The sequence below is a fragment of the Benincasa hispida genome, chromosome 11 (genome assembly GCF_027475165.1).
Source record: "Benincasa hispida cultivar pf3 chromosome 11, pf3_genome.v1.1, whole genome shotgun sequence".
In the NCBI taxonomy this organism is placed as follows: domain Eukaryota; kingdom Viridiplantae; phylum Streptophyta; class Magnoliopsida; order Cucurbitales; family Cucurbitaceae; genus Benincasa; species Benincasa hispida.
Window position 1 is genome coordinate 24613259 of NC_143488.1, and position 72089 is coordinate 24685347.

The 72089-nt window shown below is 34.6% G+C and overlaps 3 protein-coding genes, 1 long non-coding RNA gene and 1 other non-coding gene across 5 annotated transcripts; all 5 read right to left on the minus strand.

Moving 5' to 3' along the window:
* Nucleotides 1-8411: 8411 nt before the first annotated feature.
* LOC120091566 (phytohormone-binding protein-like) lies at nt 8412-9987 on the minus strand. The gene is made up of 2 exons (XM_039049658.2): nt 9771-9987; nt 8412-8826 (listed from the first exon to the last, which is right to left on the minus strand). Exons 1-2 carry the CDS (start codon nt 9949-9951, stop codon nt 8534-8536), a joined length of 474 nt encoding a protein of 157 aa, XP_038905586.1. The 5' UTR covers nt 9952-9987; the 3' UTR covers nt 8412-8533.
* A 13401-nt stretch (nt 9988-23388) lies between these two features.
* On the minus strand, nt 23389-24169 carry LOC150032533 (uncharacterized). The gene is made up of 2 exons (XM_090307518.1): nt 23588-24169; nt 23389-23504 (listed from the first exon to the last, which is right to left on the minus strand). Exons 1-2 carry the CDS (start codon nt 24152-24154, stop codon nt 23406-23408), a joined length of 666 nt encoding a protein of 221 aa, XP_090163644.1. The 5' UTR covers nt 24155-24169; the 3' UTR covers nt 23389-23405.
* A 95-nt stretch (nt 24170-24264) lies between these two features.
* Nucleotides 24265-26463, minus strand: LOC120091949 (uncharacterized). The gene is made up of 3 exons (XR_016524878.1): nt 26167-26463; nt 24483-25213; nt 24265-24403 (listed from the first exon to the last, which is right to left on the minus strand). It is a non-coding gene; the product is annotated as an uncharacterized LOC120091949 (long non-coding RNA).
* Nucleotides 26464-65696: 39233 nt separating this feature from the next.
* LOC120091475 (uncharacterized) lies at nt 65697-66539 on the minus strand. Its single transcript, XM_039049518.2, has one exon. It carries the CDS (start codon nt 66439-66441, stop codon nt 66235-66237), a length of 207 nt encoding a protein of 68 aa, XP_038905446.1. The 5' UTR covers nt 66442-66539; the 3' UTR covers nt 65697-66234.
* Nucleotides 66540-71472: 4933 nt separating this feature from the next.
* On the minus strand, nt 71473-71579 carry LOC120092247 (small nucleolar RNA R71). The gene has a single exon (XR_005485957.2). It is a non-coding gene; the product is annotated as a small nucleolar RNA R71 (small nucleolar RNA).
* Between the last annotated feature and the right edge of the window lie 510 nt (nt 71580-72089).

The following is a 72089-nucleotide window of genomic DNA, read 5'->3' on the forward strand; positions in this document are numbered from 1 at the left end:
CTGGAGGGTTGTCTGTCATTGACTTTAGAATTTTTAGTCACATCACAACAATTTTCAATCTAGCAATCAGAACACTTGTTAGATAACTTGTCTTGGACATTAGAGCTAATAGCAGGTAATACACCATTCTTCTCTTCAATAGAGACAAAATCTGAACTATACATAGCATCATCAATAACAATGTTTATATAGTCCATAACATATTGTGTGCGTTTTTTGAATACCTAGTAGATTCCACTATTTGTGGAATAATCCAAAAACATGCCTTCGTCAGATTTAGGATCCCATTTCCTTCTGAAGTCTTTGTCATTTAAGATATAACATCAGTTGTCGAAGATATGAAAATATTTGACATTAAGTTTCCTCCCTCTCCAGATTTCACAATTCGTGTTGTAGGAACTTGGACGCAAGGCAACATAGTTGTGGATATGATAAGCTGTGTACAAGGCTTAAACCCAAAGTGTAGAGGAAAACTTTTGGCATGAAGCATTGCTCGGGCCATCTCTTGGAGAGTTTGACTCTTCTGCTTAACAACCCTATTTTGCTGAGGGGTAATTGGAGTAGAGAACTCATGATAAATACCCGCAGTAGCACAAAAATCATGAAACTGAGAGTTCTCAAACTCACGACCATGATCAGTTCTGAAGCAAACAACATTCAAGTTCTTTTCTATTTGAACTTGAAGATACAAAACTTGAAAGATAGTAAATATTTCTGATTTATCATTAAGAAAACGCATCCAAATGTACCTAAAATAATGATCCACACAAACAAGAACATAGCTTTTTCTACCAAGACTCTCTGTTTGCATAGGCCCCATGAGGTCCAAATGTAATAATTCCATAGTACGATTGGAAACATGAATTTGTATAGGCCTGCTTATGAGCCACATGAATTTGTTTACTAGCTTGACAGTCACCACAAATTTTTTCATTTGAGACTTGCAAAGAAGAAAGACAAAAAATAGCATTCTTTGAAATAGCCTTTTGAATAGACTTGATACTCATATGCCTAAAATGCTTGTGCCATAAACTTGCTTCCTCCTGCCAAGAGAGATGACAGACCTGCGATGTATCATTAGGGGACCGTAAATAACAGTTAAAGCATATACCTACAATGACAAGAGCCTTAGCATCATTTGTGACAATACATCCGTCTTAGGAAAATTTACATTTAGCCTTTAATCATACAACTGACTAATACTGGTAAGATTGATCATAAGCCCTTCACCTAGCATCACATCACTGAGAGAAGGTAAAGCAAAAAATGCAGTTTTCCTTTTCCAAAAATTTTTCTTGTAGCTCCATCCCCAAAAGTAACACGTTTGGAACTCACAAGTTTTAGGTAAAAAATGTAGCTCTTTTCTCCAGTCATGCGTCTAGAGTTGCCATTATTAAAGAACTAGTCTTCTTTAGCTGAAGACCTGAGGGAAGTTAGAATAACATTGCATTTGTGTTGGGCCTCTTTAATCTTACATATAGTTGATCTATAAAGAGAGTTATATCTGCTAGAAAAGGACAAAATGGGCATGTTAGATGAGTTCCATATAGTTAAAAGCAAAAAGGTCTCTTACGTCCTCTTTTTCCACGGTAGTAGCAGGTCCACATTTGTTTAAATTGACGATTGTGCTGATTATGCCCCCTTTTTGTACTGCTTGAGGCTATTTCTTGAAAGCCATAAGATTTAGGAAGTTGCACTTTAACAAACTCAATTTTCTGTTTTCCTTTGAGTCGGGATGATTGGTAGCTTCCGACTACTCTTCTTGATAACCCTAGGCCAACATTGTCACTAGAAGATTTTTCTTTACAAAAGATTTTGTCTAACGTTTCTGATCCTAAATTGAGCATTCTAATAGACTTACACATAGAGATTTTGTCAGCCTTAGGGAGTTTTAGTTCACATTTTAAATCACCAACTATAGATATAAGTCTATGATTTTTAGCGGACAAAGATTCAATCATCTTCTTTTGAACCGTGAGAACTTTTAGGTTGTCCTGCCACTTGTTAAAGAGTGCTTGGTAGGAAGGATAAGCTGAGACAGAGTTATTTTCACTATTGTCACTTCTAGCAAATACATCAAAATCAAGATTCTCGTAAGATGAAGTATCTGAGGAGATGTTACTAACAAGTGCCCTGCCATCAACTTCAGATTCACTATTCCCATCAGAATCAGCATCAGACCAGATTAAGACATAACTTTTATTCTTTCATCTTAGAAAGTTACAACATTCAGCTTGGAATTGACCAAAACCTTCACATTCTCTGGTTTTTTTTTTTCAAATCGTTTGAGCACATGACTAAACTGCTTAGGCAATAAAGAAATAAAGTCAGCAAGAGACTCATCAGACTTACCATTCAATTCATCAAGCTCTTCTTCAACTAAGGACTGCAAGGCCACACTTTTAATTTTTTTTCTCCAATTTTCCTTCAACTGACATTTCAAATGCGAGAAAAGATCCAAATAAATCATCCATTTTCATCTTGGAGATGTCATGAGCTTTCTCAATGGTTGTCACTTTCATGTCAAATTTCTTAGGCAAAGACTTAAGAACTTTCCTAACCAGTTTTTCCTCTGAGATTTTCTCCCCCAAAAATGACTCATTGGCAATATCAAGTAACTGAACATTAAATTCAGCAATCGTTCCATCATCCTACATTTTGAGATTCTCAAACTTCGATGTTAATAGTTGTAATCTTGATAGCTTTACCTTTGAAGTTCCTTCATGAACAATAGACAGAATGTCCCAAGCTTCCTTAGCTGAAGTGCAAGTATTAATCAAATGGAATAGATTGCGGTCCGCACTAGTTAAAAATAGTATTTAAGGCACGAGAATTTCTCGAAAAAGATTCATCTTTAGCTTCAGTCGATTGAATCTCTAGCTTTAGAACTTCTTTGTCTTCAATATTCTTCATAGTTGGAGGAGACCAACCAGTTACAATGATTTTCCAAGTTTTGTTGTCAATAGACTTTAAGAATGCAATCATCTTGGCTTTCCAATAAGATTAATTTGTTCCATCAAGAACAGGAGGATGGGTAGTGGAACCACCTTTCTTCCATGATCGAAGCACCTCAGATAAAGGTGACCCACACTGATACCAATTGAAATTTTTGAAAATGGTTGTAAGCACTCAATAGATGTCTAACACAACATCTTGGTACATTCACAAACAACAACAAAAAATAAAGTAAAGGAAATTAAAACAAACACACCAAGTTTGTTAACCCAGTTCGGCAATAAACCACTTACGTCTAAGGGGCAGTAAGCCAAGGAAAGATAATCCATGAATGTAAGAAAGCCAATTGATTACAATATTGTACTTATTTGTAAGGGAACAAAATTACAGTGACACATGTTCAGCCCGAGTTTGTTGAATATCTAGGCTCCCCCTAGATGAGAGACTCCCTTTCTTGAACTTAGGCTTCCCCTAAGTATATGAACATTAGTGATGAAACACTTGGCCTTCCCCTGAGTGAATGAGACTCCTTCTCACATGATAATATCTTTCTTTCTACTTGTGAACTTTCTTCACAAGAGAACTTAGAATTCCTTAAGTAATGAGAACTCCCTTCTCGATGCAAAGCAACTTAGGCTCCCCTAAGATTTGAGAAATCCTTCTCGATGAACAAAGTCTTAGACTCCCTCTAAGACCAAACAATCTTCATGAATAGTGATGAGAATTAACAAAGAACACACTGCCAAAAATGCAACATAGAGAACTTTGTTTTCATCGGAAAGAGAAAACTCTTATTGAATAAAGATGACATACAATATACTCAAAAAATGAATGTAGAGGCAACCCTAGCAAATGATTTTCTTGAGCATAAATAGCACAACGGAAACAAGGAAAATAATCCCACAAAAAATTTTCAGCCCATCAGAAAGGAAAATATTTCATAAGAAATATTCTAAGAATATGATAAATAAGAAAAGAAATATTCTACAGAATCAGAAACTGAAAAGGTAACTTCTGTGACAAGATCCATCTGGGACAAGAGAAGAGGCAACTCCAAAAAGCTCAAGAAGGTGAAGCCAGGGAATTTAAACAAATATATTTAGCCAATATCATATTTCTAACAGAATGTCAAATCTAAGCTTAAGTTTTTTTCATCTTCTCTCTTCAACATTGTTCGCCCCATGGTTTTGATTCAAAAAGTGGTTAAAATGATGAGGGAGAATGGTGATGAATGACTATGATGAATGGAGATGCATGATGGATTGATTTCTCTCTTGGTAAGAAAATTAGGCGATGCGTTAGTAGTGGATGCATGCACACCTTGTGAATGTGTACAAGTTCTCTCAAGTCAGACCCAAGTAAAAATCTAACTTAGTTTCCTAGTAAGTCTAGGGTCAAATGTAGGGACTCTAGAATGTTCTAGTGCAAACTTTGTTTTGGATCTAATACAAATTTTTCCTAATTATCTGAGAAGTGTTGGTTATTTACACTAATCTACGGCATGCATATAAAAAGAAATAGAAGTGTAGAGGGATAAAGGGGTTTATGGATGAATGGTTTAAAGTGTCAGTGGTATGTGTTGATTTCCTAGCAGAAATAAGAGGTCTAAATGAGCATAATTGAGATGAAATGAAGATGGTGTAGATGCTCTCATTAAGTCAAAAAATTTACAAACACACATAATTTCGAAGGTAAACATATGGAGAAGTGATAAATGGCCAAAGATAAGATTGAATTAAAGATAACAAGTGTTTATACAAACAATCTCAGGTTAATGAAATAAAATGGTGAATGGAAATGAAAAATAAAAAGGAAGAAGTCAAGCTGCAGAGTTCAATCTCTTGTCCCTTTTGGCTTGTTTTTAATGCTTGCTATACCAACTTAATGAAGGAGTTGAGGAAGATATCTTTCTCAAGCTTTTCTCTGACAACTCCTCTTGATCAACGGTGGTAATGATGTCTTCCCTCCTACTTCTTGCTTGCATTAGCAGAGGACTCTAACTACTAGTTTAAGAGAATTTTTAACTGTCTGGGCTAAAAAAGTGTCTAACTCTCTATTCTGCAAGTGGCTTTTCCTTTTATAGGTAAATCTCACCAACTTGGTGATTTGACTGCATTAATTTCCATAACTTGGGACAACTGTCTGCTACTTCTAAAATGCTTAGACACCGCCAGTCAGATACTCATACTTGCAAATGGTGATTTGACACGAACTGCACAAGCCAAATGTATCTTTCATGCATTGAACATTCTCGGACGCATACCCCTTGTGTCAGCCTTAACTACAATATTTAGTAAATTTCTTTGATTCCTGTGTTGAAATGCGTTAGTGAAGCAGCTTTTTACTAAAAATTATACTTTTTTATGCGTTTATCACATGTATAGAATTTCATACATTTTCCGTCATAATGAGTGTGTTTATATCACTAAATATCATAATTATTCCAACTTTGAGAGAACAATAACTTGTATTTCTACAAGTTATCAAACATCATTTTTGAATGGGCTATGTTGCTTGCCCATTCTTCTTCCTCCTCAATTTGCCGTTAATAACATCAATTCTGAATTAAAAGAAAAAATTGTCACAGACGTAATTTTGAGAATCAATATAATGAAATGGTATAATTGGCATGAAAAGTTTCTCCCTATCCCGCCTTTTATATATACTATAGATTTGTGGACATAATTTGAATCCTTATTCATTTTTTAGAGAATTATATTTCTAGCATATTATTCATCAATTTATATTGGTTTCCATTCATCCTATTGGTAAATATTCCTGATGTAGTACTTAATTGCATATTTTGAATGAATGATGATATAGTACTATTGATATACTATTGACGTACTTAAAATGGATATTGAATTAGAATTGATATACAATTGAAACATCAATGTTGTACTTCGATTGGAGATCACTTTGAATGATATATTTCTTATTTTGTATACTAACAGTATCATTGATACACTTTCTTCATCTCTCTAAATTTGGTCTATCAGTTAATTGGCCTACACAATATGAAATATAATGAATATATCAAATTGAATGTGATTGATATACCATCAAAATCATATAAAAAATTTGAAAACAGAACAAATTAACTTATATATTTTATATTTGGTATATCATTTGAGACAATTAACGTAATTAAGATATACCATCAAAACTAGATCAAAATTCCAAAATGTAACACAAGTAACGCCAAGGCATAAATTAGAGTATTGAAATCAAGCTAATCGAATGAAAAAAACAAAAACAAAAAAACAATAATATTCAAAATAATCGAACAAACAACCACTATAACATAATAAAAGTCATGGTATATCAATTGTATAAATGATATACATATTTAACTGATATTCCAAATATAGAGTATATCAGATATACATGCTAATAAAGAATAAGGATAAAATTGGAATATTAAAATACATAAATTACATTAATTTCTATTGCTATATTTACACATTTTGAAAACTATTGCTAGATTTACAAATATCATAATAGTTTTTTGCTTCCATTGCCAATTTCTATATACGCATTTTTGTGGGTGAATTTGGACCTCACAAAATAGGCCAAAAGTCAGGAAAAGATAAAGGAAGATAAATATTAGATAAAGATCTAAGCATATCTAGTCCTAACATATTAGCATTAGGAAAAATCCATCCTTATCATAAGAAGAAAAGGTAAACTTTATTTCATTCTCTCTATAAATACATTATTATAACTTCATATGAGGGATCTGGAACTTGATTTGGGATTGACAAACTCTATGCGATAAAAGTCTCTTATGGTAAAAGACATTGGAGAGTTTAAACCCATAGTAAAAAACCAATCAAAAGACTCCTAGTGGCTAAAACAAACAAGATCAAGAAAGAATACTAGATTGAAAGATAAATAAAGCACCTTTCTAACTTGAAGATTTCAATTAAATTATGGAATCCCAAATAAGTTTGGTTTCAAATTTGAAATTTTCTAATGTTACATTAAAAATTAATAGCAATTCATTAGTAATTAAATATGCCTGACATAGTTATTTTGTTATAATATTTTGTCTTCTTAACGAAATTGTGTGCTTTAGAAAATAGTACTTTCAAGTGAAGGTCAAATTCAAGCTTATATTATATAATATAAAAAGTTGAACCATGAATTCTAACTTGGGAGTGGAGACTAATGTTGTGGGTGAATTTAAACCTTACAAGATAGGCAAACAATCATAAAAAGATAAGTGAAAATAAATACTAGATAAAGTGAATTTATCTAATCATATCTAATCCTAACTTATTAGGATTAGAAAAAATTTATCTCATCCTTATCATAAGAGAAAAAGGTAAACTCTATCTTATTCTCTCTATAAATACATCACTATAACTTCATATGAGGGATCTAGAACTTTATCTGGGATCGAGATCTTAACTTAATGATTAGCGTCCATGATGCTTGTTGGATGCAAAGCTAGAGGTCCTTCTAGGATCCTTGCAAACACTCACAAAGAAAGCTAATTTAGATCAAACTTTGAATCTATGAGGGTCACTCTTAGATCCTAAGACAACTCACTCCAGAATTAGCTTGATTAAGACTAATCCAATGAATTGATTTAAACATCAAATCTAAAGCAAGATTTGAAAAATAAAGACAACACCAAAGGGTTGAATAAGCACAAGTTTTTTTACTATGGATAATCTGAGTTTTAAAGAATATTACAAGCCATTTTATAGGCCAAATGATCGTGGTTAGACCAAGAAACTCAAAAGTCATTCAAATACAATTAATTGCAAATTGTAGAAAATAACACCTAGAAACTTGAAACTTAATTGCATATTAAATTATAAGTCAAAATGCAAAACTAGAAATGTAGAAAGTCTTCAAATTGCCTTAAATATCTCATCTAGAAGGCGAAAAAATAGATATGCACGTTTGACAAGGTTTGACATCACATTTCCCCATACATTGCACACTTGACAACATTTTATTCATAAAATCTGCACTTTTTTTTTACCACCGTATCATCTTCAAACTATAGGACTTTTTCCGTGCCATCTTCATACCATTCTTTTCTTGACTTATTGAACTAATATTATATAAACTTTGGTCTCAAAATTATTTGTTTGTTCTTGTAAATTTGCTAGTTTTTGAAGATGTAGTGTGAATGTCTCTTGAATCTTCTTTGCCTTGCTTCTTATAATTGGTCCTTTAGGTACATGAAATGGTTCAATGGTTGAATTCACATCACTTAAGAACTTCTGACTTCTTCTCGATTATTCAGTTCTTTTACTGACTTAGGCATCAGAGTCCTTTTTCTTTATTTTGCGGATCCTCTCTTTCCTGAATTATAAATTTATTATTGTTGTCACATGGAGGTCAGGTACATTTTATATGGCCAAAATTTGGCATTAATATGCCCAACCAAATATATATACTATATTAAATATATAATAGTGGCACCCTTTACAAATATTGGAACATCTAGAAATTAAATATATAGAATATTTTGCAATAGTACGATATATATTCCAAATTGATCATGTGAGATATTATAATATCAAGATGAGAACACACATAAAAAAAAAAAAAATGGTTTTTAAGTAGATGAATCAAGAAGAAACTTCTCCAAGAGTTGAAGAAAAGAAAGAGCTGGCTTAGTTGCCACTTCCTCCATGTGAACTTCATCTTCATCATCTCTTTCAGTCCCATAAACAACCTTTACATCCACTAGGGTTTCCTTTTCTTTCATGGAAGAAAGCTTGAATGTTGTTTTGAAGGAAGAAAATCCTCTTTTTAAGAGAATTCCTTCCATCACTTCTAGCCCAAATTCATGTTTTGTCTCATCAAGTTCTACAATCCTTTCCTTCTGTATTTTCACAATCTTCACACCTGCAAATCATTTTCTTGGGGTTTTTGTATGATTTATTTGAGAATATTTTATAAATTTAAAGTCCAATTATACACCATTTACTCCTTATTTTATATTCATTGTAAGAGTTGTGTCATGAACTAAATATTTGAGCTATATCTGTTTATAATATATTGGGAAAAAGTAATATTCATTCTAATACTTAACCTTTTTTTGGCTGTGTTAAATTACTCATTCACCTACATGCATGAGTCAATTGTGATATAACATATTTTTAGAGTAGGAGATCTAAGAGGCTCTGTATTAAAATTTCTATAATATCATTTCCTTTTCAATTAATATTGATTTCCACTTTTTGAATCTTTTACAAATTTTTAAGCATACAAGTAATGGAAAAAGTGATAGAGTGTTTATATAATTAATTTTATTACAACTCATCAACTTAAGCTTTTGAATCAATGAGTGATTTAACATTCTAAAATCATTTAGGGGTTCGTGTGATTATAACAATTTAGTTTTAAGTTTTTTATTTTTATAAATTAAGCTTACAATGACTTCTTCAACTTGTTAGTTTCTTTAATTTCGTGTCTTATATCTTAGGAATATTTTCAAATTTAAAGCTATGTTTTGAAAACTAAAAAAAAAAAAAAGTAAATTTTAGCATGAAAATCATGGGAGTTAGAAAACAAGGATATATAATTTTAAAAACAAAAAATCACATAGTTAATTAAATGGAGACTTAACTTTATATTTTGTGTCTTTAAGTTATAACTAACTAGATATGCCTCATACACATGAGTTCACCATATAATTTCACACAAGGATTCAATTCTCAAGATTTTTCTAACCCATCAAATTATTGAAGGGTGATCAAATGATTGCCAATGGAAATTACAAAAGCTAATCTAACCATTCACAAATATTATCTCATAGAAATAATTATATATATGAAAAATGAACTCACCACGGCCAAGATGGAAGAGCAAGACAGAGCCAAGGCCACCATTTCCATGAATGAGCTCAATTTTTTCAACAGTATTAGGCATGAGCTTTGGAATGATAAATCTTAAGTCTTTAACCAAAGCTTTCCAAAGGGTTTCAACTCCAACCCTAACTTTTGCTTGAGCTCTAGCTTCCTTAACCATGCCTTCTCTTTTGTTGGTTTCCCCTTGTAAATTACAAAGACATTAGTTTTTGTTTATAAAGAAGAGATATTACATTTTTGGGACAAGAGATCAGCACGTGTAGATGACAACTCAACACACAAAGCAAATTGGCTTCTATTTAATTTATTGTCGTTTAATCACACATGGTGTTTGTTTTTTTGTTGCTTTTGCACATTGTTCTAGGGTTTGGTTTTTGGAGAGTGATTGAGAGCTGTGGAATCTTGTGAGTACTTGAGTATATGCATGCATCCATGAAATGTATATTATATATCTTATAAAGAATTGAATGGAAGTGTTTACTTCATTCTTATCCGTTTGTTTGAAAGACAATTTTGTTATTGATGTGCTTGAAAATTGAGGCTGAATTATAATCCTTATTAAAAATGTGTTAAGCTATAGAGGAGCGGGTTGTAATGGTTGTTAGGAACTTAGCAACAACCTTTCCCATCACACTTATTTGAGGATGAAAAACCCAAGTAAAATGAAAGGTGATGAATTTATCCTATGTAAATTAAATTCAATTTTACATTTATCATATGTAAATTAAATTAAATTTTACATTTTTTATCATATTTAGTGTGGGAGAATTGAATCTTTGACCTCGAGGCACCATTGTTACATTCTAATTTTTTGTTTAATGTTTACATTCAAATTGGATTGAGACATCAAAATGAATTAAATGTTTTGTTTACAAATGCAACATTTTTAGTTACTTTTGTTTGATGAAGAGTTATACTTGTATTTATCAAGTAATTACTCAATCAATTGAGTTATGTTTGACATATGTTTCAATCTTGTATTTATATTATTATTTGGAGAGTTACTAAATTACTAACCTATTAATAGAAAATTGGTTATATTGTGTTGTATCACATTTTTTTTAAGAGTTATCTTTTTTCTATCTTTTTTTGTTTTGATCTTAAGTTGAGGATAGAAAAAGTATCTAAGAGTTTTGTCAGATTCGGATAGTTCAACGACGTTGTTCTACCTTAATTAGTTATTATATCATATTGAGATGTTTGTTGTAGTTTACTTGCAATCCGTGTAAGGGAGATAATTGTCTTTAAGACGATGATTTGTAAGGGTGTCTCGACTCCCTATTGCCTTCACTACAATAAAGCTTGAATTTCATGGCATTTTAAAATTATCACAACTATAATTTGTGATAGTTATTGTGAGTCGTAGTATTTCTTATAAAGGTGTCAATATCAATGATTCTTTTTGAAAATTTTTATAATTGGACTTTTATTGACAAATAAATAATTGTCAACAATAAATAGTTACTAACAGTTATAAACTGTCTCTGTCAAGTTTACTATGGTATGTTATTCTTGTCATAAATTGATTGAAAATTGACTTATTTCTGTATCATTATGAGTATTGATGATAGTTATAAAATGTCAAGAAAGAATATATAGTGACAGTTTTTTCTTGTCAAGAATATTGAACCATGACACTTTTTAAGAGTATGTGACATTTGTTTTCTTATCAAGAGTATGTGAACCTTGACAATGTTTTATGTCAACAAATATTCAATCATGTCACATTATTATTGTCATTGCAATTTATATTATGACACTTTTGTATTGTCAATAAAATTCATGTATTGATAGTTTGTTATTTCTTTCAACCCTGTTATTACATACACTACAAGAAATAAAGGATGCAATAGCTAACGAAAAAGGCTATAAAAGACTTTTCATAGCCTTTTTCGAAGGTCCTGACAACCCATGTTATTAAAAGTCTGGGACTTTTTATAGCCTTTTTGTAGAGCTATAATGAATACTATAATAGAATATGAAGATAGAGTATGTATACATGGCTATGCAAACATTCAATAGCATTAGTCATTAAAGCTATCTTTAAAATATTATAGCTTGCTCTTAATACTATCTTTATTATATAATAGCCTTTTCTTAATGCTTTATTTGACATATGATAACCTTTTTTTAAGGCTATTATATCATAATATTTAGTTTTAATCTTATGTTATAACAAACAGCATTGAAATTATGTCCATTTACATTACAAACACTTGTTTTAAGTTAAATAAACATATGAAATAATTCACAATGTATGCATTAAATACAATGACTTCCTTTCATTATTGAAATTTAGTAATCAATTTACATGAGAAACAAAAAAAATTATCCAAATAATACAAAAAATACACCAAATATAATTTTCAACCATACAAGGTTCACAAAATACAAAATTCATCAAGTTTTGAAGATTATAGTATCATGGAATTGAGTTTCCATCTTTGATCTTCATCTACCTACATAAAAAGTGAATTAGCATCAGATTGGTTCCCAAAACCACAATTGAATGTTAAGACTATATAAAAAGTACACAATTGTCATTTTGACTCTTAAACAACCTAAAAAAATATGTGGTTCATTAATAATAGACAAAGTTATGTAAACACAATTCAGCACCACTTTTATTACAAAGAAGTCTAGAAATATTTATTACTTTCAACAAATTAAGCAACAAAAAATTGATCAATTCAGCACCACAACAACTCACTAAAGATACAACCAAATTTCCACATATTTGGGTAACAATATCAACCAAAGATAATATATTAAGGCCAATCAGCTGCAGTAAAAAAAAATCCATGTCCTAAGTGACTAATTACAACACCTACTCACACAAATTTAAATAAAAAATCAGAATATGTGAAATTTAAGAACTTACACAAACTTGTCTTAAATAAATATAAACTCCTTTAATTAATAAGTCAAAATCAAATCACGTACCTCACTTTTTTAAGAATCATTTGTATACCACCATCTTGACCTGCAAAAGACTATTCAATTGAAGGGAGAAGAAAGAAAAGAATGTTAAAATCAAGAATCTAAATTTCACGATACAAGATAACAAAGTAATCAATAATAGTTTTTTCGAATAAACGAACTTATTAAAATGAAAGAGGAAAAGTAACACACAATAACATCGAGTGGGGGAACATCGAGTGGGTTTTATTCTACGAAAGATCTGGGCGAGCATCGAGTTCTTCACAGTGAGGGAGTTTTGGACCGGATCGAGGATCGGATCAAGACTTGATCGAGTTTTGGACCAGATCGAGTTCTTTTATCGGATCAAGAGTCGAGATCTAGCATAAAAGTTTTACTTTTAGCATGAGATGGTACCTGCAATTACCTATTCGAATGATACCCATACGAATTAAATTCGAAAGCATGAATGTTCAAGAGTTGATTGAAGTCAAAACATAAAACTGGTCTAAAAGGGTAGGAGGATCTAGTTGAAGGAACTCTTAACGAAGAGCATCCATGAGCGCATTCGGATCTTTCCGATTTCATTATGACCGAAATACAACATACACATTCTAACAAATAGTTATGCAAATTAACACTAATTAACGATATGCTTCGATAAATAAAACACAAGGGAATGAGTTCTCATATCAGTTGAAGACTCTCTTCAAACATTGAACTCAAAGCAGCAGAAGAACCTCTACAAGCTGTATCGCCCAGCAAATCAGTTGGCTGCGACAGCACGATCGTCTACTTAAACGGTAGCAACATGAACAGTCACGAACAAGTAAACAGCGGGGACGACACCACCAATTGGAGCCCTTGGTATTCTCGGAGTGAGAATCCAAAGTGTGGTCTTTGGTGAATTTGGTAGAGGTAGGAGGAAAGACAGATCATGTAGACGATAAGCAAGTGGGAGAGAAAGAGCTATTGTATAGTAGGGATGCTTATCATTTAGATGAAGCTACAGATCGTGTAGGTTTTACTAAGCGATCGTTTAATAAAAGGTAGACGATCGTTTACAAAATGCGACACGCTATGCGATCGTTTAGGAAAGCTAAGGGATCGTCTAGGGAAAGTCGTGCGATCGTTTAGACGATGAGCTACTATCGTGTAGGCTCTCAAGCTAGGCGATCGTTTATGTTTTCGCATCGATTGTGAATTTTCAAATTTTTTTGCCAAATCAAAACAATTTTCATTTTATTCATTGGTTACCATAACCAAATGCAGCTACTCCCACTAACGCACGATTGAGGAGAATAATACGACCAATTATCTAATAATTAATCAATTTAATAATTAATGAATATAATCATATTATATTCTTACCCTATAGTTTGATATCACATATCTACTATAGTAATTTCTCCTCCACTTGATATAAATCATATTTATATCTAATTTCCTCTCAAATAATGTATCTCATACATTTAACCAATTATATCATATATAATTAACCAGTTCAATTATATCATATATAATCGAACTCTTTCTTGTCAATTTGAACATTTCAAACTGACCCAAACATTGATTCTCGACTTTATCCAAGCTACCCAGGGGACCTAATGGATCTGTAGCTCGAAGCTCCAACGGTTCGTGAATAGCTGACTAAACTCTTTAGCCACGAGATCCACCATCCGTTAACTATCAGACATTCCACAAAAGACCAACAACTGAACTTTTCTTACCACAAATATATTTCTGTGTCCATCGGATATAACCAATCATGTGTACGATAACACTTCACAGATACTCGTAAGTACAACTGAGCCAATTTATCGTTTTTCCCCTGTAGTTACATCTCACTCTTTAAGTACCACTCATTCCTCTAATGAACAATACAACATAGTCCAACTATGTGTGAACATCTCTTAAGCCAAGAGAAGGTGTGTGGCGCCACATCGTTCAAGCCCTGGAATCAACCCTTAAAGAAGCTATCTATTTACTTACCTCTGCCTCGGGGAATGAGTGAATTCCATCTTATGTAGCTGAGTTCCCAGCTCCCAAATCAGACGAATCCCCAAAATGGTAAGCTTGAATCGGCGACCTAGCCACTTGTACCCATACAAATCAAAGGACCGCCCTCAATGGCAGGAGTTCCCAACTCACTCAGGATGGAGATCATGTTACCTATGGTCATCCTAGTGAAGTGAAGTCTCTGTTATGAACGGTGTTATATAACGAGATGTTAACACTTCGTGGTCAAGTCTTATACAAACTCTTTATATAGGATGCCTCCACTCGTATGTCCTCTACACGAATGATCAGGATCAGACCATCTGTGACAAGTCACAACACTTGTGACCATTCCATAAAGCGGGCCGCATCCGTAGCGTTACCAAGATAAGGTTTTCCTCCTATATCCATATACTACAGACCATGTTGGTTATCACTCAAGACATGATCCACTTGTATGTCACAACATACATGCTTAAGTTACATACAGACAACCAGAGATTTTGTATTTATTGATTTGTGGTAAAGCAAATAAAATATACAACTAAACAAAATTAAGATGTGAAGTAAATATCATATATTATACAACACAAGCGTTCGTACAAACTGTTTACAAACTACAGGACACGAGACTTTAAGACATCAACCCCAACACCAGTCACTAACCTCGAATCGTTAGCTTCAAGTATCCAATAGTTTTGAGAGAGAGATAGAGATGGAAAGAGTTGGTAGACAAAGTGCCGGAGTGAAATCCATAAAACCTAAGAGTTGAAATTGAAACACAAAAGAGGAAGAAGAAGAAGAGTGCGTGTTCTTACCTACAAAAGAAAATCTTCTTCATGTAACTTGCGAGCCCTAGATTTTTGGAGTTGAGGAAATGAAAATTTGCAGATGCTATTAAGAGAGGAAAAAAACAAGGTTTCATCTATCTTCTAAATTTTTGTGCTTAACAGTTGACAATCGTACCATTACCAAGATCGGTGGGGATGGATTTGAGGCCTGGCCCTAAAAAGGGATTAATATGAAATAAGAGTCCAGATTCAACAAGGTAGCTTTAACGGTCTCGTCGATGATGAAGATTGGGTTCTATGAGAAGAAAGAAAAGTTGAGATTTGGGAGAAATAAAGGTTGAGATTTGAGAGAAGGAAGATCTAGGTTTTTTGTGTAGAGACGAAGAAAGGAAAGGACGAGAAATAGAGAAAAAGAAAGAAAGAATTTTACGCGTCAGGTGGATAATTAAAAAATTTTAAAGCGCGTCCCCCAAATTTAATTTTTAACAATTTCCACATTTTTTTAGGGATTCCATAGCCTATTGTTAAAAAGGCTATGTCCAGAAGGTATCATAAGCTCTATTTGTTGTGATTTCCTTAATCAACTAATCCTATTTAAATACAAAAAATAAGCACAAACATAAAAGGATTTAAAATATATAATGATAAAGTTGTTAATTTTTTAACAAATAGATTGACTAATAATTGGTAAAGGTTTTACAAGAAGTAAGTTAAGTATAGTACACTGCAACCAAAGTTTTGCCACTAATCCTACAAAAAATCTTATAAACATATCAGTTGCTTCGTGGCTTCACTTCGTGGCTTAACTGCTCCAATGAATTCTTGCAAAACCTAGGTAGAAAAGAAAAAATCATTTTAGAGTTTGGCTTTACACATCAATATTGACAAATTTTTTCAACTCATCAATCTTGCTTAAAAAGTGTTCAATGAATCTAATATCAAACTAAATGGAATAGTTCTAAGGGTTATAACTAAAATACAATATGTAAATAAGTTTTGAAAGGAGTTTAAAGTTGTTCAAAGAATAACACAATTTTAAATCATAATGCATACACAGTGAATCCAATCGCAAACTACAATAGAGAGTTTCCGAGAGTTATAAACTAGTTTCAATATTTAAAAAGAGTTTAAAATGAACTAATAAAGTTAAGTTACCAATATGCCAATAGTTACAATATGCAAATAATCCAAAGTTCTAAGGAATCCAAAAGTCTATAGAGATAAAAATGTACATTTAAAAATGAGATGTGTTGGGTGAAGGAATGGAACTGCTCGCGCAAGCGTGTGAATGTCGTGCAATTGATTTTCAATTTTGAAAAACACAAAAATAAAGAAGTTTGCATACAAAAACATACAATAAGATAAACATTATAAACTCTAAGCATGTTGTTCTACTAAGAGGAAGGAAAGAAGTACTTACCCTTATTGAAACCTATTATCAGATTTCCTCCCCAAAGGTCATGATCTCAGCACTGCATGAACACAACAACATTTCCAACGAACAGGACAACACCATGCAACGACCTTGCTATTTTCCAACAAGGAATAAGAAAGTGTGGTCTCCTTCAAGCTTTTGGGAAGGAAAAACTTTATAAAGATGATATGAGAATTTTTCTTTTAGGGAGATATATTCTTGAATCAGTATTTTCATGTCTGTTTTCTCCCCCCTCTTTTTACATTCATACAGAATCAAAGGTGAGGATGGAGTGACGGAGTAACTCCCACATGAAAACCAACGAGTAACTCCCCTGTAATGGAGAGTTATTAATTTTATAAAAAATATAATTAACTAACTCTTAGTTAATTAACTATATATTATGCATTCTAATCATATTAAAATGCAATATCTCTTATAACCTATAGTTTTAATATGAATCTCGTTCACATTAATTTTAACCTATTGTATTATGTGAATCTTATTCTTATAAATAATATTTAAATCTTATTCAAATATTTATCTCTCACATATTATATAGTTTTAATTATAAATCATATTTATAATTAATTATATACTATAATGTATTAATATATATCATACACTACAAGAAATATCACTTTCCATAACATTTCATTATAGCATTTGTCAGTGCCCCCCCCCCCCCAAAAAAAAAAAAAAAGAAAAACGAAGAGGCGCGCACGGTTTAACTTATGGGTAACATTTCTTAAATTCTTTTCCCTCTATTTTACATTTTTAGTCTCCTGCAACAATTCTTCTCTCTGTATCAAATCCCTATTTCCTCCAACCCTTTAGTCTATTCTTCTTTGTAAATTTCAAATCCCTAATCCCCTCTCCCATTTTCCATGCTAATTCTTGTTGCTAACCCTGATCTTGGTTGAATATGGAGGACGAGACTATGACAGGTTTGGCAGAGGATTCAATAACAGGTTGTAGTGGCAAGGCGATCGTGGTAGTGGTCGTTGTTGCGAAGGGAGCCGTGATGATAAGGAAAAGTGGGTTCCAGTCACCAAGCTCGATCGCCTTGTCAAGGAAGGTTAGCTTCAATCACTTAAGAAGATTTACCTCCATTGTCTCCCAATAAAAAGGAACTTGATCGTCGATACTCTTATCGGCCTCACCTCAAGCATGAGGACATGGAGATCATATCCTTGAAACATGGTCGGGAAGAGGACTAGGTTTAAGGTCTTCGTTTAACTGTCACTTTATAATCCCTGCTTCTCGTGGTGTTGGTATTGTCACTAGTAAGCTTTCCAAGAGGTGCTTCAATTCACTGGTTTTATTGAGAGGTTTTTACTTCTTCCAGTAGATCAATTAAGACACTTAAAAACTTTGTGAAGGTATATCATAATATGATGTGTATAAATATATATATTAATTACTTTTGTTGAATATATGATTGAAATATAAGGTGTTCATTATTATAATGCGTAACGATCTAACTTTTTATTATACATTCAAGACGCTACTACATGCATGCATATGTTTGACAATATATTTTTCAAAGGAAAATTTAAATAATAAATAAAAAATACCAAAACTTTTATTTCATTAAATGAAGTTTTAAAATAATAAAATCCTAAAAACAAATCGTTCGGGGTACCCCTGACTCTAATTTAAAACAAAATGAGCAAATAAATAAATTAATAAGTGAAATAACCAGAGTTTGAAATGCTAGACTCCTAAACCAAAACATATCAAATAAATAGAAACATGAGTGCGAAAGTGATATCGTATCCCAATGGCCAGGGTCACGGATCCCTATTGCCTTCGCTGATTTATCTTTACCTTTACCTGAAAAAAAAAAACATGAAGAGGAAATGATGAGTATATATATATAGTAAGAGACCCACTACTGGGCCCACTAGATGAACTATTAGACTTCCTATCGGGACTAGATGCACATTACGCATCGTAGGCATAGGTATAAAGGGCAAATCCGGAGGCACACTTTCATAGGTAGTGCCCCAGAGGGACATAATCATAAACATAAGGGGTGATCCCAAGGGAGCATCGTACATAGGCATAAGGTCTGAGCCTAAAGGCTCATTACATGCAATGTGCATAGCCAGGTAAGAATACTAACAATCACTATAGTTCAACTTAGGCATAAGCATACAGTCATAGTCATAAATCATGCTTAAGAGATTTTAAAACAGTCTCTAAATCCATCCATCAATCAAACATGCATCAAAACATAATATCAAGATTTCCATCGCATAAACATAACCTTCCACAATCCCAACCGACCATCAAGCATGTCATAATATTCCAAGCCAACATAGAAACTAAATCTTAACACATACTTGGGTTTAATGACGAATCGGCAGTAGGTAACTTACCTTAAAGTGCAATTATCCAAATCAACTAACTTGTATATGAAGGGAAACCATCGAAGGTTTTTGTGCAGAAGCGGGGATTGATCTCATTTTTCATTTTCATAGAATTTTAGAATTACAGAATAAAAGACAAAGAGATTATGCATTATATCTAAATTTTACAGCATGTATTTGAGGGAAAAAAAGGAAGAAATATACATTACCGTTGAAGAACACTTCTTCATGTTTCCCTCAATCTGGAACACCACCACAACTGGAACCTTCTGTATTCTCTAGAATTGAGAATCGGCAAGAGTTGTGGGTTCTGACCTAGATTTGGAAGAGGGAGGAGAGATTGAGAGGGAGAAGAAGAACCTTTCTTCTCTGAGTATTTTTAGGAGAGAAACTGAAAGTTTTTTTAGTTCCTCAAATGGTGGAAGAAGACAACTAAACTCCCAACCCTACACTACACATTTTCCTAAGAGGGTTAAGGGGAGGCAGTTGTAACTCCCTCCTTTTAATTAAATTAAATATAAAATTAATTAAATTAAAATAATATATATATATATATATATATACATACTATGGCTGTTTTCAAATATAGAAAAATGAACCAAAATATTTACAAAATATAATAAAATTTTAGAACTAGGAATTATAGGCCTTGATAGACATTGATAGACTTCTATCAGTGTCTATCGGTGACATTGATAGGCAATGATAGAAGTATATTAGTGTCTATCAGCGTCTATCATTCATAATTCTAAAATTTTGTTATATCTTGTAAATATTTTCAATAGTTTTACCATTTGAAATAATTTCTCTATATACTATATGTTATATCACATATAACATAAACTTATAGTTTTATATTGTATCAAATAGAATATAACCTATAGTTTTATCATCTCTCAACAACGCATGATATTTAATATAAATCATATTTATACTAAAATCAATTATATGAATCTCATCCATATAATTAATATTCTAATAATATTCAAATATTTAATTCCTCTTAACTATTTATAGTATTAAATGTAAATTATATTTATATTAAATTTATTTATATGAATCTCATTCATATAATTAGTATTTGAATCATAATCAAATTCCTCTCAAAATATTTTATATTATAATGTATCAAATACATTATATTAATTATATCACATATAAATAATTTAATTAATTATATCATATATAATTAATTCACTCAATTAGTTTAAACACTTAAAATTAATCCAAAATTAATTCTCATTTAAATCCCTATTGAGCTATAGAGGAGACCTTATGAACCTGTAGATTGAAACTTCAATGGTACTTGGATAATTAATTAAACTCTTTAATTATACCCAACATCCATTAACTATCGATCACTCCGCTAAAGACCGATAGCTACATTCTTCGTACTACATATAAATTTCTATGTCCATTAGATATAACCAATCAACAGTGCGATGACCCTTCATAAATTGTTCGTAAGTACAGTGGGCCAAATTATCGTTTTGCCCCTGTGGTTACATTTAACTCCTTAAATACCACTGATTCCTCTAATGAACAATAAGTCATAGTCCGACTTTCGATTGAGAGTATACTCATAAAATAACAATTATTTTATCAATAACAATTTGGTTATACAATGTTTACAAACTACGAGAATACACGAGATTTAGGACACCAAACCCAACAATCCAAACAGTATACACCTTGAATCAACCCTAGCCAAGAACCAAATTTAATTAAAATTTAAGGTCAATTTCCCAATCTAAAATAACCCCCAAATTGCTCCAATCAAAATAACCAAAATTAAATCCAAACACTTTTGAACGCTCACTGAACAAGTGGTTCAATCTGAAACCACTTCAAAGCTTCAACCAAATAATCCAACCAAACAAGAATAAAAAACTTATTTTACAACATCCTTAACATTCGGGAAATTTGTAAGGATGACCCATTTTTTGGGTCCAAAATGTCAAATGACCCATTTTTAAAAAATAATGTCAGTTGAATCGCCATACCAAATTACATAAATTGCCCTCACAAGTACCTCACGAGGTAAGTCTCGCTCTCATCTGATTGAACACTCTCGCTTTTGCTTGAAATTTCCTGATTTGATGTGATTGCTCGTCAGTGTACGAATGATTTGACAATTTTCACGACTGAAGCCTCAAATCAATAATACCTAAACACAATACAATGGTGATTTCTTTAAACTCTAAACTCCATTTCAATGGTGATTACTTCTCTGGTTTTCGACGACGTTTTGTTGAACAGAGATTTTTCGAACGGGGATTTCCAAGATGAGGCTTTTTCAAAACGGAACAGGTTTTTCAGGAAGGTGTTTCATTATTTTGAGTCTGTTTAATTATTTTTGCTGTGTTATTTCTGGAAAGGTAGCATTACGAAATTTTGTATTAGGAGAGAGAGAGCGAGAGATAGAACAAGAGTGAGAGATAGCAAGAGTAAGAGAGAGCGAGATTAAGAGAGAGCGAGATTAAGCGAGAGCGAGATTAAGAGAGAGAGACCGAGATTACGAGAGAGAGCGAGATTAAGAGAGAGCGAGATTACGAGAGAGAGCGAGATTAAGAGAGAGCGAGAGTACACTTCAATTGCTTGTACAACTTAATGACAAATGTTCTCTTACTTTCTAGGATGACAAAAAAGTGTCTACTTATTTGACATAGAGGTGATTGGGATGAGAATGAAATTTCGTATATTAGGGGAGAGTTAATAGGAACCATTGTGTCTGTAGAACTTAAATCTCACATTTACAAGGTTACAAATGTTAGTTCTTCAGAATTTCATCTTATACTGAGAGTTAAATATAAGCTTGAATATGAAGTCCCTCCACAATACATAAGAAATGATGATGATGTTCGCTTCCTTCTTTTCCAAGAAGAGCTTAGTAGACTTCAGTTATCTGTAACGCTGAAATCGAATTAGGACGAAAAAATTAGAATGAGGTTTGGAAATGTAAGTTTATGATCCACGTCACAGTAGTGAAGTAGGGATGGTATTGTGACAGTCAATGGCTTCAACCAATTCCACCAGCTTTGTTATTGATGTGTATGACGGAAGTGAATCGAACATGAATATATGGCCTCTGTTAATGTCCATTGCAAGGACCATTCAGTGCTCAATAATATTCATTTTTGTATACACGAAATCCACATATGCCCATTTGACATCGAATTTAGCTGTGACGTAGTCCTTGTACGTGTCTTCATCATCCCATGCTAGGGTAGCCTTCAATCTCGTCTTATTCTTTATTCGTTTAAATATCCCACCATGAGCATTAAGGTGACTCTACCAAATAAAATGAGAAGTTAAGTAATGAAATATACTATGGTAAAATGACTATGCACAACAAAATATATCAAAATTAACTGTTACACCAATTGGTAAGATTGTGAACTTGTGCATACACATGTCAGGTCGGGTATAAAATTTTTCTTTCATAAAATGAAATAAAATATTTATGGTCTATATAAAAAATTACTATGTCAGTAAAAGTATAAGATATCCAAATGTAATGAAGTCAAGACTAGGATGCTTACATTGCACTCGACCCATGAACTCAGTTCAATCAATTCCTTGAAAAATTGATTGGCAAGTGGTTTAAACGAATTCTCTCGAACCTCATTATCGGTATTCTCATCTGAGATCCAACCCATCATTTCTGTAAAGATATTAAATAGAACATCATGTGCTACATTGTACGCGATAATCGCTCTGCACCTGGGAGAGGATACTTAACCACACTTTTCTTCTTTACTTTAGCTGGAGGTGTATATTTATCAATAACTTTTCTCTTACGAGTTAGTTCTTCGAGATTCCTACATAAACAGATAACAAAAAATTACTCATCAAGAAATATAAAAATATAAACAAAGATTACTGATCAATAAATTACTCACCAGTGTAATTCCTTCTGTGGTCGTAACAATACAAGAAGTGTCAGCCTCTGGGATGTCAGACATGTCAGCCTCTGTATGTGGCATGGTAAGTCAGACATGTCGGCCTCTGTTCGTGGGACATCGGCCTCTATAGGTTTGACGTCAGTGGGTGATGTTGTGGTGGTATCAGGCTCTAAAGGGTGGATGAGAGTAGGTGAAGGTGGTATTTTGAGGCTTTACAGGGAGATGGGAGTATCAGAGGCAGTCGCATCAGTGGTATTAGGATCCTGAGATGGGATGGGTAACCTTGTCGTCTCCTCATTCACCGTGGAACCCTTCAATTAGTAAAGTAAAATGATGAGTTCACGAACATGTAAAACTAAACACGTAAAGACATAAAATGATAGTAAATGCAAACCTTGCACATAGACTGCAACAATGACAGGATGACCGACAATTGTCCTTTCATGTCTGTCATGTTTTCCTCCATATTGGATACACGACTATCTAAACTCGATATACGACCATCCAACCTCGATAGTGAGCTGTCAATGGTTCGCATGTATGAATAAATAGAATCGTTGGGATTGGTTCCCTCCCTGTGGGCAGCACACTCAGGACACTCTTCATCCATAGATGGCTCTCTATGGGAGTCCACAAGATGGACATCAGGTGGGTTCAACTCGTCCTCATCGCGTATGTCCCCCACCACATCATGGAACATATCATCACTAGATGTGTATATCCCTCCTTCCACCCTTCCATATTCAGCATCCTCGTGCTTAGAATGCTCGTGTTCATCCTCTCCCTCCACCCTTCCACATTCATCATTGTTACCTCCACGATGATCATCACCGTCACTTTCAGAACTACCCCCACTACTCGACTTATTACCACTTTCAAGACTATCATCATTGGCACCTAGATCAAATATAGGTCGTCTATCCACTGGGGTATCCCGAAACTCCCTCTCAGCGCCTGTCATGACAATACCCTCTTTAACCTTTATCTGCATTAACAGCTCAGTAAACTGATTAGTATCAATTTAACAATCAAATAAAGATATTATGCATAGAGTAAACATACATTGTTAGACTCGAATATCTCTTTCGAGTACTTTGAAGGACACTGAGTGGGAGCATGACCATCGTAATATACGAGGCAAAGCCACCTTACTCCTTCACTCTACAATGTTCCCAATTATCAATGCAACTAGGATCTCGTACGTCTATACCTAAATAAAATTTAACATATATTAAGAATAATTGTAATGTTAAATCAAACAACACGATTATTATGTTAAGTAAATTTACCTGGACGCTTGTGGAAATCCACGCAAAGAGTACTTCACGACGTAATTTTTATTTCCTTTCACATTCGTCTTGTATAGACTACTCTTATCATTCAATGCAATCTTTAAGAGATCGAGTGTCCTCTCTCAAAAAATGGTGTCCTAGTCTAGACTATTTAGTACTCTATGTTTTGAACGTCATTAAAACAATTAAGGTCCACTACATTTTTCTGTTTGTTATTTCCCATCATTGCAACCTCAGTATAGTAGACTAATGTGATCTTTACAGCATCCTCGTCATTTCAAACTCCAACTCCTTGTATTTTTCTTTTAGTAGATGGACATGTAAGGTGTCCTTCGTCACTCGATTACCAAAATACTTGATTACAAGTTCATATGAGGACTGCTCATTCTGATCAACTCGCGTAGGGGATCAACACAAACCAATCATCAACAAAAAAATCATCCTTCGAAAAAATTGACGACATTTCCATAAATAGAGAATGAGATTGAGTCAGATCTCGTGCTCTTCACTTCTCTCAACAACCTATGATGGATAATTGGGTCATTAAACACCATGTCAACGTCTACAAATCGCCCAAAAACTATACTCTTGAACATCTCTAATTACCTTGGGGTAAGTTTCTTCTTCATAATCTTGTTCACATTAGCAATGTAGGCCAAGCACATTACTTGATCGGGAAATCGGTCGACTACGAGTATTCTGAAACGTGTTGACATCTTAAATCGCTCCTGCATGAAATAGAGATTGAATCAGTAAACTCCTTCAGAAAAAAAAACTTGTAAAAAACATTATGTTTAAGTCTCGCTGGTATCGTTCTCATTGGCTTCGCTCTCATTGGCTTCGCTCTTCCTGGTTTCGCTCTTGCTGGTGTCGCTCTCTAGTGTTGCTCTCTCTAGTGTCGCTCACATTCTCTCTTTTTACTCGTCTTCAACCACAGAAGACATCGAAAACATATTTATAAACCCTAGAACGACCCACCCTTTCTGGTGTCATTCTCTCTAGTATCGCTCTCGACAATTTCACTCTCACTTATCTTGCTCACAAACTCTTTTTACTCGTTTTCCACCACAGAAGACAAAAAAAACCACGCGTTCACAATATTTCAATATTTCTAAACCTAGAACGACCCACAAAACCCCATTACCGATCAGTTTAAGACATTTTCAAGCACAGATTGAAAGATTTATAAATCAATTCGATTTTTCGGCGGCAGTGGAATCGTTTGCAAGCCCAAATGATGGATTCTAAAATTTTTTTAGTTTATGAGTGATACAAAGCCATTATGCTTGGAAAATTTGAAGGAAGAGCTTTTAGTTTTGGTTGGTTTTCACTAAAATGGTAAGAAGATGAAGAAGTAAGGGCGTAATTTGGTATGACGATGGTGTCAGCAATATTATTTTTTAAAAATTGATAATTTGATATTTTGGACCAAAAAATAATCATCCTTACAAATTTCCCTTAACATTTCAAGTGGCCATAAAACCTCAAATACTTACCAAAAGAAAACGTCGAACACCCAAAACACAGTCACACAGCGCTCCAACACTCCTTAATCTCCAATCTAGCACTTAAATATCATTGGTAAATTAACCTAACCTGAAATCAAATGGGTATTCAATATATTTCAAGAAACTAAAAAATCCAACAAGATCTTTCCCAAAATCAATCTCATAGAACTCACCCAAATGGAGCCCCGACGAAATTCACAGAGCGACGACGATCGACAGAGACGTGCGACATTGCAGCGACTGGGCTCCAATCGGCATCAATGAAGACCGCGACGACGAGATCTGGAAAGAAACTGATGTGGTAAAAGCGAAGGCGGCAGTGCGACCTTCCAACGACGACAGTGGAATTTACGGCGGAGACGTGAGCCACTGGTGATGGTGACGATCGGAGCTGGTGGCTGACGGTGTGACTCAGAGAGACGGCAGAAGGAGAGGATGCGTGGGGGGCTGGCGGCTGAATGTGCATGAAGATGAGAGTCTCTATTCTTTTCTCTTTTTTTTTTTTTTTTTACTAAAATATATATATTTAAAAGGTAAAATAAACCCTAGTTGACTGGTCAAAGGCCAATTTATATATATATATACATATTCTTTTTTCCCTTTTCAAATCTTAATCTTCCACCATTTAAATTCTAAAACCCATATCTTTTATCACAAATCCCTAATTATCTTTTCAAAATAATTTAATTTGGCCCCAAAATCTTAATGAATTAAAGGAAAATAATCCGAAATTACTTAGAATAATTCCAATATCTCAAATCGTTTAACAATTAACTCCAACAATTCCATAACAAATTAATCTAATTAATTATTTTTTCGAATTTGGCTTCAAAACTCAAAATTAAAGAGAATATTACATCCAGTAATCTAGGACAATTATTTTAAATTCATCTAAAATTTTGAGATGTTACATAATGTGTTGTGTTCATTTGTTTCTTTCTAAAATTCTTTTTTTTTTTTTTGGATAAGTCGTTCCTACCTAATATTCAAATTTTTATTAGACAAACCTTGTGAAATTTTTAATGATAGTTTATGTGTTGATTATAGATTTGTTACTAATTTTGGTTGTTCTTTTTTTGATTCATTCTCTTTCTTTGTGGATTTGTTTGATGAAAACTACGTGGAATTAACTATTGTGTTCTTTTTTATAAGCTTGTTGAATAGAATAATGGTGTTTAAATAAGAGTATTGGATAGGCTTTAGTAAAATATGAGGTTTGTGTGCGGTTTGTACACTACTACAGAAATTGGATTATTTGACGTTTTTCCAATGTCAAGTAGTGGGTATACTTGACGCTAATAAAAGCGTCGTGTATTCGACTATCAAGTATAATGTCATAAGTTGATACTGTAAAAACGTCAAGGGAAATAATTCTTGACACAATTTGTGTGTCAAGAAATATAATACACTTGATACTGATGACATGTCAAGTGTATTAATTCTTGACACTTATTATTGTGATTACTCGTGACATTTTTTATTTGTCAAATATATTTTTATCTTGACACGAAATAATGGTCAAGTAATCTAATTCTTGACACATTTCCAATGTCATCTATGTTTTTTTTCCAAATTAAACATTCGAATTTAATTTCCATTTCTCATTTCCTGCCTTACATTTGTTCCAATAAGACAATTTCATCAATTAAAATAAACAGTTGCACATATTTCAGGTCTATATATCAACCCAATATATCCAACGTAACAATTCAGAATACTAAAATAAATAATTCTATTCTTCCATTACTCATGTCTATATGAATGATTCCAAAATTTACAAGACCAATCGTACAACAGTATATACTCTATCAACCCACCCCAATATATGATAATTCCAAAATTGTAAGACCAATCTATATGTGCTATGTATTCTAAAAATCACAAGACTAAAATTCTATCCTCCACCACACATTTCTTTGAAGTATATAACCTATAATGGCTGAATCAATGGCTCTAAGTATATCCTAATGTCATCCCCTGGTTGTTTTGGACCTGAAATGAATATTAATAACATCATAAACTTTCTTTTCATACACAACCATGGAGGAAGATTATAAATGACCATCACAACTGGCCAACAACTATACTTAGAGCTAATATTACTATGTGGATTTAATCCATCTACTGACAATGCTAAACAAAGATTCCTAGGTTCAGAACTAAAGTCCGGCCACATGATGTCAACTAACTTCCAAGCTGGGGAGTCTGCAGGGTGACGTAATTTATCATCCATTTCTCTCTCATTAGCATGCCAAGTCAGGTTTTTAGCTCATTCAACACTTCTAAACATCCGTGAAAAACGTGGTATAGGAGGAAAATATCACATTATTTTGGCAGGGATTTTCTTCTTCTTATTTGTGTCTTTACCATATTTCCACCTTGACTCATCGCATTCAGGACACATAATTGCATTGGCATATTCCTTTCGATACAAGCAACAATCATTAGGCCATGCATGAATCTTTTCATATTCCATTCCTAGTGCACCTAATGTTTTCTTTGCTTCATACATTGATGTAGAGAGGTCATTAGTAGAAGGTAAGATATCCTTTAATGCTTTTAGTAGTTATGAGAAACTAATGTCACTCCATCCATGTCTAACTGTTAAGTTATACAACTTCGCTAATGTAGACAACTTGGTGAACTTTTTGCATCCTTCATACAATGACTTCTATCATTAAGCAACTTTTCGAATCCATTGGGATCTTTTGAATATTACTCATGAGCAATTTCAACCATTTCTTTTATATTTCCAACATCATTCTCTTCATACCTACGCTCAAGGGATTTTTCATGCAAGGATGAACTAGGAAGTTTCTCACCATGCCAAAACCAAATCTTATAACTTTCATCAATCCCATTCAAATATAAATAATCTCTAATATCATAGCTATTATGTCTTTGACAATTTCCATGTTTCAAAAAAAGACAACGTATAGTAGTATTATTTGTATTGAAAAATCCAAATTTGATGAAGTTTTCCACACCCAACTCAAACTCTTTAGATAATCTACTTTTTGTCATCTATGATTTATCCATACTTATAATAAGCTAATCTTGGAAGTACAAAAAAAATATTACAATAATTCAAATTAGATAACTCATACAACATATAAAATTTGTATGGAATTGATATTTATAGATAACTTAAGAATCTTTATTCGCAGAAGGTAATTGAAGACATTGTTTTTTTTAACCTCACAAATTATATACAATAAAACAACGATTTAATATAAAATCCCCTTTTGTTAACTAAACACTTGAAAATTTATTAATCAAAAATAAAAATCCATAAAACCAAGCAGATCAGCAAAATTAACATCTAAAACATAAACAACCCACCAAAATTTGGTCCAAATAATCAAACATTATATTCTAACAGAATCATAAAAATCCATAAAACCAAGCAGATCAGCAAAATATTAGCAATAATAATAATAATAAACCAATCTAATCTAATCACAACGCTCCCATCAAACTCAAAAGTCCAAACTGCGTCCTCAAACTAACAAAAAAAAAAACAAAAAAACAAAAAAACCATTTCAATTAAAAAAACATACACATAACAAAAATGAAAACTAAAGTTTTAAACTCAGTTTTTTAATTTAAAAAATATAAAAAAATACTTACTCACGGCAGCGAACGATCCCAACAAAGACAATACAACAGCGATAGTGGAAGATCTCAGCGGCAGCGGGCGATGAAGAACCCTAAATGGCAACAGCGGACGACCCACCAGATGACAAGAACCCCAGCGGCACCATGAACGGACGACACCACAGATGGACGACACCATGGACTGTCGACCATGGATGGTCAGCACCACAGACGGATGGCACCTGATTCACACGGCCAAGCTTGGACGACGGACAACCTTTCACACAACCAGGGTTTGGGGTAGGAGAGAAATGGGGTGGCTTGAGAAAATGAAAGGAAAAATTTAGTGCTTTTCATTAAAGTAAGAAAAAAATATATTATTAGGCAATTTTTTTTTTATATATTTTACTTGACACGAAAAAAATGTCAAGTAAGAACTTCTTATACTTACACGTGAAATGTGTCAAGTAAGACCTTATATTACTTGATACGAAAATCGTGTCAAGTAAAGGTTCGGGTGAAAATATCTGAAATATTCCGTCAATCTCCGTTTTTTTAACCCTTTTACTTGACATTTTCTTGTCCAAGATCACACTACTTGACGTTTTTTTTTCCAAGGAAATGTCAAGTAATTAAAAACTACAAGTGTCAAGTAATGTAGATTTCATAATAGTGGTAAATTCTAAACAGTTATTGAGTAATTAGATTAATGTAGGGAGTTCATGTGCAACTTTTGATGTTTCTAGAATAGAGAAGCTCAAATATTTGTTATGCTTACATGGTATGGAATAAATTGCTTGTGAAAATGTATGCAAATAAATGGCGTGTGAAAAGCCATCTAGTTTCTTTTCAAAATTGGATTTTGGTCACTGGAATAGATTTATGTGCATGGCCATTTGCCACATCATGTTTTATTTGATTTGTTCACTCGTTACAAATGTTTCCATATAGGCAAGCAACCTTTAATTCTCTATTGAAAACCTATAGTATCCTCACACCCAAGTTCTCAAGGAAGACTATGCTGAAAGGTTAGTACCTAAGTTCTTGGATTTTATATGGTTTTGGAAAGAGAAGGGTTATTTTGTCAGGAGAACAAAATAGGATATGCTCTTCAGTTGTGTTCATTTACATTAGAATTGGTGTGTTATTTCTTAATATGGGTACTTGATTGTGCTTTTGTTTCTAAATTCAATCCATAAAGGTTGATTTTGAATGCTAAAATAAGTAACTAAATAAATAAGCACCATGGTCACATTGAGTGGTTCAACCCTATGTTATTCTCTCTTTTAGGAATACTATCATCTATATATCATAGTTACCATAATTTCAATTTTGGAATTTATAAAACTTAGGGCTTGTTTTCAAACTCATTATAATGAACCATTCATGTTTTGCACCAACTTTAAAGTTTATACCTACCACCAAAAATATTTTGTGATAATCTCTATTCATAGAACTTTTCTTAGTTTTTTTTCTCAGTTTGTTTGTTATATTGGTTGTGTCCAGAAATTGTAGCAATGTAACTCCATTAACAGTGAAGTAAGAGGTTCCATTTTTTGTGCTATGGTGCTTGTCAGGAAGGCGAAGGCTGGGAAATCAACCAACTCAAATCTAATTAACTTGAGAACTTGGCTTAAATCTATTTCAAGGTATTTCGTCGACTTCTTTGTGGAAATAACTTTGCTTTTATGTATGCTTTTATTTCCGAAAATGTGTAGTCTCATTCTTTTTCCACTTTTCATGTCATTGATGTTTATCTTTCTCTAAAATTCAGAGAATTGCAAAAAGAAAAAGGGAGTTTCTTTGGAAGAAATAAAAAGGAGAATTAGTTCCATAATGCAAAATTGATTAGTCACGATATGGAGTTGATTAGTCCCATATACATATTTTGTAAAACTTACTATCATTTTATTATATCTAGATTGATGAAGATGTCCAACTATTGAAAAGCACACTAACCAAACAATTTGGTCTAAATCTTAGAATAAGACCTTAGCATAGAACAGTTTAGATTGCAAGATTTAAGAAAGCTCGTAGTTCCATTTCATAAACTTATTAAGAAAGACATATCGAAACTATACCCTTCTTCCACCAACTATCATTAGGGAAAAAACGAAAAAGAGAAAAAAGAAAGAAGCATGGAGTATAGGATACTCAGAAAAATGTATTAGTTCTAATCTTGACTTATTCTCTATTTTCAATTATTGTGATGTATTGGTTTAATTGTTTAAAATGTGAGTAACTTGTAATTTCTAGATAAGAGGGGAGGGAATCTTTCTAAAAATTATAAAAATCATCTCACATTATCATCTTTCTGAAAATGCTATAAAAGACCTATTATAGCGTTTTTTTTTTTCGAAGCTATCGTAGGTTTCTTTTCCTATAGTGATACTTTGTATTAAGGAGAATTTTCAAAAATAGAAAAATAAGAAAAAATAATTACACAAATATTAAAATTTAATTATAGTTGATAGAAATTGATAGAAGTCTATCATTGATATAGACGGATAGAAGTCTATCAATGTCTATCAGTGATAAAAACTGATAGAAATATTGATAGAAGTTTATCATTGATCGAGGTTGATAGAAGTCTATCAGTTTCTATTAGTGTTTTTCTTTTTTTTTTTGTTATTTTTGTAAATAATTTGACATTTTTTCTATCTGTGAAAATTTCTATTATATTGATCACATTAGTATAAAAATTACCTTTAATTCTCTAAAATAATTTGAACAATTCAAATTATTTCAAAAATAATTTTCCTTATTTTATCCTTAGTGAGCTAGCAATTATGAACTTATAAATTAGAAATTCCAATGATACGAGATTAATTAATTCAATTTTTTAATTAAATTATTCAAGATTCATTAACTACTGACCACTCCACTAAAGACTAACAACTGCACTTTTTACAATATAGATATATTTCTATGTCTATGAATATAACCAATCAATAGTAAGTTGACTTTCACAAATTGCTCATAACTACAGTTTAGTCAAATTACTATTTTACCCCTGTAGTTATATCTAACTCTTTAAGTACCACTGATCCTTCCAATGAAAACTAGTTATAGTCTTATAAACTAGACCCCTCTCTGGTCAATGAAAGGGTGAGGCGCCTCATTATTCAAGACCCAGAGTCACCCCTTAAGGGAGCAATTCATCTACTTACTCTCAAAACAAGAAAAGTGAGTTCCATCTTGTGAAGTTGTGTTCCCAGCTTCCTACTCGGAAAAATCCCTAAAATGGTAGGCTTATAGAGTCAGAAAAATGGATCGCCCTTATAGATAGGAGTTCACAACTCATTTAAACTTAAGTCAAGTCACCTATGGTCATCCTAGTGAAATATTAATCTCTTCAAGTAACGGCGTTTGAAAGAAAGACTAATCATTTTGGGTTCGGTCTTATACAAACTCTTTGTATAGGATACCTCCACTCATATGTTTCCACATGAATGATCAGGATCTGATCATTTTTAGCACTTTACAACTATTATGATAATGATAAAGTCGATCGCATCTGTAGTGTCACCAGTATAAGATACTCATCCTTATCTATATACTACAGACCATTTAGGTTATTACTTACACATGATCTTCTTGTATATCATCCATATATAGGTTTAAGTTACATTAAATAACCTTGGATCTTAGTTTATTAAATTGGGTTAATGCAAACTAAATGTTGAATAAAATAACGTCTTATTTTATCAAATAAATATTTCGTGTACACAAAATTTGCAAACTACGAAACACACGAGATTTAGGGTATCAACTCCAACATTGGGAACAATATGTGTCAAATGAAATTAACTTACCTATGTATACTTTGGTGAAATTAAAGACAACATTTAATTCAATGGGAAAAAATGATGACAAATGTTTTACGATACAAAAAAAAAAAAAGAAAAAAGAAAAAAAACTAACACATCTTATGAAACTTTAATTCACCACAAGAACACTCATACAAATGTATTAGAAGCAGCGAAGAACACTCTTAATCATTGTCTCTAAAAGAATGCTTTATGTAAACGTGTCTTGACTACCTATTGCCCTTTTTCACAAGATCTTAAGTGTCGGTATGTTTACCTGTAATTATCTTTGTCAAATTAAGATGTACTCAATTTTTTAGTATTATTCAATTCATACATACATTACAAACATTAACATGATGAAAATAATGGCTCTTACAAGATTTTAGGAATGGTGAAACAATTGAAATTATGAAAGTTAAAGGAAACTTTTAAAGTACTAATGCTCTTGATTGCACCTTAAATGTGTTATCTAGCTTGGCTAAATTTGGATTCATTCATAGACTTAATTATGTGTTTATTTGATGATTTTGTAGGTTTTGAATATCCAAGAGGTAGGATCGAGCATTAGAAAAAAAACCAAGCTTAAATGGAGCAATAGCAACCCTAAAAAAGAAACTATATCAAAAAGAGGCAAAATTGACCATGGATGCCGCTCCACTTTAGTGCCTAGCGCTAAATGCAATAGCTAATATTTTAGGAAGCACCACAATGCCTGACAAATATGGAAAACCTCTGTGCAGCAAAAAAGGCCATTGAACTACGATGCTACCCTGTAGGAGCACTGCACATATGGAAAATTAGTAATGAAGGAAATCAGACATGAGAATTTCCATGAGCAGCAAAAGGATCATTCCAAATTCCATTCGAAATTGAACGTAAACAATTACAGTCACAAAACAGAAACTCACAGGTCATGCAACAACTAGAAATTATAGCATGCTTATAAGATAATCAAGGGATAGAGTATGCATACCTTTGAAGAAACATTCTTCAAACTCCCTTGATTCGTCTCTAGGTATCCAAGTCCAAGAGCAGCAACATTCAAACACAACGACCGGCGCACAACACAATCAACAACACGAACACAACGAACGACCAACGATCACGAACCAAACGAATGGCCTCCAGAACCTCGAATCATTCGAGTTGAGTGAGGACACCACCATAATGGTTATCTTAGTATTCTCGGTGTGAGAATCTAGGAGTTGTGGGCTCTGTATGATCTCGGTTAGAGGAAGAGACAGAAGGAACAAAAATCATGTAGACGATTGAGCAAGTGGGAGATGACACAGTCAACCGTATAGACGATGTGCTCAATCGTGTAGAAGATGGCAGCCTATCATATAGATAATACCAGCTGATGAACTATCGTATAGTTAAACTCCACAATCGTTGAGTCTCTCTACTAGCTATCGCTTAGTGAAACATTTTCACTTAATAGCCTTGTCAGTGAGTTATTTTCGAAAGTGGTAACTCTCCAAAATTAGGAAAATATTTTTTTCTTTTATCTCACGGTTACCATAAAACCACCAATAACTTCCCACTAAATTGGTTATTAGAGAAAAAGAGATAATTATAAAATAATTAATATTATTATAAATAAATATGATAACCAACTTACCATTCTATATTTATAACCTATAGTTTTAATATTTCATCTCACGAAACATACAAAGCATAGTTATTTTTCTATTTTGTGGTACTTAATGTAAATCATATTTACATTAATCCTCAACTTGATGTATCTCATACATCACACTAATTATATCATATATAATTGAATTTCCTCTTGTCAATTTAAACATTTCAAATCAACCTCAAGAATTGATTCTCAACTTGAATCCATTGAGCTATCAAGGGGACCTTAGGACCTGTAGCTTGAAGCTTCAAAAAGTACGTGAATAACTGACTAAACTCTTTAGTATCGAGACCCACCATCCGTTAACTGCGGGGCACTCCACTAAAGACCAACAGCTGCACTCTCCTCACTACAGATATGTTTTGTGTCCATATCAACCAATCAACAGTGCGATAACCCTTCACATATCATTCGTAAGTACAACTGGGTCAATTTACTGTTTTTCCCCTGTAGTTCATCTAACTTCTTAAGTATCACTGATCCCTCTAATGAACATAAGTCATAGTCCTACTATGACTGAATCCTCTCTTTCAAAGAGAAGTTATAGCAACTATGTTCAAGACCCAGAATCAACCCTTAAGGGAGCAACCTATCTACTTACCCCTGCTTTGGGGAAGGAGTGAATTTCATCTTGTGTAACTGAGTTCCCAGCTCCCTAATCAAACAAATCCTTAAAAAGATAGGCTTGTTAAGTTGGCAGTCTGGCCACTCTCACCCACCCTAATCAAAGGACCACCCTCAAAGGCAGAAGTTCCCAAAACATTCAGAATTAAGGCTATGTCACCAATGATTGTTTAGGTGAGATGTAAGTCTCAAGTATCAACGACGTTATATAAAGAAACGAATCAACTCATGGTCTGGTCTTATACAAACTCTTTGTATAGGACACCTGCCTCCACATGAATGGTCTGGATCAATCATCTGTAGTAGTTCACAACAATTGTAAACCTCTACAAAGCTACCGTATCCGTAGTGTCACAAGGATCAAGTATCCCTACTTAATCCTTATACTACAGTCTTTTTTAGGTTATCAGTTAAGGCATGATCCACTTGTATATCTCATATACATGCTTAAGTTTACATACAATAACCATGGAGCTTTTTTTATTGGATATGAGTAAATGAAAAATAAAATAACTCTTATATTATTCATCACAATGTGTACATTGTTTACAAACTACAAGACTCCGAGAGAATTAGGACACCAATCCCAACAAGTAATTAATGAAAGATTATGGTGCCGCAGTGCCATCGATAGTCTATTAAAAGGGTATCTTGCATTGGGTTACTGAAAATATGATGAATTGGCTTGAGTAACTTAGGCATGAAAAGAAATCGATTGGTTAATCATCATGGTTAGCCCTAAAATCTAATGCGTGTGTTTATTTATCTTTGAATGTGTTTCATTTTTAATTAATTGACACATAGTTTAATTAGGATGAAAATCTTATTTAAGAGCTTAGGATGCATATTGTCGGTGTTTTCGCTTAAGTAGACCATGTGATCAAGATTGATTGAGCAACATTCTAGGCCCATAAATATGAATTGGGAGATTCCACTTCTATTAACTAAACACATCTTATCATTTTACAATTTCAAATTCACACACAACCCCCTCAATTTCAAATTCACAAACAACCCACTTATACTACTCAGCAGTATAGATAGTATATAACCGATAAAATATAAATATTATTTGAATGATAGAAGGCCTCACCAACCTTCTGTCCATCAATAAGACACCAAAATCATCATAGGGAGAATTCGATCTTTGAAGGAAAGCCACAAAATTATCTATACTCTCTTCAAGAACAAAAATTCCTCAAAAGAGTAGGCTTTTTTAGGTCAATGATATCCATGAGAATCTATTGTAAAGCGGGATTCACCTTGAGAAAGAATTGAATCCATCCTAGATAACACTTTAAGTTCTTTGGTTTCATTTAAAGCCTTTGGATTACTGTTTTCCATGTTTTATCATTTTACTTCTTTGTTATTTTCTTATTCAAATTCTATCTTTATCCTGCTATATTGTACTCATGGCATTTTATTAATGAAGTTTGTTGATTCTTTTATACTTATGAGCTAAATTTCTAAAAGGGTTAGTCATTTGGATACCCTAAAACTTTATGGCTTGAGTTTATGTTAATTCTTCACGTTGCTTTAATCTTTACATTTCCTTAGTGAAGTTTATTGTTACTTTGTTAGTTTAAACAAATCGCTTAATTTAATGCACTAGTGGAGTCTTAATACTGAGAAGGTTAAGATAAAAAATAACTTCTCAAAGGAATATTGAATTAAAAGCTTAGATATAGGAGTGTCATGTAACCTTAGAAATAAAGATACTGAAGGAAATCGTGACCGTTCCAAATTCCATTCGAAATTGAACAATAAAAATTACAGTCACTAAATAGAAACTTACAGGTCATGCACAATACGAAATTACAGCATGCTTAACATTGAGATCAAGGGAAAGATTATACATATCTTTGAAGACTCATGCTTCAAACTCTCTCGATCACAAATGCTCGTTCAGTCTCCAAGATAGCAACACACGAACATTCAAACACAATGACCGCAACACAGCACGATCCATCAGCAAACACGAACTCAACAATCTCAAAGATCACAAACCCAATGAACGACCACCAAAACCTCGAACTCAGTCGATTTGAGTGAGGACACCACCACAATGGCTACCTTGGTATTCTCGGTGTCAGAATCCAGAAGTGTGGTCTCTGTGTGGACTTGGTTAGAGGAAGAGACCGGAGAAATAATAATCAGGTTGACCATTGAGCAAGTAGGAGATGACAAGAGTTTATCGTATAGAAGAATGATCAATCGTGTAGAAGAAGTCAAGCTATCGTATAGAAATGCCCTGCGATCGTTTAAGTACGACCAGTTGAGTGAACTATCGTATAGTGTCACTCCACGATCGTTTAGTCTCTCTTTCAGCTATCGCTTAGTGAATCCAATTCCCTTGATAGCAAACCGTAAGTTCTTTTTCGAGAATAGCAACTCTACTCAATTTAGGAAAATATTTTTCTTTTGTATCATACGGTTACCATAAAACCACCAATAATCTCCCACTCAAATGGTTATTAGAGAAAAAGATATAATTATCCAATAATTAATATTATTATAAATATATATGTTAACCAACATACCATATTATATTTATAACCTATAGTTTTAATATTTCATCTCATTAAAGATGTAAACCATAGTTCTTTTTCTATTTTATGGTACTTAATGTAAATCTCATTTACATTAATCCTCCACTTGATGTATCTCATACATCACACCGATCATATCATATTTAATCGAATTTCCTCTTGTCAATTTGAACATTTCAAATCACCAACAAGAACTGATTCTCAACTTGAATTCATTGAGCTACCAAGGAGACCTAATGAACCTGAAGGTAGAAGCTCCAACGGTACGTGAATAATTTACTAAACTCTTTAGTCACAAGATCCACCATCCATTACCTACCGAGCACTCCACTAAAAACCGACACCTGCACTCTTTTTATTACAGATATATTTTATGTCCATATCAACCAATCAACTGTGTGATAACCATTCATAGATCGCTCATAAGTACAGCTGGACAATAAACGTTATGACCCTATAGTTACATCTAACCCTTTAAGTACGACTTATTCCTCTAATGAACATAAGTCATAATCCTACTATGAACGAGTCCTCTTTTCCAAAGAGAAGCTGTGGTCATTATGTTCAAGACCCAGAATCAGCCCTTAAGGGAGCAATCTATCTACTTATCCCTACTTCAGGGAAGGATGAGTTTCATCTTGTTTAACTGAGTTTTCTGTTCCTAGATCAGATAAATCCTCAAAAAGTTAGGCATGTTCAGTTGAAAATCTGGCTACTCTCACCCATACTAATCAAAGGACCACCCTCAAAGGCAAGAGTTCCCAAAACACTCAAGATTAAGGCCATGTCACCTATGGTCGTTTAGGTGAGATGTAAGTCTCGAGTATCAACGGCGTTATATAAGGAGACTATTCATCTTATGGTCCGGCCTTATACAAACCCTTTGTATAGGACACCCCCGCTCGCATGTCTCCATATGAATGGTTAGGATCAGACAAATCCCCAAAAAGGTAGGTATATTGAGTTGGCAATCTGGCCACTCTCACCCATACTAATCAAAGAACCATCCTCAAAGGCAGGAGTTCCAAAACATTTAGGATTAAGGCCATGTCACTTATGGTCGGTTAGGTGAGATGTAATTCTCGAGTATCAATGCCGTTATATAAGATGACTATTCATCTTGTGGTTCAGTCTTATGCAAACTCCTTGCTTGATGCATCGCCACACTACAACCCCTCCATTTAGAGTGAATACTGACCCAGATGTCAATTTACGAGAATTTCTATCAGTCTGAAAGTCAGAGTCTGTGTATCCTGTAAGGATCAGATCCTTATCTCCATACACAAGCATGTAGTCCCTCGTTCTCCGAAGATACGTGAGGATCGTTTTGACTGTCATCTAGTGATCTAATCCTGGATTGGATTGATAACGACTGACAATCCCTACTGCATATCAAATGTCGGGTCTAGTACACAACATTGCATACATTAAGTTTCCAACAACTGAAGCATAGGGAATCCGTCTCATCTCCTCAACCTCTTGAGATGTCTTAAGACATTGATCCTTAGACAATACGATTCCATGCCTTAAGGGTAATAAACCTCTCTTAGAATCCTGCATCTTGTACCTGATCAACAATTGATCGATGTACGATGCCTGAGACAAGGCTAACCTCTTATTCTTATGATCTCGAATAATCTGGATCTTTAGAACATACTGCACCTCACCTAAATCTTTCATTTGGAACTGGGCAGCTAGCCATTTTTTAATGCCAGTTAGAAACCCTATATCATTCCCAATGAGTAGGATATCATCCACATACAGTACCAGAAAAGCTACTGAGTTGTTGATGATTTTCTTGTAAACACAAGGCTCATCAAAGTTCTGATCAAAGCCAAATGATTTAACCGCACTTTCAAATCTAATGTTCCACGATTGAGACGTTTGTTTTAGCCCATAAATGGACCTATTAAGCTTGCAAACTCTTTGCTCTTGATCTGGAACTACGAACCCTTTTGGTTGAGCCATATAGATGGTCTCCTCAAGATTACTATTAAGAAAGGCAGTCTTGACGTCCATTTGCCATATCTCATAATTATAAAATGTGGATATGGACAGAAGTATCCTGATAGACTTTAGCATGACAACAGGTGAGAAAGTTTTCTTATAGTCCACTCCTTCAACTTGGGTATAACCCTTTGCCACGAGTCTAGCTTTAAAGGTTTGCACCTTTCCATCTACTCCTCGCTTTTGCTTGTAGATCCACTTACACCCTATAGGTTTTACCCCATCAGGCTGATCCACAAGCTCCTAGACTTTATTGAAGTACATAGACTCCATTTCCTTGTTCATGGCCTTAATCCACTCATTCTTGTCAACATTATCCATTTCTTGCTTAAAAGAAAATGGATCCTCAACCCCATCATTAGAAATGACGTTATGGGCTTCAGTCAAACCCATGTAGCGTTCCGGTGGGTTCATAACCTTCCCACTACATCGAGGCAGTCTCAACTCTTGAGCTGGTTTACTAGATGAACCGACTTCAACAACTCTTGTTGATCTATCAGTCTGTTCAATAACTCTTGTTGAACCCTCAATAGTCTCATTCTCACTAGAAATCTCACGTAAAACAAGCTTACTTCGTGGCTTATCATCCTGATGTGGTATTCTTCCAAGAAGATAGCTTTTGTAGAAACAAATACTTTGTTCTCACTCGGATCATAGAAGCATCCACCCCTCGTTTCCTTGGGGTAACCTACAAAGAGGCAAACATTCGAACGCGGTTCCAAATTCTTTGAGTTAGTCACAAGCACATGGGCTGGAAACCCCCAAATTCTAAAGTCACGTAAACTACCTTTACGGCCTCTCCAAAACTCAAAAGGTTTTCATAATACTTTTCGAGGGAACGTTGTTCAGAATATAACATGCAGTCTCCACTACAAAACCCCAAAACGAGTCTGGAAGATGAGCATAACTCATCTTAGATCGAACCATGTCCAACAAGGTTCTGTTTCTTCTTTCTGATACACCATTTTGTTGAGGTGTACCTGAGGCTGAGAGTTTGGACACAATCCCATGTTCTATCATATAGTTCTGGAGGTCCATATACTCTTCACCATAATCAGATCATAGTGTTTTTATCTTCTTACTTAACAAGTTTTCAACTTCAGCCTTATACTCCTTAAACTTGTCAAGGGCTTCAAACTTACATTGCATTAGGTAGAGATACTTGTACCTTGAATAATCATCTATGAAATAGTGGATGAAATATTCATACCTACCTCGAGTCCTAACACTCATCGGACCACAGAGGTCAGAATGTACAAGCTCTAAAGCTTTCTTGGCTGTGTAACCTTTTCCAGTAGAAGGTCGTTTGGTCATCTTGCCTTCGAGGCATGATTCACACACCGGCAAAGAGTTTTTTTCTAAACTTTTTAGAAGTCCACATTTCGCCAACTTCTCAATCCTATTGAGGTTGGATTGACCTAACCTTAGATGCCAAAGATGAGCATTTTCCTTAAAAGAAACCTTTGGTCTTTTAGCTGTTGTTGTTGTACTGAACATTTCAGTATTTAGCAAGGATTTTATGACTAACGGCCTTAGTACATACAAGTTCTTCTCCATTGAACCAAGATCAATCTCTATACCATTCTTGAAAATAAAGACTTTACTCTCAGAAAAGGAGAAGGTATAACCTTGTTCAATGAGACAAGAAACTGAGATTAAGTTCCTCTTGATATGAGGAACTACAAAAACATTATCCAGTAACAGATAATGTTTCTTATCCAAAAATAACTTTAGTTTCCCTATAGCAACAGCGGAAACAACCTCACCGGTACAAACTCGAAGAGTCAACTCTCTCTATGGCAAGGTTTTCCAGGAACTAAATCATTGGTAAGAGGAACCGAAATGATTAGTAGCACGTGAATCAAGGATCCAGACAGAATCATCATTCTCTACCAAACACGTCTCCAAGACCAATAAATCATATTTACTGTCTGTAGACTTCCTCCTCTTTTGAAGAGTAACGGGATCAGTATCAGAACCTAAATAAGCTCCAAGTTCCATTTCAGAGAATATTTCTCTTCTATGAACTTTAACAGAGTCAGCAACACTTACTTTCTCTTCCTGGAGTTTAACTTGGGAACTGACACTACTGGTATTGTCATCCATCTCTCTGTACGTGAAAAGTAAGAACTGACATTCAAAAAATTCTTGCAACGAGTCCATGATCTCTGGTACAATGACCATGTTCTTAACCCTTTTGGCCAAAACATCAGGTATGCCAACCAAATGTGAAGTCGGGCCAATGAATTAGTCTTCATCCACACCACATATGCATTATGAACACTTTACAGTGCATCAAGGGTCGGGACTTGAGGACACTCCTCAACCATGACTGGAGGTTGTTTACCATGAAATACGTTTTACAAGACTCTTTCCACTGTATAAAATCAGTCAAACTAGAGGCATTTAATGGAAAATCAAACATGGTGCTGAAAACAAAAACACATTGACCTACGTTAGGTTTTAAGCAAATACTCGTTGAAACAAACATACAACATCCAATACGTTTAGCAAAACTAACATGAACACCATGTAACATCTAGTTTTGCAATGACGCTTCACAGGTTTAGGACAAAAGCTGCCAAATGGTTGTGCTCCTATAACGAATAGCCATCATTAGTATGGTCAAGAAATCATTAACTTACTTAAAAATTTTCCGTAAGTGTGACTCACCATTTTAAATCCGAAGGAAAAAAATCCGATTAGGGCAAAAACTAAAGTGACTCTATCTATTTATGGAGTTCACCTTGATATTGACCAACTGCACAAAACCCATCTGAAGGGGGACGCTCCCAGGGCGCCACGAGCGAGTGCGAGAATGATCTCACAGTCTGAACCAATGAAAGAGACCGTAGGACGTGTTGACACATACCCTTCACCCACTTACTATAAACACTCTCTCCGTCCACCTTCATATTGACTCATGCAAATATCATTCGAAGGGGGATGCTCCCAAGGCAACCCGAGGCCAAGCATGAATCTCACAGCATGAACATTCAGGGGGAAATATGAATGGAATCATTGACATATCATATATATCTCTTCCTCTCATTGAGTATTTTATAACCTAAGGTTTAGTTTAATTAGAAAAAACATGACTAAGAATTTTAACTAAGTGACTTTTTAGGTTTTTCGAAGAGTAACTTTTATCTTGGATAGTTGAACAACTTTAGATCTGTTGGGTTTTATGTCCAAAAACTCGTGGTATGTAAACAATGGAGCTTATTCTGAAAATTCAATAAAGGTGTTATTGAATAGATCTATTGCTTGAATAGAAATCCAATAAACCTAAAAGTCCCTTGACTATTGGATGAGTACTTGAACTTTATGTGGAGACATAAAGGTGGATCAGGTTCGAGTAAATAGTCAAAATGATCTATAGTACATGGATAAGGTTGGGTACCTTATTCTGGTAACACTATTGGATACGGCCTGCTCTGTAGTTGTTACAAGGAGTTGTAAAGTGCTACAAACGAAGTGATCCTAATTCGTTCATGTTAGACATGAGAAGTGGGGGTGTCCTTGTGCAAAAGAGTTTGTACAAGATCAGACCACGAAATGAGTCACTCTTACTTTATAATGTTGTTTACTGTTTAAGACTGACTATTTCAAAGCGATGACCTAGGTAACTTGACCTTAATCCTGAGCTAACTATGAACTCCTGTTTATCTGGGATTGCCCTTAGATTTGCATAGGTGAGGGTTGGCTCAACAGCGCCAACTCAATATGACTGCCATTTCAAGGGTAAGACCGGATAGATAGCTGGGGACATAGGGTGCAAGAGGGAATTCACTCCTACCCGCTTTAGGGATAGTAGAGAGGTTGTTCCCTTAAGTGCTGATTCTAGGGCTTGAACAAGGGATCCCCCTCTCATTTGGCATGAGAGGGACTCGGTTTTGTGATTGGATCACAAAACGATTGTTCATTAGGGGATCAGTGGGGATTTAAGAAGCAAGAGGTAATTTTGGGGGTAAAACAGAGATTTGACCCAACCATTATTACGAACAACTTGTTAAGTTTAATTATGGTTATATCAAGTGGACATAATATATCTACAGTGAAGGGAGTTCAACTATGAGCTTTAATGGAATGACCCATTAGTTAATGAATGGGGGTTAGATCGGTCTAATGAGTTTAGCTGATTAATCTCGGATCGTTAGAACCCATGATCAATAGGTCCATGAAGTCCCCGTACTAGCTCGAAAATAGATTAGCTCTAGAGTAGCGTGATAAGTTAATTTGAAACGTTCAAATTAGAATCAAATGGAATTGGAGAAAATATATTTAAATATATGAAGATGAATTTATGTAAAAATTAATTTAATATTAGATATTAAATTAATTAGAATTATTTAAATTGTTTAAATAATTATTTATTAATTTTATTAGAAAATTTAATTTATGAAATTAATTTGTAAAATTAATAAATTTTAGAATTATTCGGTTCTGTTTAGTTAGCTTTCTCCATATTCCCTTTGATTCAAGTTTATTTTGAGTCCTACAACTCAATCTTGAGCACCAAGAGGATAGTAGGGAAGATCTTGTGATAGTCTACACAAGGATTCAGATGATTTTATAGCTGGAAATGGAGATTTCGTTGGTTCGGCCAAGGTATGTTCATGAAACCCATTATACTCTGTTTTTAGCATGTTTCTTTTCAACCAAAATTAATGAATTAGAATACTTATGGATTCTGATTTCTTCTGCTGCGTGATGGTGTTGATCCAACAATTGGTATCAAAGCATCTTATAAGCATTCATTTCGGATTAATTCTGGTTTGGTGGGTGTTTTGTATTAAGATATAAAACTGTTGTAATGATATGGTTTTCTGAGTTTTGGTCGTTAATTTCTCTTTGATTTTCCGTTTAAATTTGTAATTGGCTCTTGCTTGATGAGCTTTAACGTCTTCCCAAGAGTCATTTATTTGGAATCATTAGAGTTAAAATTAAGCTGTAATTCGAAGAAATAAGCAAAGGGGCCGAGTTGTAGATTCCAGATGATCAGCCTTTGTTCATATCATTGTTAAGCTTCAGTAACTAAACGATCGTTTAGCTTCATACGTTTGACGATATGAAGGAAAAGCTAAACGATCGTGTAGCTTTGAGCGTTATTCGTTTAGGTGTTGTGCGCTAGACGATCGTTTACCGGGGGAGCTAAACGATGCGTTGTTTTGCTATACGATGACACTACACGATTGTGTAGCTTCGAGTGGGAGCTAAGCGATGAGGCAAAGAGCTATGTGATGGTGTTGAGCGATCGCTTACATGATCGTTTACCTTTGATCGGGAGCTAAGCAATGCGGCGAAGAGCTATGCGATGGCACTGAGCGATCGCTTAGACGATCGTTTACCTTTGATCCGGAGATAAGCGATGCGACGAAGAGCTATGCGATGGCACTAAGCGATCACTTACACGATCGTTTACCTAGCGATGGCAGAGCGATCGTTTACACGATAGTTTACCTTTGATCGGGAGCTAAATGATGCGGCGAAGAGCTATGCGATAGCACTGAGCGATCGCTTACACGATCGTTTACCTATGAGCGGTAGCTGAGCGATGCGTCGATTGCTATGCGATAGCAATAGGCGATCGCTTACGTCGGGTGCGCGCTAAACGATCAAGACGATGCTAAACGATGGAGCTATGCGATAGTGTTTGACACTAAGCGATCGTGTAGCATCCTCCGACGCTAGACGATGACACTATACGATAGAAGGCGAACACTATACGATTGTGTAGCTTGATTAAACGATAGGCGTTGGTTGCTAAACGATCAAGCAAATACTAAACGATCAAGCCAAACGCATGACGATGGTCGTCAATGCTAAATGATCTGACTTAGCGAGATTTTGGGCGAGGAAAAGATCAGCCGGTTGACCGGTTCTCTTGAGGTTTGGTCTGGTTTAGCTTCAAATTGTTTGTGGTTGGTTCGGTTCAGATTCTGCTAGTCCGATTTAGATAGTCTGGGTCCGGTTCAAGCGGTTCGAGCGGTGTTTAAGCTTTTTTTTTTTTTTTTTTGTAATAGTTGGGCTTTTTCTTGCTTGTTTTTGTCAAAATTAAAACCATATTAGTACGTGTTTAATTTTTTATGCATTGGATGTATGTTATAATTAAATCAATCTTGAATGTCATATAGTATGCCATTTAGATTTAAAATCCCACCATAGGAAACATGCAACATGCATTGAAAGTATGTTATAATTTGTTATAATATATAGTATGCATGTTAGGGTTTCTTGTATTTACTATAAGTGTTATATTAGATATTGAATGCATGTATGTTGTAGATGTTTAGCATGTCTAAAGTTTTATAAGCTGTTATAAAATTGGGTTAGACATTTAAAATTCATAACAAAGAACAGCTGCATGCTCACGTAGGTTAACCACTTGTTTTAATTAGTTAAAATAGGTCGTTAAACTTGTAAAACTAGGGTTACAAACTCAACCGGTATATAATCTTGTCGAAGGTTCGGGGTATTTAAGTTGACAGTCTACGGAACAACTCCTACTTGGGAATTATGGCCGAATAATTGAGCGTTGGTAACCAGTTTTATGAGTATCCGTGAGCGATGTGAGGTAATAAAAGCGTTTATCACCTAGACATCATAGGTTTAAGTCCATTTATAAGAGTTATACATGGATAAACCACATAGACTTAGGGTTAATTTTTAATTAGCCGGAAAAGAACCTAAGTATGTAGTTACCCAAACATTACAACTCTTCTGTGGTAGTGAATAACTTCTATATGATAGAGTTATTAGAAAATTTCAGCGGGATATTAATAAAATAACTGGTATGTTATTCTTAGCTCTTGCATCTCTAAGAGTTCACAGTCTGGATTTAAGTGGTACTTCGTATCACCCTGAAAGTGACCTCCCTTCGGAAAGTATTTTTTAACTTAAATTTAGATTCGGGTGAATAAGGGGAAGTTGTCCGATCAGAGATCAAGTGTACAATTTCAACTGCCATGTTTCCATATAGTTCATACCATGAGATTCATGACGCTTCGTGTCACCCTGGAAGTGACCTCCCTTCGGAAAGTGTTTTGTATGAGTCAATACCAAGGTGAACGGAGGAAGTAGTTCATAGTAAGTGGGTGAAGGAAATGTGTCAACATATCTTGTGGTCTCCTGCATTAGTTTGAACTGTGAGATTCCTATGTTGCACCTGCTGGTTAGCTTTAAACGACCCTTTGCTAGTCGTTTAACGACGGCTATCCCCTCGGAGGGTTGTAACATATGATTCAGAACAACTCAAGCTCCAGAAATGGATAGGATTTCTTTGGTCATTAGTGGCCTCTGACGTCCGAAAATGGTGGGTCTACACTTACTGAATTATTAATTATTAATAATGTTTGACCAAAAGCGATACCTAAATCACTATCAGAATATGAGTTATTCTAGAGGTAGTATTTAGTTAAGAATATCTTGATGTAGTATCGTTGCAAAAGAATAATCTTGGGTAAATTATTAAAATTGCTAAAATTTGATTAGATTTTTAAATTTCAGAATGACAAGTTCATTAATACAAGTGTTAGCGTCAGATAAATTTATTGGGGATAATTATGTGAATTGGAAATCAAATTTGAACACGATATTTGTGATAGACAATTTGCAATTTGTCTTAACTAGGGACTATCCTCCCATTCCTAGCTCTAAAAACAAACCAAAATGTTCGAGATGTATATGACAGATGAGTCAAGGCTAATTATATAGCCCATGCTTATACCATCGCCAGCTTATCTAATGTGTTAAGACAAGAAGCATGAGGATATGAGTACTGTTAAAGAGATTATGGAATCTCTGCGAGGGATGCCATTAAGTACATTTACAAAAGTCGCATCAAAGTGAGGACCAATGTTTGTGAACATGTCCTGGACATGATGGTCCACTTTCATATGGCAGAAGTAAATGGTGCTTTCATGAACGAGAGAAGTCAAGTTGGTTTTATTCTAGAATCGCTTCCGAAGAGTTTTCTGCAATTCTGAATGCATTTATGAATAAAATTTGACTACTATACTGAGTGAGCTGTAGGCTTACCAGACAATGTTGAGAACAAAGGGTCTGGTGCCAGAAGTAAATGTTACTACTGTCAAAAAGTGAGGAATATTCTCCAAGCCTGAAGTTACTTCCTCTTCAAAGGGAAATGTATCCATTGAAACGATGAAAGGCACTGGAGGAGACACTGCCCTCAATATCTTGTCGAGAAGAGAGCAGAGAAAAGGTAATCAGGCTAACTTGACCCTGAGACCATTTGCTCAGCTCAACCAGTGGGAGAGGTTGCTACTTGTTTTTAATTGTTAAAACTTGTATAGAACAAATTGTACATATTTTTGGGATAAATGAAATGTTCATTTTCAAAAATTATGTTTGTTCTAGCAACCTCTGTTGAAAATCAAATTGCTAAATGTCATTTGTAGATATTCAGATATCTAAATGGCTAGATATAAGTATAGAAAGTTTAAAGATTTCTAGATCTGACTATTAACAAAGAGTTGTTGAGACAGGTCAGATGCATCTTGCTCAAAGAGTTGAGAGTACCTCAATGTAGTGGGAGAACAGTGTGCTTCCTGGCCATTATTGAGATTAAGATACAATCCCCTTGTAGTGTTTTCTAAAGTCTATTGTATACTAAAATGTTTACAATAATTCTCTCGGCTAAAGTGTTTGAGAATTACCTAGTAGGACTAGGAATACCAAATAACCTAGGGCAGGTGGGAGAAATATCAGGTATAGAGATACCAAATGGTAAAAGATGGGTATAAGATGCCCTAGTTTATTGTATTTCTCTATAAAACACAGAAACTCAGTCTTGTATATCAGATGTATAAGTTACCACTGGAGTTTTAGTCTAAGTGGGAGTTTGTTGGGTTTTATGTCCTAAAACTCGTGGTATGTAAACAATGGAGCTTATTCTGAAAATTCAATAAAGATATTATTGAATAGATCTATTTCTTGAATAAAAATCCAATAAACCTAAAAGTCCCTTGACTATTGGATGAGTACTTGAACTTTATGTGGAGACATAAAGGTGGACCAGGTTCGAGTAAATAGTCAAAATGATCTATAGTACATGGATAAGGTTGGGTACCTTATTCTGATAACACTATTGGATACAGCCTACTCTGTAGTTGTTACAAGGAGTTGTAAAGTGCTACAAACGAAGTGATCCTAATTCGTTCATGTTGAACATGAAGAGTGGGGGTGTCCTTGTGCAAAAGAGTTTGTACAAGATCGGACCACGAAATGAGTCATTCTTATTTTATAACGTTGTTTACTATTTAAGACTGACTATTTCAAAGCGATGACCTAGGTAACTTGACCTTAATCCTTAGCTAACTATGAACTACTTTGTTAACGAATGGGGGTTGGATCGGTCTAATGAGTTTAGCCGATTAATCTCGGATCATTGAAGTCCATTATCGGTAGGTCAATGAGGTCCTCCTACTAGCTCGGAAATGGATTAACTCTAGAGTAGTGTGATAAGTTAATTCAAAACGTTCAAATTAGAATCAAACAAAATTGGAGAAAATATATTTAAATATGATTTAAATATATGAAGATGAATTTGTATAAAAATTAATTTAATATTAGATATTAAATTAATTAGAATTATTTAAATGGTTTAAATAATTATTTATTAATTTTATTAGAAAATTAATTTATGAAATTAATTTATGAAATTAATTTTTAAAATTAATAATTTTTATTTTAGAAATAAAATATGATTTTAAAATCAAAATACTTTTTGGAAATTGAAAAATTACACAAAACTTGAAAATGGGTTTTTCATCTTCAACTAGCTTACAAGAAACCCACCTTCTCCTTTGGTTTACTCCAAGCATGAGTTGCATCCCATGCAGCACATATCTTTGCATGATAGTCTGCTATATATTGAAGAGATTGGAGTGAAGAAAGGTGTGATGAACCGACTGAGTTTTTGCTGAAAAAATTCAGATGAAGAAGGTGTTTTTTAATGGGTTCTATTCAGTGAGCTTTCTCCATATTCCCTTTGATTCCAACTTATTTTGAGTCTTATAACTCAATCTATAGTACCAAAAAGATAGTATGGAAGATCTTGTGGTGGTTTACATAAGGATTCAGAGGATTTTGTAGTTGGAAATGGAGATTTTGTTGGTTCGGCCAAGGTATGTTCATGAAACTCATTACTCTGTTTTAGCATGTTTCTTTTCAACCAAAATTAATGATTTAGAATGCTTATGGATCCTGATTTCTTCCGTTGCGAGCTGGTGTAGATCCAACTGATCAACATCCATTAAACGCTTTAACGGAGTCTTTGACCAATTGTCGCATGCTTGCAAAAAATCTATCTTAATCACCTTTCCAAGTAGGTTTCCAGGTAGGGGTATTCCGTTTCCGTCAGCTTAAGTACCCCAACCAAGACAGAACCCGCCTTAGACAAAAGACCCCTTATAGATAGATTTAATACAATTTAAATTTTTTATGCCAATCAATTTAATCCTATTTAACCGATTTAAAAAGATTAAACTTAGGTTGCTAATCCCAATAGAACCTTTGAACTTAGGTCTATCTCGATCCAATTTTAAAACTCTTTTAAAACATGAGTTCGCCTAAGTTCGCATACAACTCTTTCTTATCGATTTTAGTTCTAATTTCCATTATAATGCTTATAGTAAAAACAACCAAAACCTTTCACAACAGAAAGCAAACACATACAAGGCATTCATAACAATTACAAACAGCCTATATATCGTGCTCCATGCATTGTTCTTTCATCGCTACTTTTATATAAATCTTATACAAATAAGCAACGAACCAAGCAAACATGCTTCCATTCACCTCTATACTATAATGCTTATAATATAAAGATGATGCATGAATATGCTTACTGCATGCATAAATATAAGTCTTATATTTCATGATGCATGTGCATGCTCTCTTATAATTTCATCATGCCATATTATAACACTTATAATACATGATGCATGAATAATTGCACAACCTAAGGTGGGTTTCAAATCTATATATCATACACTATGCCATATAAACCACATACATCTCATGTATATTAAACAAAAGTTGATGAACCGGGATAATTAACCTCAAATCCTCAAAACTAAAAGCTAACTATTACAAAAGCAAAGAGTCACCGGTTCAAACAGGCGAATCGGGTCTTGAACCCTTCCGCTCGAAGTCCACGTCTCCACTGATCGTGTACCAAACTCCAAATAATCCTCTACACGAAAGAGTAAACGCTTTACTCAATCATTTACCAACGCTTCCAAATCTAAATGATCGTGTACCTTTTACTATGCAATGAAGCACGAGGTACGTGATCATGCAGCTCAACCAACGCATAACGCAAACCTTAAACAATCTTCTAAACAACAACGATGCGGTGAAGCACAATCGTCTAAACGATCACTGAACGAGTGCCAAAGTATCGTATACCGCATGATCGTGTAATCAATGACTATGTGATGAGGCATGGTAACTACACGATCGTTTAGTGTGCGCACCTTTTATTAAACGATGAGTATCAAATGCTCCCACTCGACCGTTTACCTCCAGCGTCTACACGATCGAACAACCAATGCTACGCGATATAGCAAATGCTTTACCCCATCGTTTAGCATTACCTAAATGATCGTTTCGTAAATACTACACGATCGCATAGAAAAATCTACACGATCGTTTAGCCAAATCCCAACGATCGTTTACTTGAGGCTACACCATATGAAAAACTCTTGGTCTTCTTCCTTGCTGAGAACCGCATCTCCATACTTCAAAACTTCATTAGGAACAACTCGACGAACTCAAACACTTTGAATTACAGACTCGATTGCTTGTTAATTATGCCCAAAAACATAGGGGACCTTATAAATTAATACTTTGTAATCGAAAAAAAAGCTTTAAAAAGAAGCAATTAACCCATAAACATTCATCAACATCATCCACAAACACATTTAACACTTAAATGCAAATGCAGAAAACCCACCACGACTGTAAAAGAAGTTCAGAACAGAAATGAAATTTGGAATATTAGAACAACCTAGCTATGATACCAATTGAAGAAAATCAGACATAAGGATTTCCATGAGCAGCAGAATGATCGTTCCAAATTTCATTCGAAATTAAACAATAATAATTACAGTCACAAAACGAAAACTTACAGGTCATGCACAATATGAAATTACAGTATGCTTAACAATGAGATAAAGGGAAAGATTATACATACCTTTGAAGACTCATGCTTCAAACTCCCTTGCTCACGAATGCTTGTTCAATCTCCAAGACAGCAACACACGAACGTTCGAACACAACGACCGCAACACAACACGATCAATCAGCAAACACGAACTCAACGATCACTAAGATCGCAACCCAAGAATGACCTCCAAAACCTCAAACTTAGTCGAGTTGAGTGAGATCACCACTACAATGTCTACCTTGGTATTCTCGGTGTGAGAATCTAGAAGTGGGCTCTGTGTGGACTTGGTTAGAGGAAGAGACCGAAGGAATAACAATCGTGTAGACGATTGAGCAAGTGGGAGATGACAAGAGTCTATTGTATAGACGAATGCTCAATCTTGTAGAAGAAGGCAAGTTATCTATTGCAAATGCCCTACGATCATTTAGCTACGACTAACTGAGTGAACTATCTATAGTGTCACCCCACGATCGTTTAGTCTCTCTTTCAATTATCATTTAGTGAATCCAATTCACTTGACAATAAACCGTGAGTTTCTTTCCTAGAATAGCAACTCTACTCAATTTAGAAAAGTATTTTTTCTTTTTATCTCAAAGTTACCATAAAACCACCAATAACCTCCTACTCAATTGGTTATTAAAGAAAAAGATATAATTATCAAATAATTAATATTATTATAAATATATATGATAACCAACTTACCATGTTATATTTATAACTTATAGTTTTAAGATTTCATCCCATGAAACATATAAACCATAGTTCTTTTTTTATTTTATGGTACTTAATATAAATCTCATTTATATTAATCCTCCACTTGGTGTATCTCATACATCACACCGATCATATCATATTTCACTAAAGACTGACAGCTACACTTTCCTTACTACAAATATATTTTGTGTTCATATCAACCAATCAATAATGCAATAACCATTCACAGATCGCTCGTAAGTACAGCTAGGAAAATAACCATTATGCCCTATAGTTACATCTAACTTCTTAAGTACCACTGATCCCTTTAATGAATATAAGTCATAGTCCTACTATGACTGAGTCCTCTCTTCCAAAGAGAAGCTGTGGCCACTATGTTTAAGACCCAGAATCAGCCCTTAAGGAAGCAATCTATCTACTTATCCCTGATTCGAGGAAAGAGTGAATTCCATCTTGTATAACTGAGTTCCCAGCTCCCAGATCAGACAAATCCCCAAAATGGTACGCATGTTGATTTGGTAATGTGGCCACTCTCACCGATACTAATCAAAGGAGTGCCCTCAAATGCAGGAGTTCTCAAAACAGTTAGGATTAAGATCATGTCACTTATGGTCGTTTAGGTGAGATGTATGTCTCGAGTAACAATGGCGTTATATAAAGAGACTATTCATCTCGTGGTCCGGTCTTATATAAACTCTTTGTATAAGACACCCCCGCTCACATGTCCCCACATGAATGGTCAGGATCTACCATCCGTAGTAGTTCACAATACTTGCAAACCTCTACAAAGCGGGCCGTATCCGTAGTGTCACCAGGATCAGGTATCCCTCCTTAATCCTTATACTACAAACCTACTTAGGTTATCACTTAAGGCATGATCCACTTCTATATCTCATATACATGCTTAAGTTTACATACAATAACCATGGAGCTTTGTTTATTGGATATGAGAAAATGTCAAATATAATAACTCTTATTTTATTCATAACAATGTGTACAGTTTAGAAACTACGAGATTCAGGAAGAATTAGGACACGAATCCCAATAGATACAACATAAGATTTAGAAATTACATCAAATGATCTAAGATTCAGGTAGCCATAGAGATATAGGTTTAAGAGAAGTTCTCTACCTATGTTAGGTAATTGTCGACATGATGCGGTTACATAACTCAAGGCATAAAGTCTATTGGTTGAAACTTGACTGTAAATCCCTAATTCCATTATATATTTATATATATATATATATATATATTAATACTCTGCAGATTACTCAAAATAACTCATTTTATTGGTTACCATTGATGATATGATATTTGGAACACTCTTAAGTTTGTCATTTTTTTATAGTATAATCTTGCATTAGAGTATTCTTATTTACATTTTTATCATACATACACATTTGATCGATCAACTACCCATAGACATCATTTGACCATCCCACTCTCTATAGCAACTAAAGTAGCCTCGCTCAAATTTAAGACCCAATCTTGAGTCTTTGAGGAGATATCTTGATCATTACACTAATCTGTGATAATTAGGGCATCAGATTAAGAGAAAGAAATTTGTACAGCTTATTCCACTTGTTTGGATTTATTGTTTTTCGAACTTTGCTTTTCATAACAACCTTTCTTCAAATGTCATTCCTTTTTGCAATAAGCACATTTATTTTACTCTTCCTTTTATTTTTTGAATTGTGCTCGTTCTCCTTTGGCTTAGACTTTCCTTTTCTTACATTATCAATTGACTAAAACACTTAAGCTTTTGAGTCAATTGATGATTTAAAATGGAGTCACAGGTTACTTTAAGATGTCTTGGGTTCAAGTTCTAATGTTATTTCCTCTTCATTTAGTATTGATTTCCATTTATTGGGCCTTCTTCATATTTCAAATCCACAAGTGAGGGATGTGTGATATAAAATTAAATTTACTTTCACCCACTAGCTTAAGCTTTTGGGGTCAATTGGTGATTTAAGACCTATAACAAAAACTCCCTATATATTCTGATTGTCTTGTCTAAATTGTAGTTTCCACTTTAGTTTTGATTGCTAAAATTATAGCTTATGCAATGATTGATTCTCTATCAAACTTTATAATAGTCTTGACTTCTTTATAGGCCTCAAGTAGTTTAGGAGTAATGCCTCATTTTCATCACTTACTTTTTCCCAAAGATTTTTTTAGTTTTGAATTTATCCTTTTAAAATCATCCAAATCTCTATTAGAGTCAAGTGAGTGCATTTTAAAAGTAAAGAACCTCTCTTTAAAATACATCTTACATTTTAAAAGTAAAGAACCTCTCTTTAAGATGCATCTTATTAAGTAAATCGTTAAAAACATACAACTCGTTAACCTTGTTCTAAACTTATAAGATTGTTTCTTCTTCTCGAACATGTTTTAAAAACTATCATTGAGGTCTAAGACCAATGTATCATAGCCTGCAGATTCCATATTTTCTTTTTCTTTGTCATAGTGACAGGCAACTTTGAAGGATCTTGAGTGTCTTAATGGGTTTCTGTTGGCCCAAGATTGTAGATCTTGACTTTCCACAATCCAAAATCTAAATTTCCATCAAATTTGTCCATCTCGTTAACTTACCACAACCATTCTTGAAATTCAACAACTTGAATCTTGATTATTATATAAGTTGACGATACCAATCTTATAAATGTACCACTTGTCAAGCACTAATAAGCACTTGTCTAATGCACAAAATACAAAGATAAGTCTCACTACTATGAAGAGAATTGGAAGGAAATTAGTATATTTTAGGTTAATATTTTAGTTGTTAATTTAGATTAATTAATATTTAATTAGTCTTTTAGAGTTAATCAGTTAATTCTCTTTTTTTTTTTTTTTTGTAAGACTATAAATAATCACTTTAGAATTTTGTAACAGAAAGCTTTGGATTATCCTTTGAAATAGAACTTGTGTGCTTTATACAGTGCTCTCTCATCTCTAAAGGATGAACTTCCCTTATTTGACCATGGATTTGGCTTCATACCTCAACCTGCTACATCACTCTCTCTCACATTTAAATTCTCATCATCTTGCAAATAAAGAAACTAAGGCTATTTATATTAGGGATGTACAAACAGAGTCACTAGAGAGAATGTTGACTTCAACCACTTAACGCGAAGTTATTTTAATCACTCACCACCCAACCCAAAACAAAAGTGATCTATTTATTCAAATCACGAGAGTGTTGTAACGCTAGCAACGTTGTCCTTAGCGTGCCACAGTAACATCGAGCAACGCTTCACTGGTTCTTATCCTCGAGATTGTCACAATACTTGTTGTCTTCAAGTGTCGTGGAGAGTTATATTGGTGGATTGCAATGCTTTGAGTAGGGAAATTTTGGTTTTTCCACCTCTTTCGATCCTAATTGCTCGAATAAACTTGTAATTGCTTTGATTTGACCTGGATTTGGCCTAAACGCTATGAAATACTCATAATGCTTGCTTCTTTGAAAATAAATCATTCAATACAAAACTACAAGTATAGTTTCTAACTTTTAGGGTTTGTTTAATAGATTTGTGAAGTTTGAAAATCTTTTATATAGGTTTATTCTTTTAATTTTGTGTTGAATATGTCCATAAATTTTAAAGGTGTTTAAAAGATCATTTGAACTTTCAACAACGTATTCAATATTTTTTTGGAACTCTTCAACATATTAGACATGTTTTTTAATTATTTTTCTAATAAAGTCATAATCTTTCCATCTCACTCGTAATCAGTTAATTTTTTTTAAAAAAATGTTTAATAATTTGAGACTTATTCGATATAAAATTGAAATTTCATACCATTATAACCGTTGTAAAGTTATTGGACCAATTCAATGCGAATTCAAGTTAATGGACCTGTAAGAAGTTTTGTTCTTTTTTTTTTCATGGTAGTATATTTACTCTACTTTTTGTTATGCAATTATTATTTACTATAATTGCATAGTTCTGTACAAAAACAATGTAACATCTACACGTTAGCATAAGGGGAAAATGGTCAATTGACCGTCCTATTAATAATTCTTGTGATATATTCATATTTCTTAATTAAGTCTTTACAGGTTCCTTAATAAGGTGGGGAAAAAAAGACTGTTCTTCACAAATGCAACGGTATGAGTTTCTTTTATGCCACCATTATCAATTCGTAATGAAAGTTGATGTAATCCTAATGAGATTCCATTGATAGATCAGTGTAATGGATTACAATAAAAAATGTAATTGGATTGTTTTTAATCACATTTACTTAGAATTATAAAGTCACATTTACTATTTCTGTTTTCATTACTGCTACAGTTATTGTTTAGAGTTAAATGGTAAACTGTAACAGTAAATGTGATAGATTCATATTTCTCATACAGTCACAGTAACACTAACGGTAACGATAATGTAATTTTAGAACATACATAGATTGATCACCTTCTACTTGTCAATTATTTTGCATTTTTTTATTACAAATTGGGTAGTGAGCCCCACCTAAAGTACAAAATACAAGAAAAACAACAAAAGATGTAATTCACTTAGACCCACTTTTCAAATTACCATTCATTTATTACTTTTTCCTTGGTGTAAACAAGGCCTTGGTTACTTCAACACATGCTAGTAGAGATCAAACCATTAATTTTTAAAATGGTGATTGATGTGTTAAATTTTAACTTTTCTTAATTCACAACTTTAAAAGATTGGAGGGAGAAGTATGAAGATAAACGAAGAACTTCTTCATTTAATTGTTGTAGATATCCAAATGGTTTTGATAAGCCCTTGATTACCAAAGTTTACCAAAGAAGAAAGAAAAAGAAGGAAAATGAGTAAATATCAAAATAAATAATGTATAGGAAATATTGTTAGTTAGAGAGGGGGATCAAAACAGAAAAGAGAGAGAAAAAGGGAAGGACCACGAGGAGAGGAGGTTATTTTTAAGAAGGAGTGAGACCATGGAGAGGCATTGAGGATTTTGTAATCAAATCTCGTATTTTGAGACTGATGGGAGAGAAGGGAAGCTTTCTAATTCTTCCCTACTATTAATAAAATAAGAAGGAGGGTCCATTCTTATCAGCTGGTATCAGACCACTCACCTGGGCATGGTGGGAAGATGGAAGCTCGATTAATTACAATGGAAGAAAAACAACTGGAGATGGAGGAAATGATGGCAGTACAAGCTAAAGAAGTGAAAGATTGGATGGGTAGCATGTCGGCTCAAATGGCTTTAGTGCTGTCGAAAATTGAAACAATGGGCAATCCGGAGAAGCAATCGCCTTCATCGAAGAGAACTCCAACAGACAAAGGAAAGAAAGTAACAGAGGGTTCTTCATCCAAAACAGAAAATCAAGAGGGAATACGCGCACCCGTGAATAAGGAGATCCCGTTGTTTGATATGCGGCTGAGGAAATTGGAGGTACCTATCTTCAAAGGGGAAGAGAACGAGAATCCGGACGGATGGTTATACTAGGTAGAGAGGTATTTTGTTGTAAATCGGCTATCGGAGAAAGACAAGTTGGATGCGGCGGTCCTATGTTTGAAGGGGGAAGCACTCGACCGGTATCAAATAGGAGGACGATTGGTCGCCAGTGAGTAGTTGGTCGTAATTCAGAGATTTGTTTTTAATAAGATTCCAGCCGGTGAGTGAAGCGGATCGTTATGCCCGAGTGATGCAGCTACAGCAGGAGACGTCGGTGAGAGACTACTGGAGGAAGTTTGAAAGATACTCGGCTGGGCTGAAAGAGTTGGGTGATAAGGCTTTGGAGAGGTTTGTGAGCTTAAAGTAGAGATCCAAAGTGAGATGAGGAAGCTGAAGCCCGAAGCATTGAAGGCCAAAATGCAAATGGCCCAATTGATCAAGGAAGACTAAATGTTGTAAAGGCGTCTAGGCAAGAGGGCCGAGTCGGAGGGGATCCACAATCCGAACGCAAAGATGGGGGGAAACGCGGGTGGATCAAGCAACCACGGTCGAGTAACCCGATTAATTTAACCATTACCATCAACCCGAACCGGGGGAGTTCGACCAGGTCGTCTACCACCATTGTTGCGCAAGGAGAAACAGGGACGAAGGGGATCGCCGGTGGCTCATTTTGGAGGCTTTCCGATGCAGAGATGAAGGAGAAATGGGATAAGGGACTGTGTTTTAGATGCGACGAGAAATTCAGTTTTGGCCACTGTTGTAAGAAAAAAGAGCTATAGTTCATGTTTGTTTAAGAGAGGGAAGACCTAGCAGAGGAAGGGGAAGAACCGGATATAGTTGAATACAAACCAGACCGAACACCACCGGAGGATACAAAGGAGATCGCAAATCTGTCTCTAAACTCATTAGCCAGAATAAGTTCACCAAAAACGATCAAGGTGAGGGAATCATTAGGGAAAAAGAGGTGGTCATATTGATTGACGGGGGAGCAACTCACAACTTCATTACCTTCGAATTAGTCACAGAACTACAGCTACCCATATCACCCTCTGAAGGTTACAATGTACTGTTGGGATCGGATGGAGCAGTTCAAGCCGCGGAAGTGTGTAAAGGTGTATATATTACCATCTCTGATCTATCCATTATTCAACATTTCCTTCCTCTATCATTGGGTAGTGCATATGTTATCCTGGGAGTAGTGTGGCTGGAAACTCTTGGGCAAATAATCTTTGATTACAGATTATCAACAATGGAGTTCAAGGTAGAAGAATGAACAGTCCAATTGCAAGGAGACCGAGGCTTGGTGAAATCACAAATATCATTGAAATATATGGCCAAGGCAATTAGGGGAGGAGATCATGGAGTTTTGATTGAATTGAATGGTCTAGACCTTAACCGAGGCAGGGCAGAGGAAGAAGAAGACAGTGAGGCTGAAACAATGAAGAATAACACTGAGATACCATCGAAAATCCAACAAGTACTAAAGAAATTAGAAGTGGTTTTTCAAACTCCAGCTAAGCTACCTCCTCAACGAAACCAAGATCACACCATTGAGCTTCTTCCGGGAGTTGGACCTATCAATGTGAGGCCTTATAGGTATCCTCAATCTCAGAAAGATGAGATCGAAATGATGGTGAAAGAAATGCTCATGGCAAGAATCATTTAGCCAAGTCGAAGTGCCTTTTCTAGCCTAGTTTTGTTGGTTAAAAAGAATGATGGGAGTTGGCGTTTCTACATAGACTACCGTGCTCTAAATAGTGCAACCATCCCAGATAAATACCCTATTCCTATTGTAGATGAGTTATTAGATGAATTATATGGTGCCACAATCTTCTCAAAGATTGATTTAAAATCAGGTTATCATCAATATCGAGTCCACCAAAAAGACATCCGCAAAACGGCTTTCCGAACACATGAAGGCCACTATGAGTTCTTGGTGATGCCATTCGGGTTGAGGAATGCACCATCTACTTTCCAAGCACTTATGAATGAAATCCTTAAACCATATCTTCGTCGGTTCGCGTTGGTTTTCTTTGATGAAATGTTAATCTATAGTAGGTCATTGGAGGAACACATGCGTCATCTAACAACTATATTGGAAGTGTTGATTGACAACCAGCTGGTAGCCAATTGGAAGAAGTGTCAGTTTGGGGTAGTGAGTATTGAGTATTTAGGACATATTATTTCTGCCAATGGAGTATTGGCCAATCCATCTAAGCTGGAAGCTATGAGTAGCTGGCCTACACCACGTAATATGAAGAAATTGAGGGATTTCCTCAGCCTCACCGGATACTATAGAAAATTTGTGGCAAACTATGGCACTATAGCCTTGCCATTGACTAAACTACTGAAGAAGGAAAGTTTCCAATGGAGTGAGGAAGCAAAGGAAGCGTTCCAAAGTCTCAAATCAGTCATGGTTTCTGTACCAGTGTTGGGAATACCCAACTTTAACGAACCATTTGTAGTAAAGACAGATGCATCAGGTGTGGGAGTGGGAGCTGTGTTAATGCAAAACAAAAGGCCACTGGCGTACTTTAGCCAAGCGTTGCCCCCCACTTATTGATTTAAGGTAGTGTATAAAAGGGAAATAATGGCTATGGTGTTTGCCATTCAAAAGTGGAGGCCGTACCTTCTAAGGAGACACTTCATAGTCCGAACAGATCAGAAAAGCTTGAAGTTCCTTCTAGAGAAAAGGGTAATCGTCGGGGAGTATCTGAGATGGATTGCCAAACTTATGGGATATGATTTCAGCATTGAGTATAAAAAGGGAGCTGAAAATTCTGCAGCAGATGCCCTCTCTCGATTACCTACTTCACTGGAACTAGGGATGCTAAGTGTAATACAAGGGCTGAATACAACAGTATACATTGAACAGGTGGGTGTGGATGAGGAACTGAATGGGATACAACAAGCTTTACTATCTGCCCAACCAGCCCCTGCCGGATATAGTCTGAAAGGTGAAGTGCTTTACTACAAAGGGAGAATTGTCCTACCAGCCACTTCCCCTACAATACCCCTATTGCTACATGAGTTCCATAACACCCCCATCGGAGGACATCAAGGCAGTTTGAAAACTTATCAAAGATTGTCTAAGGAAGTCTATTGGAAGGGAATGAAGAAGGTGGTACAGCAGTATATGGCAAATTGTGGGATTTGTCAGTAGGCCAAATACTTGTCCTTTGCACCAACAGGTCTCCTACAAGCATTACCAATTCCAAATAGAGTATGGGTAGATATCTCCATGGACTTCATTGAAGGATTGCCCAAGTTCGAAGGATTCGATACCATAGTAGACCGTTTGTCCAAATACGCCCACTTCGTCACCTTAAGACACCCATTTTCTGCTCGGTTTGTGGCTGAAATATTTGTTAGGGAAATTGTGTGACTACATGGTTATCCTTGAAGCATCATATTTGACCGTGACAAGATCTTCATTAGTTTGTTTTGGGAAGAACTCTTTTGTGTGATGGGAACTCAATTGTGTAGAAGTACAGCCTACTATCCCTAGACGGATGGGCAAACAGAGGTATTGAAACGTATCTGAGATGTTTTACTATGCATAATCCTAAACATTAGGCTAAGTGGATACCTTGGGCTGAATTTTGTTATACTACTTCATTTCACACATCTACCCAAGCCACCCCCTTCGAGGTTTTGTATGGCTGCCCTCCACCACCAGTACTCGGGTACACAAATGATTCAAGCTTAGTCAATGAAGTTGACATCCAGCTGCGAGATAGGGACCTAATGATAGCCAAATTGAAAAACTCCCTACAAAGGCCCAACAATGAATGACGAAATCGGTGAATGCCAAGAGGAGAGATGTGGAGTTTCGCCTAGAGGACTGGGTCTGCCTCAAAATAAACCCTATAGGCAGTCATCTATAGCTAAGCATAAACATCCAAAGCTGGTACCACGATTTGTAGGACCATTTCAGGTGATCAACCGTATTGGGAAGATAGCATACAAGCTTGCCCTACCAGCTGGAACCGGTATACATTCTGTATTTCATGTATCAGTCCTTCGGAAAGAAGTTGGTTGTAATTTACCAAAAATACCGATTCCCCTTAATCTGACCGAAGAATTGAGCTTTATAACACAGCTTGCTGAATTATTAGGCATCGGAACATCATCCTCCAGGGATCAACGAACAGAAGTACTGATTCGTTAGGAGAATGGAGACCATACCGAGGCAACATGGAAGCTTCCAGATGTGATCAAGGATCAATTCCCTGATTTTCACCTTGAGGACAAGGTGGCTCTTTGGGGGGCAAGTATTGATAAGTCCTTGATAACCAAAGTTTACCAAAGAAGAAAGAAAAAGAAGGAAAATGAGTAAATATCAAAGTAAATAATGCATAGGGAATATTGTTAGTTAGAGAGGGGGATCAAAACAGAAAAGAGAGAGAAAAGAGGAGGGATCATGGGAAGAGGAGGTTATTTGTAAGAGGGAGTGAGATCATGGAGAGACATTGAGGATTTTGTAATCAAATTTCATATTTTGAGACTGATGGGAAAGAAGGGAAGCTCTCTAATTCTTCCATACTGTTAATAAAATAAGGAGGAGAGTCCATTCTTAACAGGTTTATAGTTTTGTGGACTTTGTGGGGACTCAAATTTGAAGAGGAAGATTAGATGATTCTAGTATAGGGTTTGATCTTTTTTTTTTTTTTTTTTTTTTAGTTTTGGACTCGAGTAGTGAGCTTTTTAAATAGATTGCCTAGTTTTAGATTGGGAAAGATTAGATGAGTTGTTTGTCTCTTTTCTTTAAAAGAAAAGTACACGTAAAAATAGATACGTCAATTCGCGTATCAGATACATATCTGAAAAGTATCAGTATCTGATGTTGATTCTTTGTCTCACATGAAATATCAGTACTTCATAGAATTTAATGTACTCAACAGAAAGAAAAGAAACCAAAACCAAAGTAAAAGAATAAGAAATCACACTAGAAATTTATATAGAATCATTTCTTTTTACAGGAATTGTGAAGACTTTGATATGAATTAAAAATCAGAGTATTTGTTCTGTTTCAACTTTAATTTAGGCTTCAATCGATCATACTTGAGGATTAGGCCCACAATCCCCACCTAGAAGGAAACAAATGAAAAGAAAGCAAAATGAAAATGAAGTTTAGAGGGAAAATGTGTGCATTAAATGGGATGTTATTACATACAATTAAGTATTAGGTCTTTACCCAACAACCATAAAATTTATTATTCGACATCTAATTTCCAAATGGTTCATGGCTATTTGTCGAAATAGTTAATCGATCCACATGTACTTTCCTTAGGAAAGAAGAAAGTCTAAATTGGGTATGCCTTTCAAGCATGGAATATTCAAAGCTATTATACTTTTTGACAACATAATTTTAAACCATTCTTCAAAATTTGTATGATGTATACACTATAGATTGTAGATGTGTGATCGTATTAGTCGATGGTATTTTGACCTATCTAATATATTTATGTTCTTTATAATGGTGGGTCTGAGTCTCATGATTATTTATTTTTTGACTGCCTGTTTGAGAAATAGACTTTTGCTGGGATGATTGCTCCCTTAAGTTTTCTAATCGAGACACAAAGCTTAATTGAATTTTTCATTTTAGTGCATATAATTGGATGTGACGAAAGGTCTGAAGAATAGTATAGTGTCATGTTCTTTATCAGATTTGGAGAGGTGTAACTTTCGTGTGTATTGTGTACCTTACACCCACCCCAGGTAGTTTATTTAGTGGTTCAATCTGATGCTTTCTTTGATTTGTAAGCTCTTAATCTATTTCTTTGATTTGTGTTGTGTTTAGGGATTTTGCGTAAATAGGTTTGATTGTTTTCTTTATTCTTGTCTTATGACTTTTGTGGTAGTGTCTTATTTATGTCTTGACCCTATCTAGAAATTTTGTTGACGGGAGATTTTATATAATTTAGTAAAAATAAATATAATGAGTGAGACTTGAACCTAGATCTAGAGAGAGCTAAAAATTAGATTTATTATCGGACTAACTACTATGTTCATTATATATATATATATATATATATATATACATAAAATTGAGGAAGGCCTCGAGCTCTACTAAATCTACACTTGCTTCACCTCATATTATGATGTCGTCTTCTCTTATTGCAATTAATACTTTGCCAAAAAAGAAAAAAAAATAAGCATTGTAGTTGGTAGAAAGCTAACCAAGGTGTAACTTTTTGGTTAAATAATACAAAATAGGCCTCAATAATTTTTTGCACTTTCATATATGCTATAGACTTTGAAATTAAGAAAATCCAAGTAGAGTTTTTTTTATTATTAATATAATATAGAAACTAACACAGCAGCTAACGTGCGCAAAATTTCGAACGCACACGTGGTAACAATATATATATATGAATATTGATTATTGAAATTGGTTTAATGATATCTTTTGACATAAATAAAATGGTAGCAACAATTTTTTTACAAACAAAAATGGTAACGTCAATTTTAATCCTATATATAGTTGTAGATAATAACATTTACTTAGACGAAAATATTTTTTTACCTAGTTTCAAAAGTGTGGGAGCATAATTTTTATTTATTTATTATTATTTTGAAGTTTAGAATTATTTTATATAATATAACATAAAATAAACACAGTTAGGGAAAAAACTCGATAACAAATCAATTTTTTTAAAAAAATTTCATAGATAGAAAAATGTCAAACTACTTAAAAAAAATAACAAAAAAATATTGATAAATATTGATAAACTTTTATCAGCATTTATCAGTTTCTACCACTAATAAACAATGATAGAGTTCTATATCAATATCTATTAATCATAGATTTTTATGAATTTCTATTGCTGATAGAGTTCAGCCAACTTCTATCAATATATATTAAAATAGATTAAGATTTTGTTATTTTGTATAAATAGATCTCTATTTTTAAAAATCTCTTTTTTTTTGGAGAGAAAAATAGTCAGAATACAATTTAAACCAACCATTTATTTTTATTTGACACATTTATTGTATGCGACTATTCCTTTCTCTCTGTATCTAATTTATAATAAAATTTCTAACTAACATTCTCTAAACTTCTAACTTCTCAATTAATGATATGATAAGCATAGGTTGAATTTATTGATATGATGCATACCTCAAAAAGTACAAACAAATTCTGGAAAAAATAGAAAAACGAAAAAAGAAGAATTAAATCGAAGATCTCTTTAAAAAAAAGAACCATTAGTTAAAAATAACACATATATACATCAATTTACACATAAACAGGTCATGAGATGTTAAACTCATCTTCACAAACATTACCTAAGAAATTTCACACATTAGATTTGGCCTATTTTTCTAAAGAAAAAAAAATTATTTTACCATTTAAAATTATTTTTAGTGTTTTTTTCCTATTTTTCTCTTGTTCTCTCTTTCTTCTTCCTCCCAGTTTCTCCTCCCCTCGAGCTTCAACAGAGCTTTCCACTTCGTCATCGAGTAGCGACTTCCCGTGATGCAGATGAACCATGTCGTCGCTAAGCAATAGTATTACTTTTCAAGACGTACAGTACAACCACGGCATGCAACGCTTCATTAACCTCTTGTAGAGGGAGCGAGAAATTAAGCAAGAACAAGAGAGAGCGAGAGGGATAAAGCGGAAAATAATAATAATAAAACAAATATTAACACTAGTGAAGGGTTATAAAATTTTATTACAAAGAAAAAAAAATCCAAAAATATGGAAAATTTATCTATAGGATTTAAGAAGAGCACCACAAGTAGAACAGATGATAGCCTTCCAGGAAGTGGAGTGGATCGGAATCCGGCAAAATGTGGTGGAGGTTTCCATCTCCGCCACCCGAGCTCCCCGTCCACATCGGGAACACATTCCGGCCACCGGCTTCGTCCGCCGTACCTTCTTTTTTTGGTCGATCAGAAAACAGAAGCAAACCATTTTCTATCTTTCTCTCTTTTTTATTTTTTTGGTTCTCTTTTCCTCTTGTGGATATGGAAAGTATGTGTATTTTGGGTTTGTCAATGGCGGTCCCTGAATTTTGTTTATATACAACAATCCCATCTATTCGCTATACACCCATCATTTATTTGTTCATGACAATGCCCTTCTACCCATCCTTTTCTCATTACTATTTTGAGTATTTTCACTTCCACTCTACTATTTTTCAATTGGTATTCCATTTATTTACATTTTCACTTTATTGAAGGATGGTGAAGATTTAAACCACTCATCTTTGACATAAAAAGAACTAGTTGGAAGATATGTGCAATATACATGGCTTAAAATATTTATAACTTAAATTTAAATTTATTTCAAATTAAAAGATCTAACCGAAAACCTACCTTTTCTAAACTCTTTCAAATTGTTGGGTTTTGGCAAAAAATTAGAAGTTGCATTTGACCAACATTCAAAAAGTTTAAGGAAGTGATGAGCTACAAACACTATGAAAGGAGCATATTCCTTTAGTTTCATATTGTCCTAGTTAGAAATACTTTAAGCTTAAATGTGCTAACTCTAATTCAATTCTCTTTTATATTCTCTAGTTGAGAGTGAGATTAAAGGGTATGAGGAATATAAAAACTTTAAGATAGTGGTCTTATAATTGAGATCAGGAGAGAATTATTCAGTGCATGATTGTAAGAATTTTTTATATAGTAGAATTTTTCTAGTTTGTGGTTTTCTTTCTACTTTGGAGTTTTCTACATTAATCTTTTTTATTCATAATTTTATTCCTTTTTTTAATTTCTTTTTTTATTCTTCTGCTTATTCATGTGGTAGTAGAGAGGTTTTTTCCAACACAAATCTAGGATATACTTGTCTAAAATGATCGAGTTTGAACCAAAGAAAAACAAAATGATTTATGTTAAGGGTAAAACTGGACAATAGGCTAAGATGGTCATCTTAACACAAGATACAGGGATGAAAGGAAAGGTTGGAAGAATGAGTGGCGTAGGCTGAGCCCATACCACCTGCTCACCTCGGCTATTATCGAGCCGAGCCTAGCATAGTCGAGCAGAGCCCTAGGAAACCGTGGGGTTTCTATTGGACCAAGAGTAGGGAAGTGTTTTCGAGAAGAAAAATGATTAGAGGATGAGGAGAAAAACTATAAATAGGCCGGAAGAGCTTCAGAGGAGGTAACTTAGAAGTTTTTATTTATTCTCTACTTCATAATTCTCATACTAACTTAGGCATCAAAGTTCTTTTTCTTTGTTTTGCAGGTCTCCTCTTTACAAAATTACAATTTTTCTGTTGACGTCACACGAAGGTCAGATGTGTTTACCCTTGGTCAAAATTTAGCATTAACAGTTAACATTGTCTGTGAGGAGGAAAGTGTTCTACCAATAATTTACATACCATGCAAAATATGAATAAGAGGAACGAGAACAGGAACGTGGACAGAAACGACTCCTACCAAGATCGTCACTCACAAAGAAAAGGAAATCAAACACAACCTCGACCTACACTTGACCATTGGTAAGGCCAAGGCAACCAATCCTGAGGTGGAAGAAATCAATGTGGAGGCCAAGGAGACAGATTAAAGAGAAGAATAAGACCGTCATCAATAAAGAATTATAGATGTTAATTCAATAAATGTTATTGTTTGTGTTGTTTGTCTATTTTTGTCTTAATAACCCCAGATCTAATAAACTAACATCCAAGGCTGTCTTATGAGTCTTGAACTATATGTGAAGACATACAGGGATCAATGCTCAAGATACAACTTAAAGAGTCTACAGTATAAGGGTAAGACTGGGTACTTTATCCTGGTAACACTATGGATACGACCCACTTTGTATTTGATACAAACGCAATGATCCAACGCGTTCGTGTAGTTGACGTAAGAGTAGAAGTATCCTATGCAATGAATTTGCATAAGACTGGATCACGAAATAGTAACCACTAGATATAACACTGTTAACTAGTTAGCTTTCTATTTCAATAGGATGACCTAGGCAACTTAGTCTTAATCCTGAGTATATTATGAACACCTATTCATAAGAGATTCTACTTTAATTTGTATGGGTGAGGGTGGCCAGTTCGCCGACCCAATATACCTACTATTTTAGGGACAAGATCGAATGGGGAGTTGGAAACATAATAATACAAGATGAAATTCATTTCTTCACGTTGTAAGGGTAAGTAGATGACTGTTCTCTTAAGTGGTGTTTCCGAGACTTGAACAAAAGGCCCTACCCTCTCATTGGTTCGAAAAGGATTTTTGTTTATTGGTTGGACCATAAACAGGATGTTCATTAGAGGAACACTGGTACTTAAGAAGTCATAGGTAACCTAAACATAAAATAGTAATTTGACCCAATTGGAGTTACGAACACTCGTGAAGGACTAACTTGCTATTATTAATCTATATTCGTAGACACAGAAATATATTTGTTGTGAGATGGGTGCAGCTATGGGTCATTAGTGCAGTCTACCCACAGTTAACGAATATTGATTAACCTAGTTAATGTGTTTAGCCAATTAACCTTATATCGTTGGAGCTTCTGATCTATAGGTCCATCAGGTACCCTTGTTAGCTCACAATAGTATATTTAAGAGGGATGATTTGAATTGTTCAAATTAGTTTGGGGAAATCATATACTAATATGATTAATATATAATTGATTATGGATATGATCTATAATTCAAATTAAATTGGAAAATAATATTTGAATAAGATTTAATTAATTAATTCAAGAGAATTAGATTCACAAAGAATTAATTAATAGAGCGGTATTGCACATATACGAGGAACTTATCATGAATCCACTGATTTCTGCTGCTTCCGTTATTGTTGTTGGGTTGGCTGTCGAGCTTGCTTCTATTGGACCTAGGGTTAGTCAAGGTACTGCTGTGGACCAAGCTGTAGAAGGGATCGCGAGACAACACGAAGCGGAGGGAAAAATCTGAGGTACTTTATTGCTTAGTCTGGCTTTTATGGAAGCTTTAAATACATATGATGTTTATAATAATTATATATATATATATACACACACATTAAAATAGATTTAATGTATAAATAGTTATTTAGTTAATGTGAAAATTAAATTAAATAAATGTTATGCAATTTTTTAATTAAATAAATATTATTATTTAATTAATTAATCGTGGAAAAGGAAAATAGGAAAAGGGCTTGACCCTTCTCTATATAAAGACCTCCCTATGCCCTTTTGATAGACACTGATATAGATACTGACAATACACAATACACAAGTATTATTGTGCAAAATTTTCCTAAGTCATAAAGAGAATCATCTCTGCTCTTCAATACCTTCCCCCCCACCCCCCAAATAGTTGGATACTACTTATCCCTCTATTGGAATCCTAGAGAATAATAAGGCTACTCTTGTGATAGTGTTCGAGATTGTTCAAGAAATTGTTCATGATCAAGATCATTGGAGGAGCCATTGTCATTGTCATTGTGTATTATGATTTTATTTATAAAATGGAATTTGCATCTCTATATCTGTTTACTCCCTTTACATTACGCATGAGTAACTAAACTATTGAATGGGTTGAGAAGCATTTAGTTAGCATAACCTGAGATCTTCACTTTATGCGATCATCTTGTATTATGTATGTGTCATTCGTCCTTTAGAGATGCTCGGGAGGGTGGTCTAAGGATAGAATCTAGGCTTGGGAAAGTTAGATTAGAATCTAGACTTGAGAGAGTCAGATTAGAACCGCATAATCAAGAGATAGAAACTTAGGAATAAGTTTTGTTTGCTATTAACGCATCGTATGCACCCTAGAGATAGGATATGATAGTATGCGGTCACCTTGCATATATGTGCATCATTCATCATCGCATACACAAGAATAGAGACTTAGGAATAAGTCCTATCGACATCATCGCATACATCGCATGCGTCCTAGAAATAAGAGCTATGACATTTACATTGGAAGATGAATTGTTATTGTGTGTGAGTAGCATGATCGCATAGCTTGAATGCAATCTCAAGAAGCGCTAGCTAAATCCCTTCTCAACCCGTTCCCCCACATACTCATTGAAACTTTCGCTGTTATTAACTCTTTTCTCAATTCCGCTGCATAGAATCTATACCTTGAACAAACATACCAACCAACTCATTGTTTTATTTGTTACCGCAAAGAAATCTGAAATCACCGTCGCATTTAGTCTCCTTAGTCCTTGTGTTCGACCTTGGGCTTACCAGGCAACCTAGTATTATTTATACTTGGATTTTGCTAGGAAAACTTGAATGCACAACGCATACACCACCATCGCAATATACACCATTATTTCATCACATTAACAACGCATCAAGTTTTTGGCGCCGTTGCCGGGGACTACGATAGTACAGATTGTGCTAATGGTAACTTTTTTATTTTCTTTGCAGACTTTCCATCTCTGTACACTACCTCTCTTTAGGTAAAGGAAGAAGCAGGCGTCGTATGAGCGAAGGACAAACTCCTGAGCCCAATTACGAACTAGAGATTGAGAGAATTTTCCAAGGAAGAAGAAGAAACAACCGCCTACATCAACAATAAGAGAGAAATCCCAACATGGCGGAGCAACCGAAAGACAGAGCAACCAACGTAAATAATGTCATGGCAAACCCCATCCTCTTGGTGAACGACCGCAATAGACCCATCCAGGATTATACGTCGTCCAACCTTTATGATTTCTCACCAGGAATCATGAGGCCAGCTTTGGACAGATGGAGGTTCAAGATGAAACCAGTGATGCTGCAGATGATTCAAATTGCTGGATAGTTTAACGGTAGACGTGGCGAGGATCCGCACGCTCACCTCCGAAGTTTTTTTGAAATCTACAATACATTTGTGTTCCCAAACATCTCCACTGAGGAGGTTCGACTAACATTGTTCCCATTTTCGTTGTGTGACCAAGTACGAAAATTGGCCTATTTTCTCGAACTAGGGGAGATTACATCGCGAGAACAGGTAGTGGAAAAGTTCATGAAGAAGTACTTCTCCCTGATAAAAAACGCAAGACGGAGGAAGCTGATCACTAATTTTGAACAAGATATCGATGAATCGCTCAGTAATGCCTGGGTGAGGTTTAAGCGGCTGGTGCGAGATTATCCGCATAATGGCTTACCAGTTGTCTACAGATGGTAATTTTCTACCACAGTTTGAACCCTGCATCGCAGACGGCTGCCAATGCGGTAGTAGTTAGAGGTCTGCTTGACAAGACATATGATGAAGCTAAGAACATACTTGATCACATTTCAAAGAATCATAAAGACTTGAGAGAAAGTGATCAATGACTAAGAATCAAAGACAATGACGCAAGCAATGAGATCATCGTATCCCTATAAAACCAAATGAATGCGATGATGAATTTAATACAAGGAACTGCAACTAGTAGCACGACAACGCATAAAGGGCAGGTTAACGCAACGCTCAAACGACCACAAGTTGCATCACCTGTGGGGAAGCACATCCGATTGAAGAATGCCCAAGGAATCCGCAGTCAGTGTGCTTCATAAAGAATAACCCTTTCGCTGATACACACAACCTCAGGTGGAGAAACCACCCTAATTTCGCGTGAAAAAATCAACTACAAACCTATCAACCTATGGGGCAAAAGGAAGGGCCGCCAGGAT

Excerpts from the sequence above, each read along its gene's own strand:
- LOC120091566 (XM_039049658.2), bottom strand. The coding sequence starts at position 9,951 with ATGGTTAAGGAAGCTAGAGCTCAAGCAAAAGTTAGGGTTGGAGTTGAA. Across the intron at positions 8,827-9,770 it reads GCTCTTCCATCTTGGCCGTG|GTGTGAAGATTGTGAAAATA; the intron begins GTGAGTTCATTT and ends AATGATTTGCAG.
- LOC150032533 (XM_090307518.1), bottom strand. The coding sequence starts at position 24,154 with ATGACAGGCGCTGAGAGGGAGTTTCGGGATACCCCAGTGGATAGACGA. Across the intron at positions 23,505-23,587 it reads TGTTGCAGTCTATGTGCAAG|GGTTCCACGGTGAATGAGGA; the intron begins GTTTGCATTTAC and ends TACTAATTGAAG.
- LOC120091475 (XM_039049518.2), bottom strand. The coding sequence starts at position 66,441 with ATGGTTTGCTTCTGTTTTCTGATCGACCAAAAAAAGAAGGTACGGCGG.